Source organism: Oncorhynchus tshawytscha, linkage group LG15 (assembly GCF_018296145.1).
Source record: "Oncorhynchus tshawytscha isolate Ot180627B linkage group LG15, Otsh_v2.0, whole genome shotgun sequence".
NCBI classification, from domain to species: Eukaryota; Metazoa; Chordata; class Actinopteri; order Salmoniformes; family Salmonidae; genus Oncorhynchus; species Oncorhynchus tshawytscha.
This window is the reverse complement of record NC_056443.1, coordinates 13,415,973-13,476,920: the sequence shown is the minus strand read 5'-3', so window position 1 is coordinate 13,476,920 and position 60,948 is coordinate 13,415,973. Positions and strand designations below refer to the sequence as shown.

Genomic DNA, 60,948 nt, shown 5'->3' with positions numbered 1-60,948 from the left:
CTCTCTGGTAAGAAGAAGGGCGGGGGAGAATGCCTTATGATTAACGAGTCGTGGTGTGATCATAACAACATACAGGAACTTTTGTCCTTTTGTTCACCTGACCTAGAATTCCTTACCATCAAATGCCAACCACATTATCTACCAAGAGAATTCTCTTCGATTATAATCACAGCCGATGTCCATACGTCGAAGGGAAGATCTTTTTCAGTATAATAGCACAGAGGCTGTCCACTTATCTGGAAAGGAACAAGTACATTGATACATCTGTACAGAAAGCAGGCATTCCTGGTTTCTCTGGTTGCCTGGAACATACTAGTATGATTTGGCACCAGATCCAAACAGCTAAGAAGGACAAGAGAGACCTCTGTCATCTTACTCGACCTGGCCAATGCCTTGGGCTCAGTTCCCCATGAACTCCTCTAGGAATCCTTCAACATTTTCCACGTACCAGAACCCATCACTACACTGGTAAAGGCCTATTTCCAAGACCTGCAATTGTGTTTTACAACACCTGACTTCACAACAACATGGCAGCGCTTGGAAGTAGGCATAATGGCAGGCTGTACAATTTCTCCTCTGGCCTTCACTAGTCATCATCAGGGCATCGAGATTGGTGGTCAGCGGTGAGAGAACTAAGGATGGGCTCCGTCTCCCACCTATCCGAGCAAACATGGATGACATGACTACACTGACCACCACTGCAGCATGTACCAGGCGGCTACTTGCAAAGATGCAGGATAACATCAAGTGGGCCCAGATGAAAATCAAGCCAAGCAAATCTCGAAGCATCTCCATAGTCGAGGGACAGCTTAAAGATGTGAGGTTCTGCAATGGAGCTGACCCGATACCAACGGTGTCTGAGCAACCCATCAAGCCTCCGGGATAAAGATCAAGTAAGGCAAGTAAGGCAGGACATCGCCGACGGTCTTGAGAATATCAACAAGACCCTACTGCCTGGGAAGCTCAAGCTTTGGTGCCTACAGTTTGGACTTCTCCCCCGGGTAATGTGGCCACTCACCGTCTATGAGGTCCCAATAACATAAGTGGAGAAGATGGAGCGAACCATTACCGCATACGTGAAGAAATGGCTGGGTGTCCCACGATGCCTGAGTAACATCGGCCTCTATGGCAAAGGGGTCCTTGAACTACCTCTTACAAGTCTAACGGAGGAGTACAAGTGCCCTAAAGTAAGACTTCAGATGACATTGAAGGACTCCAAAGACCAGACCATTAAGCAAGGCTGCACCTCCCCTACAAACTGGATGGAAATGGACATCATCCAAGGCTGTGCAGCAAGCAACATCAGCCCTGAGACACCAAGACATTGTGGGTAATATCCAGCATGGAAGAGGAGGCTTTGGCCTGGCAGCAAGCAAACCAACGTTCCATAAGGCAACAACATCTGAACGCAGGAAGCTGGTGGTCGAGGAGGTGCGCAGACAGGAGGAGACTGCAAGAAGTGCAAAGGCTGTCTCTTGCTAAACAAGGGCAATGGACGCGGTGGGAAGGCCTGGAGAGGAGAAAGATCAACTGGAGTGAGCTTTGGCAAATGGAGGCAAGCAACATCAGCTTCATCATAAGAGCTGTTTATGATGTGCTTCCATCACCAAAAAATCTACATCAATGGTATGGCGAGGACTCGACCTGCCCCCTCTGCCCAGCTCCAGCGACTCTCAGTCATATAATGACAGGTTGCAAGACCAGCCTCTCACAAGGCCGTTACACTTGGCGGCACAATCAGGTCCTCAAGAGCCTGGCTGCAGCACTTGAGACCAAGAGGAGTGCAACCAATTCATTACCTCCAAAAACAAGCAATCTCGTCAAAACAAAACATTCATCCGGGAGGGTCAGAAAAGGCCCAAGCATCCTCCTACGAAGCCAGAAACTGGACACCTAGCCATGGCCCGGGACTGGAAGATGCTTGTCGATATTGGCCAGCAACTAATTTTTCCACCTGAGATTGATTCTACCAACCTTAGGCCAGACATGGTACTCTGGTCCCCTTCACGAAAGGCTGTGGACATCATAGAGCTCACAGTCCCGTGGGAAAACTTGGTTGAAGAGGCCTACGAGCGTAAGAAACTGCGTTACACAGAGTTGGCAGCAGACGCAACTCAGCGTGGCTGGAATGCAAAAGTCTGGCCAGTTGAAGTGGGATGCAGAGGATTTGTGGCTTCTTCCACCGTCAGGTTGCTGAAAGAACTTGGAATCCATGGACAGGCTCTGTGGCAGACCGTCAGAGCAGTTTCTCAAGCAGCTGAAAGAGGCAGCCAGTGGATCTGGATCAAACGGAAGGACCCTTGCTGGGCTATAACTTCATGACCCCCCCCCACCCCCACCTGAGAACCCAATTCAGATCCCTCCAACTTGAGGAGGGCATATGAGGTATGCAGTCAACTGTAGGGCTGGCTCAGGGAAGAGGACGCCCCTGCCTTGCATAGTCCCGTGGGACATCTTAATTGGGCATGGGACACAAGCTAAGGCTTGATCACCCTTTAGCTGGCCACCTTTTGATGAGGGTGTTTAGGGATTAAAGGCCGAAACACCCACTGATTCGAAGGCACACTACTGAGGATGTGTCCCAAAATTGACATCTTAACCCAGTCTAAGAAATAAACCTCCCATGCCACTCTGTCAACATCACGGCAAATCTCATGCGAGTGCATTCCATCTATTGGCACAATGGACAGTTTTTAACATCTCGTCCCGTGTTTTATGATTCTAATTGGTGTACAGAGACCCATTATCAGCAACCATCACGCCTGTATTCGTGACACGTTGTTAGCCTTTTAAATGATAAACTTGGCTAATTGATAATTTGAAAACCTTTTTGTTAGCATAGCTGAAAAGTGTTGTCTGATTAAAGCAGCAATAAAACTGTTCTTTTTAGACTAGTTGAGTATCTGGAGCGTCAGCATTTGTGGGTTTGATTATAGGCTCAAAATGGCCAGAAACAAAGACCTTTCTTTTGAAACTCGTCAGTCTATTCTTGTTCTGAGAAAGGAACGCTATTCCATGTGAAATATTGCCATGAAACTGAAGATTTCGTGCCACGGTGTGTACTTCGCCTCTTCACTGTTGACGTTGAGACTGGTGTTTGCCGGTTCGTGGTAGGGCCATTATTTCCAGGTATGGGATATTTTAATGCTACAGCATACAATGACAAACTAGACGATTGTGCTTCCAACTTTGTAGCAACAGTTTGGGGAAGGCCCTTTCCTGTTTCAGCATGACAATGCCCCTGTGCACAAAGCAAGGTACATCAAAAAATGGTTTGTCGAGATTGCTGTGGAGTAACTTGACTGGCCTGTACACATCCCTGACCTCAACCCCATCGAATACCTTCAGAATGAATTGGAGCGCTGACGGGAAGCCAGGCCTAATCGCCCCGAGCTCATTAATGCCCGTTGTGGCTGAATGGAAGCAAGTCCCCGCAGCAATTTTCCAACATGTCGTGGCAAGCCTTCCCAGAAGAGTGGAGGCTGTTATAGCAGCAAAGGGGGACCAACACTGTATTAATGCACATGATTTTGGAATGAGATGTTTGACGAGCAGGGGTGTGTGTGTGTGTGTGTGTACACACTACAAGACAAAGTGTGTCTCACTCAGTGAACAAAAATATAAATGCAACATGTAAAGTGTTTGTCCCATGTTTCATGAGCTGAAAAAATATGCCCCAGATATCTTCCATACACACACACATTGTATTTCTCTTTAAATTTTGTGCACAAATTGTTTACATCCCTGTTGATCATTTCTCCTTTGCCAAGATAATCCATCCACCTAACAGGTGTGGCATATTAAGAAGCTGATTAACAGCATTTTCATTACACAGGTGCACCTTGTACTGGGGACAATAAAAGGCCACTTTAAAATGTGCAGTTTTATCACACAACTCAATGCCACATATCTCAAGTTTTGAGGGAGTGTACGTTTGGCATGCTGACTGCAGGAATGCCGACCAGAGCCGGAGAATTTAATTTAATGTTAATTTCTGTACCATAAGCCACCTTCAATGTCCTTTTAGAGAATTTGACATTACAACAGCAGACGTGTAACCACGCCAGCCCAGGACCTCCACCTTCTTCACCTGCAGGATTGTCTGAGGTGGGGTGGGGGGGTTACGTGGGTGTATTTATTTTTGTAATAAAGACCTAAAAAGGCTTAAGGTTTGTGTGTGGGCACTAGCCTTCGCATTTATTAAGGATCCCCATTACTCTTCATGGGGTCTAAACAAGATTAAGGCAATTACTTAAAAATAAGCAGTACACATTATTATGCCTCTACTCTAAGTATTTATTCCTGCATTAGTTTGGTAACATCCAGTAATCTTATCCAGCCGTATGCAATAGGCTAAATCCATGTTATTTATTTATTCCTGACTGATGTTATGGATCCTCTTCAGTGTGAAAAACTCTAGCTACAGCCTTCCGCCCTACCACCCGTATAACAGCTACGAGTGCTCCGAAGGCAGGCAGAGTGAGCAGGCTGGCCTGTGTGGTCTCTCCAACCTGGGAAACACCTGCTTCATGAACTCTGCTCTGCAGGTACCATACTCTAACCCCTCAACTTGCCGAATAATGTTTGTACCATGTTTTGTGCTGCTACCATGTTGTTATGTGGTGTTGCTTCCATGGTGTGTTGCTGCTATGTTGTCTTAGGTCTATCTTTATGTAGTGTTGTGGTGTCTCTTGTCGTGATGTGTATTTTGTCCTACATTTTTAATCCCAGCCCTCCTTCCCCACAGGAAGCTTTTTGCCTTTTGGTAGGCCATCATTGAAATTAAGAATTTGTTCTTAACTGACTTGCCTGATTAAATAAAAAAATACATTAAACTGTTCACTGTGAATGTTGGTGTGTATGCATTTGTTTTAATTGTATCATGTCAGGAACTGCTGCTGGTATTGATTGACCTTTGGCATTGTATAATACTGTTGGTTTTGGCGATTCCTTTGACTGTTGGACTTTTCATTTGGATTTGCTCATTATTCCCTGTCTTGGCATATTTTACTGCTTTTTCCCCCACAACTTTTAATCGTTTTTATATATTTTATGCGTTTCTCTCGTTGTTTTTCTTCAGTGTTTAAGTAATGTTCCTCCTCTCACCGAGTATTTCCTGAAAGACAAGTACAACGATGAGTTGAACGAGGACAACCCTCTGGGAATGAAACTGGAGATCGCCAAGGCCTACGCTGAGATCACCAAGCAGTCGTGGTCTGGGAAGTACAGCTATGTCACACCACGGCCTTTCAAGGTCATTTACTGTACCAGGGTTGGGGTCAAGTCCATTTCCATTCCAGTCAATTCCAAAGGTACACTGAAATTACAATTATCTTCAATGCATTTCAATTGGGAAAATGTCTAATTGGAATTTGGTTTACATTCTGAATTTTAATGGAATTGACCCTGTACTGTGCCCATACTAACTTCTGAAATTCACATGGTCTGAAAGTTGTTTCCTCACTTCTGCTTTGATTCTGCACCAATGTGCCCAATCCCAAATTGACCCTTAGACCCACTAGCCACAACAACTGAGTCTCTTGAGCAGTGATGATGTGGTAGAAAGAATGGGTGGGTAAACACTGATTTCCGTTCGTGGTGAATTAAGTAACGCTCCCTATACTTTCAATGTGGTTTTCTGCAATAGGTGGGTCAACGTTCACGCAAAATAGAAAAGGTGCGTGAACAGTGTTTACGTGAGTTCACCTTCGATTACACCACTGCTCTTGAGTAGATCAGAAAGTATCACAGATATAAGAAATATGGCAATAGTACTACTTTGTTAACTGACAGGCTACAGGTTGGTGGAATCTGCTATTTTGCTTCCACTCATTCAATCTCCACAAGTTCCCTAGGGGTGAAGTGTCAATTTGGAATTTCCTATATACCTGTTGTGTGTGTGTGACTCTGTTCTCCCCTCCGTCCAGACCCAGGTGGGTTGTTTTGCTCCCCAGTTCTCAGGCTACCAGCAGCAGGACTCTCACGAGCTGCTGGCCTTCCTGTTGGACGGTCTACACGAGGACCTGAACCGTATCAGGAAGAAACCCTACATCCTCCTTAAAGATGCCGAGGGCAGGCCTGACAAGGTATGTTACTGCTAACTTACTGTCACTCTTTATTTCATTAGTGTAATATGTTTTACTATTTGTCAGGGACCATGCATAACAAATACTACATAGCTACAGTACAGTACACAGCAATTTGTCTCTGTAGTCGCAGGTAGTCTTTGCGCTCTTTCTGGCACTCAACACTCATTCGGTTAATGTTGTGCGTTGATTTCTTTCAAATCAAATTACCGAGATCCACCAATTCAGACAATACAAAGAGAGCTTTTATCTAAACATTTTTTATGGCGACATTGTTTACGTTTGGTAGTCTTTCCTTGTCGTGTCTTGTGTGATTTAAGGTGCTTATATCAAAGATGTTTGATTTGAGGTGCTTATATCAAAGATGGCAGTAATACCATATTCATTTAAATGTTATTTGTCACATGCGCCGAATACAACAGGTGTTGACCTTACAGTGAAATGCTTACTTACAAGCCCTTAATTAACAATGTATATATTTTTTTTAAGTTTAAAAAAATAGCAAGAGATAAGCGAAACCAATAATTAAGGAGCAGCAGTAAATAACAATTGTGGTTCGGAGTCAATGTGTCAATGTGCGGGGGCACCGGTATTGAGGTAATATGTACATGTAGGTAGGCTTATTAAAGTGTCTATGCATAGATAATAACAGAGAGTGGTTGGGGGTGCAAATAGTCTGGGTAGCCATTTGATCAGCGTTTCAGGAGTCTTATGGCTTGGGGATAGAAGCTGTTTATAAGCCTATTGGACCTAGACTTGGCGCTCCGGTAGCGCTTGTCGTGCGGTAGCACAGAGAATAGACTATGACTAGGGTGGCAGGAGTCTTTGACAATTTTTGGGGCCTTCCTCTGACACTGCCTGGTATAGAGGTCCTGGATGGCAGGATGGTTATCCCCGGTGTTGTTTTCAGTCTCCTGAGGGGGAATAGGTTTTATCGTGCCCTGTTCACGACTGTCATGGTGTGCTTGGACCATGTTAGTTTGTTGGTGATGTGGACGCAAAGGAACTTGAAGCTCTCAACTTGCTCCGCTACAGCCCTGTCGATGAGAATGGGGGCATGCTCGGTCCTCTATTTCCTGTAGTCCACAATCATCTCCTTTGTCTTGATCACGTTGAGGGAGAGGTTGTTATCCTTGCACCACACGGCCAGGTCTCTGACCTCCCTATAGGCTGTCTCGTCATTGTCGGTGATCAGGCCTTCCTGCACTGGTGTGTCGTCAGCAAACTTAATGATGGTGTTGGAGTCGTGCCTGGCCATGCAGTCTTGGGTGAACAGGGTGTACAGGAGGGGACTGAGCACGCACCCCTGAGGGGCTCCAGTAATGCGGATCAGCGTGGCAGATGTGTTGCTACCTACCCTCACCACCTGGGCACGGCCCTTCAGGAAGTCCAGGATCCAGTTGCAGAGGGAGGTGTTTAGTCCCAGGATCTGAGCTTGCTGATGATAATGCTGAGCTGTAGTCAATGAACAGCATTCTTACATAGGTATTCCTCTTGTCCAGGTGGGATAGACCAGTGCGAAGTGCACATCTGTGGATGTGTTGGGGCGCTATATGAATTATTGTGGGTCCAGGGTGTCTGGGATGATGGTGTTGGTCATGGCGCACATCAATCTTTCAAAGTACTTTGTGATTACTTGGTGATGAGTTTTGAGGGTACTATGGTGTTGAACGCTGAGCTATAGTCAATGAACAGCATTCTTACATAGGTGTTCCTTTTGTCCAGGTGGGAAAGGTTAGTGTGGAGTGCAATAGATTGCATCATCTGTGGATCTCTTTGGGCGGTATGCAAATTGGAGTGGGTCTAGGGTTTCTGGGATAATGGTGTTGATGTGAGCCATTACCAGCGTTTCAAAGCACTTCATGTCTACGGACGTGCGTGCTACGGGTCTGTAGTCATTTAGGCAGGTTTCCTTCGTGTTCTTGGCTACAGGGGCTATGGGGGTCTGCTTGATGCATGTTGGTATTACAGACTCAATCAGGGACATGATGAAAATGTCAGTGAAGACACCTGCCAGTTGGTCAGCACATGCCCGGAGCACGCGTCCTGGTAATCCGTCGGGCCCTGCAGCCTTGTGTATGTTTACTGTTTAAAGGTCTTACTCACGTCGGCTACGGAGAGCGTGATCACACAGTCGTCCGGAACAGCTGATGCTCTCATGCATGCCTCAGTGTTGCTTGCCTCAAAGCGAGCACGTCTGGTAGGCTCGTGTCACTGGGCAGCTCGCGGCTGTGCTTCCCTTTGTAGTCTGTAATAGTTTGCAAGCCCTGCCACATCCAACGAGCGTATTGACACTTTGCCTGTTTGATGGTTCGTCGCAGGGCATAGCAGGATTTCTTGTAAGCTTCCGGGTTAGAGTCCCGCACCTTGAAAGCGGCAGCTCTACCCTTTAGCTCAGTGCGAATGTTGACTGTAATCCATGGCTTCTGGTATGGGTTTGTACGTACAGTCACTGTGGGGACGACGTCCTCAATGCACTTATTGATAAAGCCAGGGACTGATATGGTGTATTCCTCAATGTCATCGGAAGAATCTCGGAACATGTTCCAGTCTGTGATAGCAAAGCGGCCCTGTAGTTTAGCATCTGCTTCATATAACCATTTTTTTTATAGAGCGAGTCACTGATGCTTCCTGCTTTAACTTTTGCTTGTAAGCAGGAATCAGGAGGATAGAGTTGTGGTCGGATTTACCAAATGGAGGGTGAGGGAGAGCTTTGTACGTGTCTATGTGTGTGGAGTACAGGTGATCTAGAATGTTTTTCCCTCTAGTTGCACATTTAACATATTGATAGATATTTGGTAGAACTGACTGAAGTTTCCCTGCATTCAAATCTCCGGCCACTAGGAGCGCCGCCTCTAGGTGAGTGGTTTCCTGTTTGCTTATTTCCTTCTTCAGCTGACTGAGTGCGGTCTTAGTGCCAGCATCTGTCTGTGGTGGTTAATAAACAGCCACGAAAAGTATAGCTGAGAACTCTCTAGGCAAGTAGCCTGCAGTTTATCACAATATACTCTACTTCAGGTGAGCAAAATCTAGAGACTTCCTTAGATTTCGTGCACCAGCTGTTGTTTACAAATATGGAACTTTGGTTTTCCTAGATATGGCTATTATATTGTCATCACTACATCCTATAAAGTCTGTCTCGGCTATGTTTCTGATTTCATTGCTTTGCTTCCCTTCTGTAAGACTGTAGGCATGTTTCTAGAGTATTAACAATAAATAGAAACAGTGTACCACTCCATAGTGTTCCCTAGGTTTATGTCAAAATGGTTTTTCAGCCGTATCCCTCCCCTCTGTGTGACCACTGTAGGTGTTTCCCTTCACCCTGTAACTAAATAGTTTGTCTTTCCCTTCCCTTCTGTGTAACTTTAGGTAGTAGAAGAGAAACAACACTAGTGGGAATAAAAGGTGTCATAGCAACACTGGAGTGTCTGAAGGAGGTACAGTACTATCTCACCCTGTGTCTCACTAACCCCCCCCTCGGTGTGTCTGTAGGTGGTGGCCGAGAAGGCATGGGAGAACCACATTAAGAGGAACGACTCCATCATCGTGGACATCTTCCACGGCCTCTTCAAGTCCACCCTGGTGTGCCCCGTCTGCACCAAGGTCTCAGTCACCTTTGATCCCTTCTGCTACCTGACCCTGCCGCTGCCCATGAAAAAGGAGCGCACACTGGAAGTCTACCTGGTCAGGCTGGACCCCCTGGCCAAACCCACACAGGTAACTACAGTATTTGGGTTGTAATCAAAAGCTTTTGCCACTGAAAACGTGTGTGTCTTATTGGAAAGCACCTCCCTGTTTTGTACCTCGTGAATATGACCAAAGTCAGTCTGGACCCCCTGGCTAAACCCACACAGGTAACTGAGCTGTTACCGCCTACCTAGAAATGAGTCATCCTTCACATATTGTGGTCACCCACAATATTCTCTGCTTTTGAATGGATGTCCTCTGAAGTGGATAATAGTGTTTGTAATCAGTTTATGCTCTGAATAGGGCCAGATTGAATCTGCAGGGAGGTCCTTTTTATTAATACCTTTTGAAGGCTTTGTGTATATTTAATGAATCTGCAGCTATTCATTCTTCATGGGGCTTGGGGAAATTCTTCTCCGGTGGACTAAGTGATGAGTTAATCTTAGGACCCGGCTTAATGGGTGTTTGTCTTTCTTTGTGTTTCAGTATAAACTGACTGTGCCCAAGGTGGGCTACATATCAGACCTCTGTACCTCGCTCTCTACTCCATCTGGTGTTCCTGCTGAGAAAGTAAGATATATACACACACACACACACACCTGTCCTGCTCTTAACTAAATCAGTTCTCCCTCAAAAAATAGATTTTTAATCTCCCAAGGGATTTTATACATGGTTAAATAGAGGCTAAATGAAAATGTATGCTCTGGAATGGTGTACAGTGCATTTGGAAAGTATTCAGACCCCTTCCCTTTTTCCAGATTTTGTTACGTTACAGCCTTGTTCTAAAATGGATAAAAATATTTTTTCCTAATCAATCTACACACAGTACCCCATAATGACAAAGTGAAAAGTTTTTGGGAAATTTCTGCAAATGTATTACAAATAAAAAACATACCTTATGTACATAAGTATTCAGACAGACCCTTTGCTATGAGACTCGAAATTGAACTCTGCTGCATCCTGATTCCATTGATCTTCCTTGATGTTTCTACAACTTGGAGTCCACATGTGGTAAATTAAATTGAATGGACATGATCTGGAAAGGCACACACCTGTCTATATAAGGTCTCACAGTTGACAGTGCATGTCAGAGCAAAAACCAAGGCATGAGCTCGAAGGAATTGTCCGTAGAGCTCCGAGACAGGATTGTGGGGCACAGATCTGGGGAAGGGTACCAAAACATTTCTGCAGCATTGAAGGTACCCAAGAACACAGTGTCCTCCATCATTCTTAAACAGAAGAAGTTTGGAACCACTAAGACTCTATCTAGAGCTTGCCGCCCGGCCAAACTAAGTAATCAGGGGAGAAGGGCGTTGGTCAGTTGAGGTGACCAAGAACCCGATGGTCACTCTGACAGAGCTCCAGAGTTTCTCTGTGGAGATGGGAGAACCTTCCAGAAGGACAACCATCTCTGCAGCACTCCACTAATCATGCCTTTATGGTAGAGTGGCCAGACGGAAGCCAATCTTCAGTAAAAGGTACATGACAGCCGCTTGGAGTTTGCAAAAAGGCACCTAAAGGACTCTCAGACCATGAGAAGCAAGATTCTCTGGTCTAATGAAACAAAGATTGAACAACTTTGGCCTGAATGCCAAGGGTTACGTCTGGAGGAAACCTGGCACCATCCCTACGGTGAAGCATGGTGGTGGCAGCATCGTGCTGTGGGAATGTTTTTCAGATGCAGGGAGTGGACTGGAAAACTAGTCAGGATAGAGGGAAAGATGAACAGCGAAAAGTACAGAGATCTTTGACGAAAACCTGCTCCAGAGCGCTCAGGACCTCAGACTGAGGCTGAAGGTTCACCTTCCAACAGGACAATGACCCTAGCACACAGCCAAGACAACGCAGGAGTGGCTTCGGGACAAGTCTCTGAATGTCCTTGAATGGCCCAGCCAGAGCCCGGACATTAACTTGATCGAACATCTCTGTGGAGACCTGAGAATAGATGTGCAGTGACGCTCCCATCCAATCTGACAGAGCTTTAGAGGATCTGCAGAGAAGAATTTGAGAAACTCCACAAATACAGGTGTGCCAAGCTAGTAGCATCATACCCAATAAATCAAATCAAATTTATTTATATAGCCCTTCATACATCAGCTGATATCTCAAAGTGCTGTACAGAAACCCAGCCTAAAACCCCAAACAGCAAGCAATGCAGGTGTAGAAGCACGGTGGCTAGGAAAAACTCCCTAGAAAGGCCAAAACCTAGGAAGAAACCTAGAGAGGAACCAGGCTATGTGGGGTGGCCAGTCCTCTTCTGGCTGTGCCGGGTGGAGATTATAACAGAACACGGCCAAGATGTTCAAATGTTCATAAATGACCAGCATGGTCGAATAATAATAAGGCAGAACAGTTGAAACTGGAGCAGCAGCACAGCCAGGTGGACTGGGGACAGCAAGGAGTCATCATGTCAGGTAGTCCTGGGGCATGGTCCTAGGGCTCAGGTCCTCAGAGAGAGAGAGAGAGAAAGAAAGAATTAGAGAACGCACACTTAGATTCACACAGGACACCGAATAGGACAGGAGAGGTACTCCAGATATAACAAACTGACCCTAGCCCCCCGACACAACTACTGCAGCATAAATACTGGAGGCTGAGACAGGCTGAGACAGGAGGGGTCAGGAGACACTGTGGCCCCATCCGAGGACACCCCCAGACAGGGCCAAACAGGAAGCATATAACCCCACCCACTTTGCCAAAGCACAGCCCCCACACCACTAGAGGGATATCTCCAACCACCAACTTACCATCCTGAGACAAGGCTGAGTATAGCCCACAAAGATCTCCGCCATGGCACAACCCAAGGGGGGGCGCCAACCCAGACAGGACGACCACATCAGTGAATCAACCCACTCAGGTGACGCACCCCTTCCAGGGACGGCATGAGAGAGCCCCAGTAAGCCAGTGACTCAGCCCCTGTAATAGGGTTAGAGGCAGAGAATCCCAGTGGGAATATATATAACACTCAAGGCTGTAATCGCTTCAACAAAGTACTGAATAAAGGGTCTGAATTCTTATGTGAATGTAATATTTCTGTTTTTGCTTTGTCGTTATGGGGTGTTGTGTGTAGATTGAGGGGGGGAAGCAATTTGATCAGTTTTAGAATAAGGTTGTAATGTAACAATGTGGAAAAATTCAAGGGGTCTGAATAATTTCTGAATGCACTGTATGTGTACTTAAGATGGGAGGGGGGGGGGGGATTCTTTCCAAATTCAGATGATTGTAACAGATATCTACAACCATCGGTTCTATCGGATATTTGCCACCAATGAGAACCTCAGCAGCATCATGGAGAAGGATGACATCTATGTGTGAGTGTCAGACTATTCTGATGAAGGCAGTTGGGTGAGCGCTGTCTACTCTCCCTCCAGTGGTAGATCTGTGACACCTGGGTTGTATTCATTAGGAACCAAACAGAAGTGCATGGACTGAATACGGGAGGGACTACCTGAACATGTCCAATTTGAAACACTCGGTTTTCCCTTGCAAAACGTTTTGCTGCAGTATGCCCGAATGAATACAACCCTTAACGTACCAAAGATGCAGACATCTGCAACACATTCACCCTACCCTATAGTTCTGTAGCTTTGAGGTGGCAGTGCATTTGTTCTTAATAACTAACATAATGTAGCAGACGTCAGCAGGGTTTCTTTCTTTCTGGTCCTGACGAGAAAGGGAAAAAACTGCACTGTTGAACCAATCCAGTAAATGTGGAGGAGGAATTAAGATGGAGTGTCGCCTTGTTAACGTCCAAAAGTGGTAGTCGCGTCACAGGCTCTTTCCATTTCCCATGAAAACCGGATGCATATTGTTGTTTCCCGAGCCCGCAGAGGGTTGTTTTTATTAACTGACTTGCCATGGTAAATAAAGGTTAAATTAATGGGGGGGAAAAATAACTCTCTCCTTGTTGTACAGCTTTGAAGTGGCAGTGAACCGGCTAGAGGACACAGACCATGTGGTGATCCCAGTCCACCTTAGAGAAAAGTACAAGCAGTCAGGGTACAACCACACCTCCACTCCTCTGTTTGGCCAGCCCTTTCTCATCACCGTTCCCAGAACACTCAGCGAGGACAAGCTCTACAACATGTTGCTGGTACATCTCTGGTGAGTCACACACACACTCTTACATGCATAAAGGGCATTCGGAAAGTATTCCTACCCCTTGCCGTTTTCCAAAATTTGTCACGTTACAGCCTTATTCTGAAATTGATTAAGTTGTATTTTTTTCCTCATCAGTCTACACACAATACCCCATAATGACAAAGCAAACACAGGTTTTTCGATTTTTTTTTGCAACAAAAAACGATCACATTCACATAAGTATTCAGACTGTTTACTCAGTACTTTGTTGAAGCACCTTTGGCAGCGATTCCAGGCTTATAAGTCTTCTTGGGTATGACGTTACAAGCTTGGCACACCTGTATTTGGGGCGTTTCTCCCATTCTTCTTTGCAGATCCTCTCAAGCGCTGTCAGTTTGGATGGTGAGAGTTGCTGCACAGATATTTTCAGGTCTCCAGAGATGTTTGATTGGGTTCAAGTCCGGGCTCTGGCTGGGCTGCTCAAGGACATTCAGAGACTTGTCCCGAAGCCACCCCTGTGTTGTCTTGGCTGTGTGCTTAGGGTCATTGTCCTGTTGGAAGGTGAACCTTCGTCCCAGTCTGAGGTCCTGAGCATTCTGGAGAATGTTTTCATCTTGGATCTCTCTGTACTTTGCTCCGTTCATCTTTCCCTCAATCCCTATTCATCTCCCAGTCCCTGCTGCTGAAAAACATCCCATCACCATGATGCTGCTACCACCATGCTTCACCGTAGGGATGGTGCCAGGTTTCCTCCAGACGTGACGCTTGGCATTCAAGCCAAAGAGTTCAATCTTGGTTAAATCAGACCAAAGAATCTTGCTTCTCATGGTCTGAGAGTCCTTTAGGTGCCTTTTGGCAAACTCCAATCGTCAGTCATGTGCCTTTTACTGAGGAGTGGCTTCCGTCTGGCCACTCTACCATAAAGGCCTGATTGGTGGCCAAGATTGGCCCAGCCAGAGCCCGGACTTGAACCTGATCGAACATCTCTGGAGAGACCTGAAAATAGCTGTACAGCGACGTTCCCCATCCAACCTGACAGAGCTTGAGAGGATATGCAAAGAAGAATCTCCCAAAATACAGGTGTGCCGAGCTTGTAGCATCATGCAACAAGAACATGCAAGGCTGTAATCGCTGCCAAAGGTGCTTCAAACAAAGTACTGAGTAAAGTGTCTGAATACTAATGTAAATGTGATATTTCAGTTTTTGCTTTGTCATTATGGGGTATTGTGTGTAGATTGAGGGGGGCATTTTAGAATAAGGCTGTAACGTTACAAAATGTGGAAAAACTCAAGGGGTCTGAATACTTTCCAAATGCTCTGTACATACATTCGGGCGCTACAGCAAGCTTTACAACATGCTGCTGCTACGCCTCTGGTGGGTAGGTAACCATCTCAGAAACTGCCGCTAACTAACCTTGTACTCTGCGCTCTTGTTAAGTACTTAGCCTAATTGTGACAGATGTTGCTAAAAATATATATATATATATATTTGATTGCTCTTTTCATTGTTTCAATGGAACCTTTTTTGGTTTCTAGTGTAAACAAGACTTTGACACAATGTCCTGATCTTTATATAATTTATAATTTAGCCCAAACAACTACCTCTTTCCCTACTGTATTTATTTTATTTATTTATTTATTTTGCTCCTTTGCACCCCATTATTTTTATTTCTACTTTGCACATTCTTCCACTGCAAATCTACCATTCCAGTGTTTTACTTGCTATATTGTATTTACTTTGCCACCATGGCCTTTTTTTGCCTTTACCTCCCTTAACTCACCTCATTTGCTCACATCGTATATAGACTTGTTTATACTGTATTATTGACTGTATGTTTGTTTTACTCCATGTGTAACTCTGTGTCGTTGTATGTGTCAAACTGCTTTGCTTTATCTTGGCCAGGTCGCAATTGTAAATGAGAACTTGTTCTCAACTTGCCTACCTGGTTAAATAAAGGTGAAATAAAATAAAATATGTTTTCTCATTAAATGTTTTGTACTCCGGGAACACTAAAGTATTGAGTAATAACAGCACTGAGGGTGGATGTTTCTTTCTTTGAGGGGAGCATATCAGTTATGTTGAGCAGTTAGATGTTGTTGGAGTATGTCTATGTATTGAATGGTAACGGATTATATTAATATTGTGTGTTTTACGTTGTATGGTGCAGTCGGTTTGTGCATTCTGTCGTTGAGGAGGACGACACTGAGGAGACAACCCCCTCTTCTAAACAATACACTGTCAATGGCAATGCTACTAATGGGATCCTGCAGGAGGGCTCGCCCAGGTAGGTAACACACACGCTCCAGAACATGCACTCAAACGGACACACTTACACATGTGCTCACCTAAGACTGAGGAATGTTTCATATGATTGTGTATTGTGTTTCCCTTTGATGTGTTTTGTAATTGATATGTATAGTGTAATTGTTTTATTGATATTACACAGGGCTCATCTGCGAAAGAGACTGTGGTCTCAGCATTAAATAAAGGTTAAATAAAAAAGATGTATTCCATAAACTGATCGGCTGATCCATTCCAGGCGAGATGGAGACTGACGAGCAGGATGGAGACGACGAATCCACCCAGGAGCTGCCCTCTGAGAACGACAACAGCCAATCATAGGACTCTGTGGGTGGCGGGGACAATGAGCTGGAGAACGGGGTTGGTCCAGGTGGAGATAATTCGGGGACTAAAGGTCACCAGAACCAGATGTCTACGACGATGGAGGACAAGAAGAGATTGTTTACATTCCAGTTTAACAACATGGGGAAGACGGACTTCAGCTTAATCAAGGAGGAACCGCGGCAGATCCGGTTCAACGAGGGACACCTCAGACTCAGTGGTAAGATGGGCTTTTTGCATACAGTATGCAGATGAAGTCACAACCCTCCAATAAAGATAAAAACATGGTAACGTTCTAATAACATTATACTTATTGTAAGCACTAAGCAGTGCCTCTACTAGTTGTTAATGCACAATCCACCTTTCTCTTTCTGTTATATTCTCACCTTTACAATGAGTCTTAAAGGGTATATTGCTCTCTCCCTGTAACAGACCGGTCCTATCTCTCTTTGGACTGGGAACCAGAGGTTAAGAATAAACACTTTCATGAGGGTATCACAGAGGTAAGGCTTTCTACTCTCCTCTAACACTAGAAGCCGTTTTACCTACACTACCCTCCTTATTTATTTGGACAGTGAATATAAAATGTGATTTTATTTTATTTGAGATGATAAAATGTTTCATACAAGGGGTGACAGTACACAATGTCACCTTTTTATTTGAGGATATAGTCATACATATGTTTTACCATTTAGCAATGAAGTCACTATGTATCTAGTCCCCCCATTGGAATACTTTTTTGTATTTGGACAAATTAAAGTGTATTAAAGTTGTCAACAGTTTAGTATTTGGTCCCATATTACTAAACGACATCCAGTTGTGACTCTACAAACTTGTTGGATGCATTTGCAGTTTGTTTTGGATACTTTTTTTCCCAATAGAAACTGAATGGTGAAAAATGTTTCTGAACACTTCTGCATTTAAAAAAATGTATGTATTTAACCTTTATTTAACTAGGCAAATCAGTTAAGAGCAAATTCTTAATTACAATGACTGCCTGGCTTTAGGTCTCCTGTGGGGATGGGGGCAGGGATTAAAAATATCTACTATGAAAGTGAATGGTACCATGATTATGGATATTCATGAATAAAGATACATGAGAAAGTTACAGAGCAACAAAGATCATACCCCCTCCCCCCAAAAATGCTAACCATGCCGTTATAGGTAATGGTGAGAGGTTAGCACTTTTTTTTTGGGGGAGATTTTTGTTCCTCTAACTTTCTCACTCATCATTATGACGGGTACTGTTCTGTACTGTCGCCTCATATGAAACATTTGATCTCAAATCCAAAATGCTGGTTTATAGAAACGAGTTTACATATTTTTGTGTCACTGTCTAAATAATTACAGATGGGTTTATAGTATCTCAATTCATGTCTGACTCCTCTGCATGGATGTCTGTGTCTGTCCTAGAATAGTGTTTCCCAAACCTGGTGTGCTAGTTTATAGATCAAATAGTTGGAATGGCTGGAGGTATTTGAGAAGAGGCTTGGGAAACACTGTTGTAGAATGAATGTCTCTCTTTAAGCCTTGGATGGTAATAATTGAACTAAATAAGTAATAACCAAAATCTTGCTCTGCCTGTGAACAGGACTTTGAGATGCATGAGAGCATGGAGTATAAGCCTCAGAAGAAAGCCTTCTTCAAGCTGAAAGACTGCATCGAGCTGTTCACCACCAAAGAGGAGCTCAGGACCCATGGTGAGACTTAACTTCATATTGTCAAGGCTAATAAAGGAAATAATGAACATTTAAAAGAATAGTTCACTCAAAATAAAAATACATGTTTTAACATGATATTAATCTCCATTAACCCAGAACTAAAATATTCTGTAATTTGGTCAGATGTGTAATTGATCCTGTCTGTCTCGGGTAGTACATGCTTTTTAAAAGAAAATGTTTTATTGTCAAATCAAATATAATAATTAATCTATCCCAGGTACTGTCCAAAATGCAAGGAGCACCAGCAGGCCACTAAGAAGCTGGACCTGTGGTCTCTGCCACCTGTCCTGGTGGTCCATCTGAAACGCTTCTCATACAGCAGATACATGAGGGACAAGCTGGATTCACTAGTTGATTTCCCACTCAGGTACGGTTTTGACCAGACGGCCATACTTTTCTGTCAAAACAAGCTATAATGTCAATGAACAAGTATAATTGTGAAAGTAAAAACACTCAGCTGTTCCCTATGATTTAGAGGTTTACTTCTGGATTTTGTTCTACCTTCCCAGAGTAAGATTAACTCGTGGATACCATTTGTATGTCTCTGCGAGCAATTTGAAGGAAGTTGCTAACATGCATGCCCATACACTTTGTCATTGTGCTGACACAAGTTAGCATTGGCTCGCAAAACTACCTCTAACATCCTTCATACAGGACACAGACATAATATTTTTATCCACAAGTCCATCTAACTCTTGGGAAGTAGATAAAGGGCCTCATTGCCGAAATCCAGAAGTATTCCTTTAAGTTGTAAATCACTTATACAAATGTTATATATCTCTTGAAGAGAAAACAAGGAATGCTCCCCCCCATGAATGGTTATTTGTGTGATTCTTTCTCCAGTGACATTGAAATGTCAGAGTTCCTGATCGACCCTAATGCTGGTCCCTGTCGCTACGATCTCATTGCGGTCTCCAACCACTATGGAGGCATGGGACGAGGACACTGTAAGTCTGATTTTAAGTATTTTTATTTGACAATTTAGTCATCAACACTAGAAGTGCAGACAACTTTATTTGAATGTCTTATCCGAGTTGATTCAAACAAGGAAGTTGAACCAACAGTCTTAATTCCATGCTTGCTTTTAGCAGACAAATGCTCATCTTCTAATCTTGTCTTTGGGACACCTTAGATACTGCTTATGCGAAGAACAAGGATGATGACAAGAGGTACAACTTTGACAACTCTCCAGCCAACAAAGATCAGATAGTGGTGAGTTCCATGGTCCTCTAACATCTTGTCAGATACATAGCACTGCCCAGTGTGCACTTCATGTGTGTGTCTGTTCAGTCCAAAGCAGCGTACGTGTTGTTCTACCAGCGCCAGGACACAGTGAATGGAACAGGCTACTTCGATCTGGACCGAGAGGAGGAGAACAGAGAAGGTGAGGAGGAGAGGAAGAGCGTCACTTCATCCCAGGGGGCGTCTGCTTCAGTCCAGAGCAACGAAGATGTAAACGACAATGTCACCATGAAAACCAACTGAGCTGGAGAAACAGAGACAGAGCGAGAGACAACAATATCCATCCTAAGCCATATCGACAGACACAGAGCAGTGGGCCAGGCCTGAGGCTGTGCACTGACCTCTGACCCCATCCAGCCCTATGAAGAGTAGGCTACAGGGGAAAATAAAAACAGAGGTTTGTCAGTGCTGGAACCTCCAAGCAACATTACTAAAGAAATCCGGGCCTATAGATGTCTGTGGCCTGACTGACCGGTCTTATTCGTGTCGCAGTGAGTCTTCTCCACGTCCATTCTACATGAATCATCCACTCTGGAGGAAAAATAAGTCAGGCTCTGTTCTGATTCTGAACAATGACATAATCCTGAAATCTAATGGATCCATTAGAAGTGTTAGGAAGGCCTGCATTACGAAGTTCAGTTCGTCATAGAATCAAGCACAGAATGTCACAGTGCAGTGGTGTCGCTGCTTTGGCACTTCGAACCGATACTCCCACCCACAATTTTGTTACGTTTTTATATTTTTGAGAGCGCAATGCATTACCATACCATTTTACCATTCTTTTTAAGCTAGGCCTTGTAAATATATATTTTTTAATGAACACCGAATTATTATTTTTATTAAGTTTTAATGATGCGCTGAAGCCTTTTTGGGAATTCGTCCTGATACTTTTATTTTGTTGCACAATCACCTCTACCCTCATTTAAAAAAAATAATGAGTCTTATATTAGTGTCACGTACTGCAATTGCTTTACAAATTACTCTGAGCCAGGGTCTTCTCAGTTAAAATGCTTTGAATGCCTTTTTAAACACTGGTCAACAGAACACACATCCACACATAGTGACTGCTCTGTGTAGAGTAGGAGTGCTGATCTATGATCATTTTTGCCTTTAGGATCATACTGAATACGGTTATATGGACAGGGAGGGACCTGATCCTAGATCAGTCCTCCTACTCTGCTTTGTGTATGTGAGGAGGAAGAGCAAAATACATTTCATAATGTAAAACATCCAAACCAGTCATGTGGTAAACTTGCATTTTAGACACAACTAATGTACACAATATGAGCCTTATGATTTAAGTGTTTTATTCTGCTGGTCCTTACAGTAAGTATCCTCCTAGCATGAAGTCAAGTTCCAGAAACAAGTCAAGTTCCAGAAACAACCCCTAGACACTTTTGTAGATCTGAAATGATCAGATAGGTATGCGAAATGGGGTGAAAAATTCACCTATCACATGACAAAGTGGAGCTACTACCATATTGCTCACACCCAATTCTTTCAGATCTGCATAAGTGATTAGGAGACGTGTTTGCATATTAGGTAGGGGCTTTTCTGGGACGGACCCACCACTCTTAGGCTGTATGTTGCATTACTAGCTTTACATGGCGTCTCCTCCGCTACCTGCTCCCTCTAGAGGCTTTTTGAGATTATGAATATTGGTGATACATTAGATTTCTGTTTCTTGGTTGGATCACCTCAGCCTTAACTCTTAATCTCAGATTGTAGTCTTTAGCACATTATTACGTCACGCTGTTTGTGCATGGCCCCGAAACACACACACTTAAACAGGACACAGATATGAGCTGAAACTCAATCATACACTCACAGGAACACTTACGTTCACACCCTCAACCCTACCTTTGCTGTTCCCAACAGAAACATACATGAATAGCAAACCGCTGCTACCGGAATTCAACCTTCTTTTTTTTTTTGTCAAATGCGAGAGCCCGAATGAATGCTGAATGACTGACTTGAACTGATCCACTTGTAAGGCCAGGTTGTTTTTTTGCCTCATCTTTTCTTGCTTTGTTTAAATGTGAGGGGGGAAATAGTAGAGGGTTCATTACCTTTGATAGAAACACCTGGGTACTGCTGTATGTGTCCACTCTTCCAAGGGAAAATAATGCTTCATTGTGGTTTGAGCATGGAGTAGGGTCTTTTGCTGTAGAGGGCGGGAGGGATGGGTGAAGGGTAGTATTACTGATCAGCCTGAGTGGGTGAGATATGGTGATTACATATAGGATATATAATACTGTACATAAGAGTTCACTCTGTGTGCACATTTGATAATATTTATTTAAATGTAAGCATTTATAAAACAAATATATATATTTAAAGACATTGGCAAGACCGACGAATGTAATAGGGATTTGGCTTTATAGTCCACAAGTTCAGGGTTGTGTCCGAAATGGCGCCCTATACATCGTGCTCTATATTTTGAACACACACCCAGAATTCTTGACTGTGCTCTTCTCTTCTGGGGGATTGAATATTTTTTAAAGAGCTATTGTTCTGACTTTTTTTGTAAAGGTGAATACATTCAGTCATCCTTGCATGACAGGGTTTCCAGGTTTGGCTGCGTTTGAGTTCACTTGGGTTTACATTTGAAAGGTGCATGTGTATTTATACACAAACTTCAATAAAGTTGTGTAAAGCCTAGTACTCGTTTTATTCTGTAAACTATTCAGAATTGCCAACCTTAAGGTTGTGTATAGATGTAGATATAGATGTAACTTGATTGATAATGACTCTGATTGGGTATTCGTGCCCTAAGGAGGTTAACGTATAACAGGAGCATTCCTGGCTCAACAGAGAATTTGGAAATGGAGGCCCTCTTGTGGTTGAAGCTGGACCATGACTGGATATGATGGTCTATTCATACTATACTAAAACATACTTTGTCGGATATTCTTAAGTGTTGAAGTTCAGCGCAAACATGGATGACCATTTGTCTAACTTGATTATTTTTTAGAGACTTCAGAATGCGTCTGGCTCATTTTAGAATTTCACCCAAAATCGCAATGGCCAGGATTTTGCGCATGAATTGAAATACTCCCTTTCCCACAACCCAATACGAATGGAGCTGGTGTGCGGTGCTTTACGCCCAGTTTGACGTTAACCGGGAATTTAATCCCCAATTGATCGCATACTCCTTAATTTTCCACACGGATCGCGGGAAGGAGCTGGAACATACTGATAGACTATGGGGGTGCGCGTGGCTGTGCCAGACTGAATTGCGCGTGTATTTTCTTAAAAGCTCAACCGCACAGATAATTGTTCTGCCTTTGTTTTCTTTACAGCGGAGATAGTTGGCTGCTTCTTGCACCGACAATACGCACGAAAGAATATTGCGTTGCTGGGCTGGATCAACCAATCACAATTATAAGGTTGTTTTGTGTGTATGCCATTTAACTGTAATGAATTATCGGATTGTGATATATCTTTGTTGTAAAATATTAATAAGCTAAACGGTATTCATTATTCTCCCTGTATTAATTCCTACGGTCTGTGATTTGACGTATCTTTCATTCGAGAACCCAGGTAGGTTGACGCGGTTGAAAACGGTACGTGGATGTTCAGTAGCCTATCAAATCAATCGTTGATAATGAAATATACCTCTTTGGATAAAAAAAGAAATAACTACTGCTGTTAATACACAGTCAAACGCTGTGTAGTCTAGGTCTAAAATGAGAACTTGGCCAAGACATGACGCAAAGTACAGCCAGGTCATTTTAGGGGAAGGGCAGTGAAGTCAGGAGACTGAGTTGGTCGGGGACTTGGGTGGGGTTTCAATTGCGTTTTACGCATGGGACGTGTTGAACGACACAGGTACTGTATATGGAACAGTTCATTCTCATGGTCATTCTGAACCATTTGGACAGGAGGCAGACACACGGATGACACAGCTGGTTTGTTCTTTTCCACTGTGCTCCGGCTGAGGTAGTAGTTTGTGCTGTTGGTCGGGTTGCGACATGGCCCGCTGTGGAGATAACTGCGCAAACTACTGCCTTGCTGGCGCGGGTGATATGCACATCAATAAACCTGGATTATTATTTTTCTGGAGCAAAAACATGTTTGGATTAAACCAATCCAAGTTACTTTTTGGCATTCTGAGTAACTGGACTTGTACCATTGTAACTTCATTACCATTCAATTAGGCCTGTGTGTGTAATTTGTAGGCATTTTCATGACAGAAGTGTTAGCCTATAGATAGGTACACTATATATACAAAAGTATATACACCCCAGCTGACTGGTGTATAAAATGTAGCACACAGCCATGCAATCTCCATAGACAAACCTTGACAGTAGAATGGCCTGAATTACTGAAGAGCTCAGTGACCTTCATTGTGGCACCGTCAAAGGATGCCACCTTTCCAACAAGTCAGTTAGTCAACTTTCTGCCATGCTAGAGCTTCCCCGGTCAACTGTAAGTGCCGATATTGTTAAATGGAGATGTCAAGGAGCAAAAGCGGCTCAGCCCTGTAGTGATGGGTCACAAGCTCATAGAACGGGACCGCAAATTGCTGAAGCTCGTAAAAATTATGTCCTCGTTTGCAACACTTACTACCGAGTTCCAAAATGCCTCTGGAAGCCATGTCAGCACAATAACTCTTTGTCGGGAGCTTCATGAAATGAGTTTCCATGGCCGAGCAGCCACACAAAAACCTAAGATCACCAAGCGCCATGCCAAGCGTCGGATGGAGTGGTGTAAAGCTCACCGACATTCGAATCTGGACCATCTGGCAGTCCGACCGACATCTGAGTTTGGGCGTTCCAGGAGAATACTACCTGCCCCAATGCATAGTGCCAACTTTAAAGTTTGGGGGAAGAGGAATAATGGTTTGTGGCTGTTTTTGATGGTTCAGGCTAGCCCCCTTAATTCCAGTGAAGGAAGATCTTAACGCTTCAGCATACAATGATATTCTAGATTATTCTGTAAGGAGATGGTTTGTCAAGATTGGTGTGGAAGAACCCCATCGAATACCTTTGGGATAAATTGGAACGCCGACTGCGAGCCAGGCCTAATCGCACCAAATTCAGTGCCCGACCTCACTAATGCTCTTGTGGCTAAATGGAAGCAAGTCCCTGCAGCAATGTTCCAACATCTAGTGGAAAGCCTTCACAGAAGAGTGGAGGGCTTGTTATAGCAGCAAAGGGGGGACCAACTCCATAGTAATGCCCATGATTTTGGAATGAGATGTTTGACGAGCAAGTGTCCACATACTTTTGGTCATGTAGTGTAGGTGGTTGTCATCATCAGCAACTTGAGCACTTGTTTTTTTTTGTTCCATTCTAAATAAAGTAAAAAATATTCAAACTTGCCGTTAATTTAACATTTATCGTACTCTATTGCATCATGTATAAAGACTAAAAAAGCAATTTGTATCTAAGCCTACTGGAGTTGTAGCCTAGACAGACCTATAAGCACCCATTTGATCTGACTGCCAGAGTTGTTTTAATAATACAAGTTTTTCATGTTAGTCATGATTCTCTCATGCAGTGTCTCTTCAGGTCTTTGTCACGCCAATAGTAGGGGAATAATCACATCACAGATGTGGAGGGGAGTCACGCTGTGTGCCGTCAGGAAATGCCATTAGAGAGGAGATAGTGTTACCCTCCATTTAGGCAGCCTGTGTAGTATTTCTCATTCACCCAGGTGCTCTAATTCTTCACGGAGAGTGAGAATTAATGAAATAGCAATACTACTACTAAGCCTACTACACATCAAATCACTTTATTTTACAGATTACAGAGAGTCAATCCTGCCAGTGCATTGCCTGTTCTAATAGAATAGACATTACATAGCAAATGTACATTTGGGACACTCAAAATAGTATGATTTGTAACCATGCCAATGGCAAAAACTAAAGTAAGGTGGTTGGTCGGGGCGGATGGATGGGTGTAAAACATGAACATCTAGCAATCCAAAGGTTGTGCGTTTGAATCTCATCATCATGGACAACGTAGCATTTGAGCTAATTAGCAACTACTCACTACTTTGAGCTACTTTACAACTACTACCCATCCCCTTACCTAACTCTTAACCCCTAGCCTAGCTAACGTTATCCTCCCTGCTAACAGTGTTCGTAACATATTGCACTAATACCTCTACGGCCCTGAAAGAACTTCACTGGATATGTAACCTTGAAACCATATATCCCGAGGCTGCATTTATTGTAGCTGGGGATTTTAACAAGCTAATTTGAGAACGAGGCTACCTAAATTCAACCAGCACATTGATTGTTGTACCCACTCGAGCAAAACACAACCACTGCTACTCTATCTTCTGCGATGCATACAAGGTCCTCCCCCGCCCTCCCTTCGGCAAATCTGACCAAGGCTCCATCTTGTTGCTCCCCTACTATAGGCAGAAACTAAAACAGGAAGCACCTGTGCTTTGGTCAGACCGGCGTTGGATAGACCTATCGGATTCCACACTTCAAGATTAATTCGATCATGTGGACTGGGATATGTTCCGGGGAGCCTCCGACAATAACATTGACGTATACGCTGACTCGGAGAGAGTTTTTATTAGGAAGTGCATTGGAGATGTTGTACCGACTGTGACTATTAAAATCTTCCCTAGCCAGAAACTGTGGATTGATGGCAGCATTCACGCAAAACTGAAAGCGCGAACCACCACATTTAATCATGGCTAGGCGACTGGAAACATGACCGAATACAAACAGTGTAGTTTTTCCCTCGAAGGCAATCCAACAACCGAAGCGTCAGTATAGAGACACAGTTGCAATTCAATGGCTCAAACACAAGACGTATGTGGCAGGGTCTACAGACAATCACGGAAGACAAAGAAAACCAGACACTTCGAACATTGACGTCTTGCTCCCAGACAATTTAAACAACTTCTTTGCTCGCTATGAGGACAATACAGCACCACCGACATGGCCTGCTATCAATGACTGGGCTCTCCTTCTCCGTGGCCAACATGAGTAAAATATAAACCTTTTAACCCTCGCAAGGCTGCCTGCCCAAACAGCATCCCTAGCTGCGTCCTCAGAGCATGCGCAGACCAGCTGGCTGGTGTGTTTAGGGACATATTCAATTAATCCCTATCCCATTCTGCTGTCCCCACATGCATCAAGAGGGCCACCATTGTTTCTGTTCCCAAGAAAGCTAAGGTAACTGAACTAAATGACTATCGCCCGTAGCACTCACTTCTGTCACCATGAAGTGCTTTGAGAAACTAGTCAAGGATCATATCACCTCCACCCTACCTGTCACCCTAGACCCACTCCAATTTTACTGCCCCAATAGGTCCACAGATGATGCAATCGCCATCACACTGCACACTGCCCTATCCCATCTGGACAAGAGGAATACCTATGTAAGAATGCTGTTCATTGACTACAGCTCAGCATTCAACACCATAGTACCTTCCAAACTCATCATTAAACTTGAGACCCTGGGTCTCGACCCAGCCCTGTGCAACTGGGTCCTGGACTTTCTGACGGGCCGCCCCCAGATGGTGAAGGTAGTAAAAATCTCCACCCCGCTGATCCTCAACAATGGGGCCCCACATGGATGCGTTCTCAGCCCTCTCCTGTACTGCCTGTTCACCCATGAGTGCATGGCCATGCACGCCTCCAACTCAATTATCAAATTTGCAGACGACAAAACAGTGGTAGGCTTGATTAGCAACAATGACGAGACATTCTACAGGGAGGAGGTGAGGGCCCTCGGAATATGGTGTCAGGAAAATAACCTCACACTCAACAAAACAGAGGAGATGATCGTGGACTTCAGGAAACAGCAGAGGGAGCACTCCCCTATACACATCGACGGGACAGTAGTGGAGAAGGTGGAAAGTTTTAAGTTTCTCTGTGTACACATCACGGACAAACTGAAATGGTTCACCCACACAGACAGCGTGGTGAAGAAGGCGCTATAGCCAAATTTGGCTCGTCACCGAAAACAGAGGTAGCCTGACTGCCATTAGGTACCGAGATGAGATCCTCAGACCCCTTGTGAGACCATATGCTGGTGTGGTTGGCCCTGGGTCCAATTGAGCAAATCTGGGACATCATGTCTCGCTCCATCCACCAACGCGGTGGATGGGTTGCACCACAGACTGTCCAGGAGTTGGCGGATGCTTTAGTCCAGTTCTGGGAGGAGATCCCTCAGGTGACGATCCACCACGTCATCAGGAGCATTCCAAGGCATTGTAGGGAGGTCATACAGGCACGTGGAGGCCACACACACTACAGAGCCTCATTTTGACTTGTTTTAAGGACATTACATCAAAGTTGGTTCAGCTTGTTGTGTGGTTTTCCACTTTAATTTTGAGTGTGACTCCAAATCCAGACCTCCATGGGTTGATGAATTTGATTTCCATTGATAATTTGTGATTTTGTTGTCAGCACATTCAACTATGTAAAGAAAAAAGTATTTAATTAGAATATTTCATTCATTCAGATCTAGGATGTGTTATTTTAGTGTTCCCTTTATTTCTTTGAGCAGTGTACATTGTTACATACACCTCTAGGAAGAGGAACACAACTCAACTCCCTGTGGAGTGAAAGAGGTAGGGGATCGTAGGTGCGGGTAAGGATGACCGAGGCAGAGATTGGTACCATTTACAGGGAATTTATTCCTCCACATGGTAATTTGGGGAAAAGGGGCTGGACTGAACCAAAGCAAAGAAAGCCCCCTCTCCAACCCTACCTGCCTACTCACTACTTACGTAACTTAGCACCACCTGGTGCGCTAACCAAAATACAGGGGGTGGTCAGCCCAGGTCTTACCTAGTGTGCTTAGACAGTAAATACTACGGGTTATGTATGCCCGCAGGCCTCTTGCCTAAGCACTCCCTAGGTGCCTTCCCCTTCCCCCTGGGAACAAATGAAACAGAATAATACAAACATTAGAAAACAATTTCAAGAATCAAAACAGACCTTTGGACAAAGATACCTCCACAAAATACTTCACCAAAAAAAGTCTGAGAAACTAACTCAGGACATTAAAGACTCACTCAGCAACAACCAACATAGGACATACCAAATATGCTTCCTGTCTGAGCAACAAACACTGCCTTTTCGAGCTTCAGAAGGAGTCGGTAATTGAAGACAGCTGTTTCTGACGAGAGGGCGGGGTCAGCTCCAATCATCAATGGGGCTGACCAATCAGCCGCTTGGGAGAATTTCAGGAAGCCATCCTGAAACAATCAAACAAAACCACAACACAGAAACTGGGGAACGTAACATACATCTAAGAAGTAGAAGATAAGCAACAAATAATGTCAGTTTACATACATTATGTTTCACAATTGGGTTATCAAAGTAATGAAGTGGGTTATGTGTGAAAGCTGTTGCTGCTGACAGGTGAAAGTTGCTGGCCGTATACTTGCCAACATGTGGCTTACTGTTCCATTCTTATGAATGCTCACAGTAAGGGCATGTCTGCATGATTCTGATGAGGGCTCCCTTGCTGGTCTTGTCTATGCTGCATGTTCGGCTGCAAACTGGACGTCTTTCAAATAATTGCGACGGGCAATCTTATGAGGTGATGTTGACTAGGAGGGCCTGTGACCGGATGATATAATGGACTGCCAAGTGGTCAATTGCATTTGTTCAAAAGAAAGGACTAAGCTTTTTGATAATGCACTTGAAAATCAAAATGAATTTTATTCTGTGGTCTTGAACGCCGTTTGGATCTTTGTGTGTCAAAAAAAAGTTACGTCAAATAAGCTTGTTGACAAATCGGGACCTGAATATGACTGCACGTCACATAATAATTTAACACATTTTACCTAGTTATTACACATTGATTACACTATCACTCATCTTTCATATGTCACTACGATTCACTGATACGTATGCTATGAGGCTGGTAGTAAAGTTTTGTCTCACGCACCTACCGCACCAGCACACTTCCCCAAGCTCTGGACAGTGCTGGTCATAAAAAAGCTAGCTAGCTGATGGATGCAAACAATGTTCTTCCCCCAAAACGACTGTTTCAGTAGCTATAGTTAGCAAGCTAACTTAACTCAGTAAAAAAAAAAAATTCTCTCACTGTCAACTGCGTTTTATTTTCAGCAAACTTAACATATGTAAATATTTGTATGAACATAACAAGATTCAACAAATGAGACAATAAACTGAACAAGTTCCACAGACGTGACAGAAATGGAATAATGTGTCCCTGAACAAAGGGGGGTCAAAATCAAAAGTAACAGTCAGTATCTGGTGTGGCCATCAGCTGCATTAAGTACTGCAGTGCATCTCCTCCTCATGGACAGCACCAGATTTGCCAGTTATTGCTATGAGATGTTACCCCACTCTTTCACCAAGGCACCTGCAAGTTCCTGAACATTTGTAGGGAAATGGCCCTAGCCCTCACCCTCCGATTCCACAGGTCCCAGATGTGCTCAATGGGATTGAGATCCGAGCTCTTCGCTGGCAATGGCAGAACACTGACATTCCTGTCTTGCAGGAAATCACGCACAGAACGAGCAGTATGGCTGGTGGCATTGTCATGCTGGAGGGTCATGTCAGGATGAGCCTGCAGGAACGGTACCACATGAGGGAGGAGGATGTTTTCCCTGTAACGTACAGTGTTTAGATTGCCTGCAATGACCACAAGCTCAGTCCGATGATGCTGTGACACACCACCCCAGACCATGACGGACCCTCCACCTCCAAATCGATCCCGATCCAGAGTACAGGCCTTGGTGTAATGCTCATTCCTTCGACAAAAAAAACGTGAATCCGACCATCACCCCTGGTGAGACAAAACCGCGACTCGTCAGTGAAAAGCACTTTTTGCCAGTCCTGTCTAGTCCAGCGACGGTGGGTTTATGCCCATAGGCGACATTATTGCTGGTGATGTCTGGTGTGGACCTGCCTTACAACAGGCCTACAAGCCCTCAGTCCTGCCTCTCTCAGCCTATTGCAGACAGTCTGAGCACTGATGGAGGGATTGTGCGCTCCTGGTGTGTTCCTGATATAACTCGGGCAGTTGTTGTTGCCATCCTGTACCTGTCCCACAGGTGTGATGTTCGAATGTACTGATCCTGTGCAGGGGTTGTTACATGTGGTCTGCCACTGCGAGGACGATCAGCTGTCCGTCCTGTCTCCCTGTAGTGCTGTCTTAGGCGTCTCATAGTACGGTGTTCCTGGTGTAACTCGGGCAGTTTTTGTTGCCATCCTGTCCCTGTAAAGGGAAACGGTGTTTAAACCCGTTACAATGAAGATCTGTGAAGTTATTTGGATTTTTACGAATTATCTTTGGGTCCTAAAAAAGGGACATTTTATTTCTGACTTTATATTTCTAGGTGTCATCTCAAATACCCCTAATTTATAAGACAGTTCTTATTTGATTAATGGTGGTCGGACCTACCTATGTGAAGCTAGCCACAATAAGGTTTAGCCACAATAAGTCTGACATTGCCAGTGATGAAAATTAATACAAATAGCAGATTTATGCCATAATTCAATAGATCATGCTAAACGAGTTTGGAATGTTATATAAATTCAACAAAAGACAATTTGCTCATTTGATCAAATCTGTTGAAATCACACTGGATGTATTAAGACTTTAGAATTGCATTGGGGGAATACTTATTTCATTGTACGGCTTTACCTATGGATTGTGGCTCAATGACATGGGGTATCAGTCCACTCAGTGACACACAGAGAACATTAGCGTCGTAGCTCTTATTGCGGGACTCTGACACCACTGAATTGAGCCACATTTATTGTACCAGTCAAACTACTAGTGTTTTGAACACTATTCCAGAGGCAAAACAATACAACATGGATGTTATGGAGTCTGATAACTCTGAGGAGGACATGGGGAAAAAAACACTTGGGTATTGAATTGACTGATACCCAAGGATTGGGGATCAATAAAATGGGGTAAGGCTGTACAGTGCAATATGATTGTCAGTACGCACAATAGGCTGACTGGGGAGGTGATTTCCCACAGTCAAAGTCTCTTATAGGAGCTATGACTCGAATATTTGCGTAAACTCTTCACAGTTGTGTTCTGTGTGTGTCCCTGAGTAGACTGATACCCCATTTCATTGCTCCACATTACAACACTCCAACCTTGTTTAATAACATCTGGTCTAAATATGGCATGATTGCACCAAAAGTAAACATTCTTCGTCACTTTCAAAAAGGGTCTTTTATTTTGAAGGCCAACCGCAAATTCTACTATTGTGGCTGGCTTCAAAACACAACGTCAAAGCCTCACTAGCAGGAGGAGGCTAGCTAGCTGCTCATAATGTTAGCTTTGGGCAACAGGGTTAAGTAGCTAGCTAGCTATTTATTTTCATGAACTGAAGTCAACAACACGTGGCTACTTAGCTAATACTTGCTCACATGGATTCCTAAATCATTGTTAAGAATATTGAAAATGACTGCAGTTTCTACTGGTCATTGTTTTCAGGCTGGTTGCATTGGTGCTATCTAGGTACCAAGCTAAAGGCAACGCTTGCTAGGTACCGCAGAAGTTGCTAATAACATCTGTACCAAAAATATTTGTTAACATTTTTGATCCTGATCTTATTTCAAATGCTCACACAGACGTTTTCCCATTCGGTCGAACAAATAATGCCTTATTACCAACGCGGTATTGTAAACACATCGTTTGCGGCCAGTGTGTGCTTGTGTGCAGACTTATATTTCGTACAGCTTTGACAGTGTTACTGATCGTAGTGGTAGAGCATGGCTTGCAAGTGCAAATTCAGCACACACAACATTCTATAATACAATTGTGTTATTTGACATCTCAAATTAAAAGCTTATTTGACGTGTCAAATAGTGTTGTTTGACATGTATCGTTTTTGACATGCAAAGACCCAAACGGCGCTCCACAGAAAAGCTGTATCATGTTTTACAGGTGTAGACGGATTGGCTCAAGATTAGACCCTTTACACTATGCAACCCAACCAACTGTGACATGTTTGGTTTAAATTTGGTGCTGGTAGTAAGTACACTGTCGCTGTCAGACATCAGTTAGCTAGTACACCCATAGCTGCATCCAATATTTATCTGTGCCTTATTTTTTTAATTGAACCTTAATCTAACTAGGCAAGTCAGTTAAGAACAAATTCTTATTTACAATGACAGCCTACCCCGGCCACACCCGGATGACACTGGGCCAGTTGTGCGCTGCCCTATGAGACTCCCAATCATGGCTGGATGTGATACAGCCTGGATTCGAACCAGGGACTGTAGTGAAGCCTCTTGCACTGAGATGCAGTGCCTTAGACCGCTGCGTCCATGTATGTGTGTTAACTATTTAACTGTACTAGAATGCTTAAAAGGTCGCAACATTTTTTTTTATATCGTTATCGATATCGATTTTCTTTGGGCATGGAAAATATTTGATATCGGTATCAGCCAAAATGTCATATCGGTGCATCACTAACCAGAACAGAGGGATAAGGCCAACAAGTGATATATGTTTCAGTAAGATTGGATTTATAGCAATGGTTATCAACTGTACTGCAGGGATGGAACGTAAGTCGCAGAAAATGTAGGTTGTGGTGGCAGCTGCAAATAAGTATTTGACATCAGAAGAGTTACAGGGTGTGTTAAGTGGTGATGTCCCATCCTTTCACGTTGTTGGCATTAAATCTATTTAAATAATGGAGAAGGGTGGTATTTTATTATTTATTTTTTTAATGTTATGAGTGTTGTGTTATGGTATTTGTTAATTTACTATTATAATTTTTTCAGGCAAAGTATAAGGGAGTTGTACTCCAGTCTAGTAGGTGTTGGTAATGTAGCATATTGGATACCAACCGCCGGCAAACCTCATCGAAGAAGAAGAACTATAACATAGCATGGCAGCAACACATGACAATACAGCATGGTAGCAACACAACATGGCAACAGCTCAACATTAGCAGCACAAAACATGTTAAAACATTATTGGGAACAGACAACAGCACAAAGGGCAAGAAGCCGACCCTAGTGTCGTGTCTTTACTATCATTCACTAAAGACTGATAGTTTTTATCAAAGATTCTCTGTAATTAGTTATTATGCGATTAGACTGATTAATCATGTAACCGTAATTACTAGGAAGTCGGGGCACCAAGGAAATATTTTCAGATTACAAAGTTATTTCCTAAAATATCTTTTCAGATATTTTATCTGATCAATTAGTCTTCGAATTAATTCATTATTTACTTTACCTCACGTTAGTCTCATTCCAAACCTTGTAAATTGTTGGTTATCTGCACGTACCCAGTCTTCACTATGAGTCATCCATACATCAATTGTCTTAAATCATTTATTTATTACTAAGTAATTCACAGAAATGCATAAACAAACAAACAAACTAGGTAAATGTGGTTACATGAAATGATAGGCGAATGTGCCCTAGTGGGCTAAACCGGCATCGCGGCTTGTTAGACAAAAGGGAAGTGGTGGTCGACTAAGAAGTCACTACATAGTGATAAAAACAATTGAAATGCTAATCCTTTGCACATGAACGCTCACTTATTCGGGAACAATTGCAATCAATATATATATTTACGCTCAGTGTGTCGTCTTGATCGCTGGTGAAAAGTCTGTTGTGGGTTGTGGTTAGGGTGGGTTGTTCAAAGTGACATTCATTAGTTTCGTTATAGAATGGCTGTTTCGGCGGTTGTCGTTCTTCACGTTCAATGATACCGAATTCCTAGCTGCAGACTAGTAATTAATATCAAAGACTTGTTCTTATTCTGTCGGTATCAATAGTCTATGAGTTTAACCACGTGGTATGGTTAAAAGATTCAGCAATGGTCTACAACCTTTGTCTCATCCTAATGGAGAACAACATGGTCTGCAACCTTTAGCCATCTCGTAATTGAGGTAAACTCGGTCTGCTGATCGAAAACCTGAGTGGGGTTTTATTCGGAAGGGCCGAAGAGGGCTGTCCCAGGATGTCTGACCCTAACTGGGCCCAGGGGCTGTCCTCTGATTTAGTTCAAATCAAAAGGGAATTGTATTTTTCTTCATTAAACAGTCCAAAATCATATTACACAATTATACAAACAGTATCATACTCACTCATTCATCTTATACAACAATTAGATGTAAAACCTCATATCTGAGGCTATTATATAAACAGCGTTATGGTAATGTGGCCACACCATCTCCCATGAGCTTCCCAAGTTGTGACAAACGGACCAGTTCGTAGCTGGATTCTTCACTGACCTTTTATACTTTCTCCAACATTAAATTTGTTCATACCTCAAGTTCTGTGAGGTGGAAGAAATTCCTTTGTGCTCCATGAAAATCTACTCTCTATTCGAGGTCGACCGATTATGATTTTTCAACGCCCATACCGATTATTGGAGGACCCAAAAAAAAGCGGATACCGATTAATCGGCCAATTTAAAAATTCTAAAATAAATAAACATGTATTTGTAATAATGACAATTACAACAATACTGAATTAACACTTATTTTAACTTAATATAATACATCAATAAAATCAATTTATCCTCAAGTAGATAATGAAACATGTTCAATTTGGTTTAAATAATGCAAAAACAAAGTGTTGGAGAAGAACGTAAAAGTGCAATATGTGCTATGTAAGAAAGCTAACGTTTCAGTTCCTTGCTCAGAACATGAGATCATATGAAAGCTGGTGGTTCCTTTTAACATGAGTCTTCAATATTCCCAGGTAAGAAGTTTTAGGTTGTAGTTATTATAGGACTATTTCCCTCTATACCATTTGTATTTCATTAACCTTTGACTATTGGATGTTCTTATAGGCACTTTAGTATTGCCAGTGTAACAGTATAGCTTCCGTTTCGCTCCTGCCTGGGCTTGAACCAGCAACACAACGACAACAGCCACCACATCGAAGCAGCGTTACCCATGCAGAGCAAGGGAAACAACCACCCCAAGGCTCAGAGCGAGTGAAGTTTGAAACGCTATTAGCGCGCGCTAACTAGCCAGCCATTTCACTTCGGTCACTCCAGCCTCATCTTGGGAGTTGATAGGTTTGAAGTCATAAACAGCGCAATGCTTGACGCACAAGAAGAGCTGCTGGCAAAATGCATGAAAGTGCTGTTTGAATGAATGTTTACGCGCCTGCTTCTGCCTACCACCGCTCAGTCAGATACTTAGTGCCTTGCGAAAGTATTCGGCCCCCTTGAACTTTGCGACCTTTTGCCACATTTCAGGCTTCAAACATAAAGATATAAAACTGTATTTTTTTGTGAAGAATCAACAACAAGTGGGACACAATCATGAAGTGGAACGACATTGGGCGTGCAAAATTATTCAGCCCCCTTAAGTTAATACTTTGTAGCGCCACCTTTTGCTGCGATTACAGCTGTAAGTCGCTTGGGGTATGTCTCTATCAGTTTTGCACATCGAGAGACTGACATTTTTTCCCATTCCTCCTTGCAAAACAGCTCAAGCTCAGTGAGGTTGGATGGAGAGCATTTGTGAACAGCAGTTTTCAGTTCTTTCCACAGATTCTCGATTGGATTCAGAGTAACAATAATTTGCAAATAAATTCATAAAAAATCCTACAATGTGATTTTCTGGATTTTTTTTTCTCATTTTGTCTGTCATAGTTGAAGTATACCTATGATGAAAATTACAGGTCTCTCATCTTTTTAAGTGGGAGAACTTGCACAATTGGTGGCTGACTAAATACTTTTTTGCCCCACTGTACACCATTTTAAAGATAAACTTCTTGTTAATCCAGCCAGTGTCCAATTTCAAAAAGGCTTTACGGCGAAAGGCGACTATGTTAGGTCAGCGCCTAGCCACAGAAAACCATACAGACATTTTCCAACCAAGGAGAGGTGTCAGAAAGGTCAGCAATAGCGTTAAAGTGAATCACTTACCTTTGATGATCTTCATCTGATGGCAATCCCAGGTCTCCATGTTTGTTTTGTTCGATTAAGTTCATCTTTATGTCCAAATACCCTCTTTTTGTTAGCGCATTTAGTCCAGTAATCCAAATGCACAAAGCCCAGACGAAAAGTCAAAAAAAGTTCCATTAAAGTTCGTAGAAACATGTTAAATGATGTATATAATCAATCTTTAGGATGTCTTTATCATAACTCTTTAATAATTGTCCAACCGGACAATTCCGTTGCATTTGAAAGGAAAGAGGATGAGCTTAGCGCTCACGTGCGAGACTAAACTAATGTCTTTCAGCTTGACCACTTGGGGAAACAGCTCTTTTTCCATCCCCTTTCACAATACAAGACTGAAACTACTTCTAAAGACTGTTGAAATCTACTGAAAGCCTTAGGAAGTGCAATCTGACCCCACAGACACAGGATATTGGATAGGCAATCCCTTTAAAAAAAATCACAAACTTCATATTACCCACTTCCTGGTTGGATTTTCTCAGGTTTTTGCCTGCCATATGAGTTCTGTTATACTCACAGACATTATTTTAACAGTTTTGGAAACTTTAGAGTGGTTTCTTTCCAAATCCACCAGCTTCTGGGCCTGAGTAACAGACAATTTACTCTGGGCTTTTCATCCAAACTTCCCAATGCTGTCCCCTATCCCAATGAAGTTAAAGAACACCCTCTGTGTTCTGTTAGTCAATTATCTTTTTATCCACATTATAGCAGGGGATGTAAAGCCGTAACACATACATTTTTCCAGCAGCAGACTATGATTGATAATGTCAAAAGCTGCACTGAAGTCTAATAAGACAGCCCCCACAATCATTGTATCATACATTTCTCTCAGCCAATCATCAGTTGTTTGAGAAGTGCTATGCTTGTTGAGTGTCCTTCCCTATAAGCGTGCTGAAAGTCTGTTGTCAATTTGTTTACTGTGAAATAGCAATGTATCTGGTCAAACACAATTTTTTCCAGAAGTTTACTAAGGGTTGGTGAAAGGCTGATTGGTTGGCTATTTGAGCCAATAACGGGACTTTACTATTCTTGGGTAGCGGAATGACTTTAGCTTCCCTCCAGTCCTGAGAGCACACACTTTCTAGCAGGTTTAAATTGAAGAAGTGGCAAATAGGAGTGGCAATATCGTCTCCTGTTATTCTCAATAATTTTCCATCCAGATTGTCAGACCCCAGTGGCTTGTCATTGTTGACAGACAACAATACTTTTTTCACCTCTTCCACACTGACTTTACGGAATTCAAATGTACAATTCCCGTCTTTCATAATTTGGTCTGATATACTTGGAGGTGTAGTTTCAGCATTTGTTGCTGGCATGTCAAGGCTAAGGTTCCTTATCTTACCAATGAAAAAGTAATTAGTTGGCAACATCAGTAGGCTTTGTGATGAATGAGCCTTCTGATTCAATGAATGATGGAGCCGAGTTGGCTTTGTTCCCCAAAATTTCATTTAAGATGCCCCAAACCTTTTTACTATCATTGTTTATATAATTTATCTTCGTTTCATAGTTTAGTCACATGATTTCTTGAATTTGCAGTACGTTTGCCAATCAGTTGGGCTGCCAGACTTAATTGCCATACCTTTTGCCTCATCCCTCTCAACCATACCATTTTTCAATTCCTCATCAATCCAAGGGGACTTTACAGTTTTTACAGTCAATTTCATGTGTCAAGTGCAGCGTCTGGTTGCTCCTCATTACACACCATAGACAAGCAAATACTCTTTACATCATCAACATATGAATCACTACAAAACTTTGTAAAAATTGTATGACCTCTTATACACTATATTAGGACTAGCCTTTGGAACTTTGGTTTTCCTGGGTATGGCTATTATATTGTGATCACTACATCCTATGGATTTGGATACTGCTATAAAGCAGATTTTTGCAGCATTGGTAAACATGTGATTAATACATGTTGATGATTTCATTCCGGTGCTGTTTGTCACTACCCTTGTAGGTTGACTGACAGCTGGAACCAGGTTGCAGGCACTGGTTACATTTCAACGTTTTTTCTTGAGTGGGCAGCTTGATGATAGCCAGTCAATATTTAAAATCAGTCAATATTTCAATCACCTAAAAAAGATACTTCTCTGTTTATATCACATACATTATCAAGCATTTCACACATATTATCCATATACTGTCTATTAGCACTTGGTGGTCTATAGCAGCTTCCCACAAGAATGGGCTTTAGGTGAGGCAGATGAACCTGCCTCATGTACATTTGATGCAGCATTATGATGACTCACTGTCACAATGGTAGGGATTAACTGAGCTGGTCTTGGCTCATTGAACAGTGATCGTTTCAGCGCAGCCTTGAAATGCGTGGAGTCCAGGAGCCAAGATTATTTGGATGGACTCCGTCATTCCTGTAGAGTATCTTCTGTTTCCAGAAGGTGTCAAAGTTATCTATAAATGTGACTCCAGCAGAGCTACAGTAGTCTTTTAGCCAGATGTGTAATGCCAGCATTCTGCTGAATCTTTCACACCCGCACCCCAACGATGGTACTGAACCTGAAATTATTGGCTGTTTTTTAGTCTTTTAATGCTAAAATCAGTTCTTTAAAATCCCTTTTCAAATGTTACGAGCTAGCCCCCCTGATGTTGTTTGTCCCCACATGGACTACGGCAGCGGCAGCTCCCGGCATCTGTCAAAGATCAGTCGGAAGCAGTCTTGTGATGTCTTGTACTCGTGCTCCTGGGTAGCCCAGGGTTTTTGCCTTGGTAACTGAGATGTTTTTCACCATAGAGCTGTCTATGATGAGAGCTGGTCATGTTGAATGGGCCGGTCTCTCAGGCAGCCTCACGGTCTGACGAGGGTGCGAGCTCCGAGGTTCTGAACCCGAGGAAGAAGCCAACGGAGAAGGAGACCGAACAGAGGACGAAGACGCCGGTACCTCCAGATCCAATCTTGAATGGGAAGAAGGTGCCGGAGCCTCTGGATGCAGGGCGGCAAAGCTATTTCTGGTCTGTGTCAGATCAGGGGTCAAGATCTCCATGAGACCACAGTTGCCAGAGGACGCTTTCTTCGACTTCCACAGCGAATGACCTCCATGGCTGGTTGGTTGGGTCGAGAACACCTCTGTTCTCCAGGGAAGGGGGAGACCCCTTCAGGGATGGAAACCTGCCGAGCTGTGGAGAGCCGATACGGCGGCAAAACTTTCACCAGACCAGAGAGCCGTCCGTCTACTGGGGTGGAAGAAAAATAAGTAAGCGGTCGTGGGTTCCCCAGTAGCTTGTGTAGGTTTGCTACTTCCTCCTGTAGTCCTCTGTAAGCAAGCAGTTGCTACATTGAAAGTCAGAGCGGTCCACATTGTCCCGGAACAAAGCAAAGTAAACATAGCTCCTGCAGCGCTAGAAACGTTCAATAGCGGCCTCCATTTGAGTCCGCCGAGCCAGCTAGGCTAGCTGGGTTTTCCTGTCTCTCACCCTATGCTGAATCTGTCAGACAGCAACCCAGACAGACAGCAACGCTCACAGCAATTTAGCCCAACAGAGCCGTAGGATCCAAAATACAATACAAGTATATAAAAACACTGTCAGCTTTTAAACCGAGGTCTTTAGTTCAGGTTTTGGCATTCAACACTGTTCAACCACCACATTTTAAACATTGGTAAACATACACAAAGAGGAGGTGAATTGAATTCCAGTCCTCTGAATGGTCTTTCTACACCTACAAACATGACTTTGCTAAATCCAAGAGTACCTTTCAATAGTCAAACGTGACTTCATATCATCTCCTTTCCTTCATCTATTAAAGTGAAGGAACAGGTGACAGCAGATGCCCAGTCAGCATCCAACATGTTGCCTTCTCCTGTGATTTCCTTCTCCTGTGATTCTCTGAAAACAGGAAGTTAACTCATCTGTTTCTCCGTCTTCCCTGAGATTTGCGAAGGCAAATGAGTGATACATGCAAACTAGGGTCCACCTAACCAGGATACCAGGAAGAGAGCAGGTGAAAATGCACCTGTTTTTTTTTTTTTACTCACAGACGTATGTGCCCCTGTCACGTGTGCTCCCTCTCTGGCCTCTAGGTCACCAGGCTGCTCGTTATGGCGCACACCTGGCACCGTCATTACGCGCACCTGCACGTCATCAGACTCACCTGGACTCCATCACTTCCCTGATTACCTTCCATATGTATGTCACTTCCTTTGGTTCCTTCCCCAGGCGTTATTGTTTCTGTTTGTTTCATGTCTGTGCGTTGTTCTTGTGTTGTATTATGTTACATTTATTAATTTATTAAAACACTCACTCCCTGAGCTTGCTTCCCGATTCTCAGCGCACTCCTTACAGCCCCCTGTAATTGGCTGTAGATTCTCAATGTCTGATGGTAAAAAATGACTACTCATGTGATTGGGAAATACATTTTGACAGATTGCAATATTAGTGACTTATCAATGATAAGAGTTTAAATGTAAGTTACTGAATGAATGATTCTGTGATGATTAAAACATATCAGAGATAAGACAGACAGTAGGCCTAGCATATTATATGTGGAAGCATAGGAATAACTATTCATTCGTTGCCGAGGAGGAAGCTGACTATATTTTCAGCTTATGTTTGTTACCTGTACTTTCAGGAACAGGAAGGGTCAAATGTAAAATAGGGGGAGAGAGAGATTCCTTAGTGTCTAGAAGATTATACTGGGAAAGGGGGGATACCTAGTTGTCCAACTGATATATGTCTTTTAACCCAACCCCTCTGAATCAGAGAAGTGTGGGGGGCTGCCTTAATCGACATCTATGGCGTCCGGGGAACAGTGGGTAAACTGCCTTGCTCAGGGGCAGAACAACATATTTTTATCTTGTCAACTCAGGGATTCAAACCAGCAACCTTTCCCGTTACTGGCCCAACGCTCTAACCACTAGGATACCTGGTGCTTCATATGTCAGTGAAATGTGAAACACAGTAGTGAAAGCTTTCAGCAAGGAAACTTGTGAACAGTTTACATTTTCCCGACACCCTTAAAAAGTTGTGTTTACATTGGATAGATAGGGGATATACTTGAGTGAAGTTGTAATAGAGATTTTGACAATTTTGTCTGTTTATTAATAAATGGCGCCATCTATAGGCTATCAAGAATAGAGAATAGTTAGAATTGTCTTACAACTGCAAATATCTACCACAAGGTGGCAGTGTTGATTACGATTTGACAGGTAGAAAATGGTACACAAATGCTATGCCTTCTGTTTTTTGTGTAAAAATACTCTTCCAGCCATTTATGTTTGTATAGCACATGTCAATGGTTAATTAAATGGAAACGTACAGGCTGGAACAACTAATATGTAACGGAAAAGTAATCAACGACAAGAAGGCACTTAAGACTATTGACATGTTTAGTGTTTTGTATTTAGGGTTTAGTGGGTGTGTGCCCTCAATTGGCCATGATGTCCTAATCCCCAAACAAACTCTACATATTGAAATGAACACTATGTTTGGGATATGGTCAATGGTCTACAGCAGCCTTTCTTAAAGTATGGGTCGGGACCTGGTAATGATGGGTCGCGACGTGTCAGAGTAAATGTTCTAATTATTTCATTAATTACTGGAATTGATTTGGCCAAGTGCATCTGCTCTCTCTGCTTGGTTTGGCAGCTACGCAAATGTGAGAGGGAGATGACTGAGTGCTTTGCGGTTTACCTGATTTTTTTTTCCCCCAGCAGTTTTCTTGAAGATCACTCCACGACACACACGACGCAGCTCTGTCGTTCAGGTAGCCGATGATGCGCTGTCTGCCACTGACTTGTCATTCCCACATGCCATTACTCACAGCTGTCATCAAATGGACTCATGCTAGCCACAAGTTCTGACTGAGCTCAATTGTCATGAAACTCATATACATCGATGAATTTCTGAGCACCCACAGTGTGTTTTTTGTGTGGAAGTGCTTAGTAATGAGTCTCTCATAATGAACAAATCAGTAAGACGACACATCCTGACCAAACATCCACAGCATGAAGGTAAACCCAGGGAGTTCTTTCAGAACAGGGCAGAATGCTTCAGGAAACAGTGCTTCGACAATGGAAAAGTAGCAAGGCATTGTTGTCATTTTATAAGAAGAAATAAGGGAGTACTAAATAACTCTCATAGTAGTAACGTTAGATGAGTTTATCTTTCAAACAATCCCTTGGCCTTGTAAACAGCTAATAGCTAACATTCGCCAAATCAAGCAAGCTACTGATATGCAACCCTAGTAACAGTACAGAAGAAGATGAAAAATGATCAGGCCTACTGTACATCTTACTGTAGAAACTATTGTTGAAAACTAGTCTAGTTTGGAACTGTTGCTGTTAAAGTACAATAATAATTGTTAGTCTTAACTGGATGAAACTGATTGAGGCAAACACACAGTTCTGGGCTGCTCATTTACAGCAGGAAGCGGTTTCCTGCCTGACTGAGAAAGCAGTAGATGTTCTGGTCGTTTGGCACCACATACCTATGCGATTCAGGGTTCTCAACCCTGACACACTTAAAAAAAACAAGAACAGAAATAGTTTCAAGGCTGAGCATGACCTCAGTGTTGCGCTGTCAAAAACAGAGCCCAGAATAGACATGCTCTCATTAGGACTGTGTGTGTGTTTTCTGGTCCACATCTGTGTGATGTGACAAGTTGTATCAAGTTTATTCCAGATCAAAATCAAAAATATGTATTGTATTTTAACAGCAACAATTCCTACCTAGGCTTTCTTTCAACAATAATTTCTACAGTAAGATGTACAGTAGGTCTGATCATTTTTCATCTGTACTGTTACTTAGGGTTGCGCTATCAAAAAGCCTGTGTGTGTGTTCTGTTTATTCATCTGTGTGATGTGATGAATCTTATTATTCCAGTTCAGAATGATAAAAATAAAATAAAAATTAATTTAACAGCAACAGTTCCAACCTAGACAGATATGTAAGAGTGTTTTTAATGTGGGAAAAAAAACAATAATAGATATTTATATGGATATTTAATTTCATTGTGATTTGTTTTTGTCTATATTGCATTTGTTTTAGGCATAAAGGCAATGAAATGGACCGATATTTATGTGTAGTTGCATATTTTCCTAATCTTGGCTCTCAGGAAAACACAGAATTTCTCATTTGGGTCCCAGGCTGAAAATGTTTAAGAACCCCTGGTCTACGGTTTAGGGTTTATGGCCTGTGGCCCAACACTCCGGGCCCTGAGTTCGGCCATGACTAATGTCCTAAAGCCCTGAGCACCACACAATAGAGTTCGGAATCACAAGCCCATCCACTTCAGTCCAGAGATAACAGAACAGGGATGAGCTAATCTGTGTTTTTCAGCATTCCAGGCATTCTGACCCCTGCCGTGTTGTTCCAGACTGGAAATTCTGGAATCTGTTCTGATGCTAAACGCTAGCGCTAACAGGAGAGCTGTACACAAAAATAATCAAACAAACAAGGAGATAGATCATAGCATAGTGGGTTGTCACTCATGTTGCTGCGTGGAGACATTGATGTCACACAGCAGGAATTCAGCAGATGATGAAATTAGGGTAGGGGTGAAGGTTTGAGGAGAGGATGAGGATGGCTGAATGGGTAGGGGGAGCTGAAGGGGTTAGGGCTAGAAAGAGAGGAGAAAGGGATGAGGGCTGAAAGGTTGAGGTGATGGAGGAAGAGATCAAGCTTATTGGGATTGGAGGAAGTGGGGGGGTTGAGAAGGGATGAGGCAGTGGGGGAGTAGGTGTGTTGGGGGGGGTGTTGACAGGGATGGGAATGCTCCACACAAGCAGAGAAAGCTTTGTCTTACTGTGTTACTTAATGTGAGGCACTCAGTCAATAAACCACAACACAACAGACAAATTGAGTGAGTTGGCCCACAGGTAAATTCTATTACTGTATATCCAGACAAATAGAGCTAAGGAAACCTCTGAGTCATCCCCATGTAAACAATGCAGCCATATTTGTGTGTGTGTGTCTCTTCAGTGGATAGCATGAAGAGATATGGATACAGACATATTGGCAAGAATTACATTCCTGCACTTTGCTAAAAGCTGCCCAGAATCAAGTAAATAATTGTCCAATTATCATCATCAAAGGTACATCAACGTAAAACTAGCAGCACTCAAGTACACTTAACATAGAGTACACTGTACACAACATTTTTGGGGATTTGAATTTGCAACCTCTTGGTTGAATGCATCAATGTTTCCGCTGTGCCACCAGGTTCATACATATTACTTGGAACATGTATTAACATAAATCGGCTGTCGTTTTATCAGTTGTCAGGACGTCACGTGATAGGGGTCGCAGATAGTCTCAAAGCATCCCAAAGTATTATAAGTAAAGTAATGGTGGTTTTAAAGTTAGTGGTACGCTGTTCAGCTAAAATATAACCCCACCTGGAATTTGAACTCACAACCTCCAGATTTAGAGGTGCACAATTCTTCCTGCTGTGCCACAAAGTCTATGACATTCCCATACAGATTTATTACTTATTACATCTCTGAACTTAGCAAAAGCGTGCCATCTGCACAGCTATTTTAGTTATCAATTAATCTGACTATTCCTTCACCATAGATTTAATTTACTTATTTAAGTAATTTGGGGGGTTTCTGTAAAATTGCCTAATGTTGGTGGGGCATTTTATTCTGTTTTAGTGTTCCTGAATCACTATGATAAATAAAATATTTGTTTTTGTTTATTTTAAACAAGGCTGATATTCAGTCCAAAATGTAGGAATACAGGTGAAATCAGCTATTATGACTGATGTGGTGGCATAGCAGAAAGATTGGAATGCCGTGAACTAGGAGGTTATAGGTTCAAATACTAGGTGAGGATGAGTTGAATAATAATTACTGAAAAAACAATGGTTGATATACCCTGTCGATTTCAAGTTAAATGCTTTAGTGTTGTTTGCCATCTAGCATTATGGTGAAAACTGCACTTAACAACTATTTTACAAGTTTATAAGGTTCTTAGACTTTTTTTTATTTTTTACAATGTACGATAAACTTACATGTTGTAAGGATCTCTTATCTTTTTTCTATAAAAACACACGTGTGAAACGGAAAAGCAAAAACGTGAGATTTTGTCACATGTTAAAACTAGCCTTTTGAAGTGAAGGGGAAAAAAATGTATCCTTGAATTTGGAGGTTTAAAATATCTCTCTGGTGGCCAAGTTTACCTATTTTAAGTAATGCCATTCGTTCCAGGAAATAATCACTACCACCTGGTTAGGTTAGCATAGGGCTAAATGTGCCAGGTTATGTAATGGGAACAGCTAACGTGTACCATTTCATCACATACATGAGGGAGGCAGTGGGGAAAGTAGCAGGGGGGCAGCGAGGGGAAGCGGAGGTTGCCGGTTGGCATTGTGCATTCACATGGCTAACGTGACAACAAACACAGCTCAGGGGTCAGGAGTGTGTGGCATGTACCGGGGTTACACAAAGGTCAGGGGTCGCTGTGGCCACAATACTGAGCTCCACTGACGTCAGCTGCCGAAAAGGGCCACGTTCTCTCATGGCCTTTTATTGATCAGCATGCGTGTGACCTGGCATTTATTAGTCAATAACTGAACATTTGACTGACTGACTCAGTGGGCTGACTGAGGGGATAAATAAGCTGATAATTAAAAACCAAACCCTGGGCCAAGATAAAAAGGTTAGCTTTTCTCTAGCAGAAGGTAGATAGGCTTTGACTGAGGAGGTTATAGTGTGTGTGTCTGTCTGTCTGTATGTTTCAATGTGAGTATTTGAATGCGTGTGAGCGCAACTATGCATGTGTGTGTGTGTGTGCCGCTGGTAAGAAAGAGGATAAGAGGCGGTATAATATGAGGTGATTATGCTGCTGAGGGCGGCTGACAGCAGGCAGAGTTGCCCCCCACTGAGTTATAAGACAAGCTGGGTAGAAGAAGTCTTCGGCTGGGGCCTAGCTGGGCGTGTAATGGGTACCAGAGGTAGCTCTCTGCCAGCCAACTCTCCATAAGCCCCATAGTTATCATCAGGGCTGGGCTCTGGTCAAAAGTAGTGCACTATACAGGGAAGAGGGTGCCATTTGTGATGCAAACCAGACCCTGTGCCAGCTCTCCATAAGCCCTGTGGTTATCATCAGACCCAGGGTGATAATGACTGCCTGGTGCCTTGGTGCTGGGCTTGGCACAGCTTCACACAGCTCTTTGAGCCCTCCCAACACAGGCAGCACAATGGCATTCTGTGCCAGCACACACTGCTAGGCTACTGCACCAACACACACATTTGATGGAGAGAGAGAGAAAGAGAGGGGAGAAGAAGATGGGGAGAGGTGGAAAGAGAGAAAGAGTAGAAGAGAAGAGAAGTGGAGAAAAAAAGAAGAGGAGAAACGAGTTGATTGAAAAAAATTGCCATTTGGAAGCTGGGTGTGATTATGAATAGGTGGCCTTAGAGGAAGTATTCCTGTATATGGAGACACATGGCTCAGATATTTCTTTATAGCCGTATACACTTTTAGAAAAAATGGTTCCAAAAGGGTTATTCAGGTAGAACCCTTTTGGGTTCCATGTAGAACCCTCTGGAAAGGGTTCTACATGAAACCAAAAGGGTTCTTTCTACCTGGAACCAAAAAGCGTTCTTCAAAGGGTTATTTGACGGGGGCAGCCAAATAACCATTTTAGGTTCTAGATAGCACCTTTTTCTATATACATAATTGGCTCCTTTCATCGTAATGATATTTATCACTGGCCCAAATGGCACCCTATTCTCTATATAGTACAAACGGGCCCTGGTCAAAAGTTGTGCCGTTTGGAATGCAACCATACGATAGCAGGATTACCAGCAGCAGGAGGAGGAGGATGAAGAGGAAGCTTGGCAGCAGATACTTTACTGAGGATGGAGAACAGAACAGCAGTAGCAGCACAATCTTATAGTAGCTGAACTCAACGGCCCCTTGGTGCAAAACCGGCTTCCAAGAATCATATGAAGGAGTGATGCTGCACATAATAAGGCTTTCTCCAATATCCGCATACAACTGCCTTGTGTGGGTCTTCTTCTCAAACGTGCGATATTCATGCCATTGCTTTGAGGATCGCAATGTATGAAAGTACTGAAATAAAGTTTTCATTATTATTATCTTAATTGATTAACTTTTAAACTAGGTAATTCAACTAATAAAAAGTATCATAAGAAAATATGAACATCATTTGGCCATCAAAGCATATGTGATTGTGGTTGATTGTAAAACCTTTTTCCCTCCTCCATTTGATTGTCATACCCTCATTCGCCTGTCACCTTTTGGACGTCGTGGCTATTGGACTTTACGAGGAGCACGACCTCTGGGACACCTCTGTGCATTGGATATTTCAGTAGTAGTCCCTCTGGGGAAATGTTTTGTAATTATCCTACAACTCCCATGGGGCCGTGGGGCAGGGCCATTAATGCCTGCTTGCTGATGGATCACTGGTAATTGCTGTGGAAACTGGGGGTTGAACCATCATGGGGTGGAGAAGGAGGAAGAAGTGGAGGAGGGTGTTCTTTTTGGGTTTATAGTAATATACAATACTGTCCTTCAGCTGCTGTGTTGCTGCAGCTGTTATGTGGCTTTGTTCCAATATTCACACTATTGCATACTCCTCTCCTGTCACTAGTAGAGTATATAGGAGGATATGGAGGGCTGCGTCTTGTCATCATCAGGGTGACAGAAGGGGGGTGAGGGTGAGTTAGAGGGAAGGGAGGGCAGTGAGTGAAGGATAAGAAGTGCTACAGGGTGAGGAAGATGGAGGAGGTTTGAGTGACAGGTGACACCTTGCACCTGTCTCTGGTGGGTTAATGGAGCTGTGAGCACCACTGGGTGGAAACGGGGAGGGGGAAGGGAGCTGCTCTTTATCCCCCTGGAGGAGTGGCCCTCTGTGACTGTAATGCCTGCTGCTAATGTGTCATTGTGTGTGTACTGTATGTGTGCCTCCCCCTCTGCCCTTTCTGCCACTAATTGCCCCTGCGCAACATCTCTGAGTTGCCAGGAGGGGGAGGAGGCTGCCTGGCCTGCCATCTGTTCCGACTCCTGAACCCCTCGCCATCTCCGAGGGGTCCATTGGGGATTTTCCCTTCACTTCATTCTTTCCCTCTCTTTCTTTCACAGTAAAAAGGATCCCATGTGCCAAGGCCTGCCGCCTCCCTTCTAGGAACACACCCCTCATTATATTCACCTCCCAACTGATGCATGCCACATGCACTTGACATACACACACGCAGGCACACATGCATACCCTGAGGGGTGTGTTCCTAGAAGGGAGATCCTTTCCCTCATGAGTAGCTTCTTCAGGGGGACTGAGATTTGTAATGCATCAAAGATTATTGATAATAAGTCCTTTGTTCATTGATAGCAAACCACTCTTGCTGCTTTACTTCTCTCTCCCTCATCATATTTTCCACCTCTTCATTTCCTCTCGTCCTCCTTTCTCTCCTTCCCCTCTGCGGTCCCCCAGCACAGGCTGTCATGTAGAGATTATGATAATAGGGCTAACTTAATCCATAATGCCTGGCCTCTCTCTCTAGGAACACATAAGCATGTGTTAGTGTTTATATTTTCCATCCAGAATGTGGGACTGACACAGTAGTAACACATCTTTTGGGTTTGGCAGTTGCCATAGCCTAGCTCAAGACCCACAATTTAAAGTAGGCAAAAAAAAGTAGATTCAAATCATGCCAATCCAGATAAAACGCAACGACAATAAGAAGTGTAGGCTATAACAAATGTACATTTTCATGCAGTGACAGAATGAGAATGGAAATCATTCATGTTTACTTGCTTAGGCTAACTTTAACTTCCCAGCTCTACAGATTTTGCTGCAAAAAGACAATCATTCGATAATTTGTTTTGGTACTGTCCATACGTAGCTTGTTTTTGGTTGCAGGTTCAGGAATGGCTGAAGAATTGCAACATGTCACATGGAGCGGAACAGGTGAACCCAAGAGCAGACTCAGAGGAGGAGACTGGGATGAGGTAACTAAGGTATTTATTGAAACACAGGGGGAAGATGGGGTGCAGGCCAGGCGAAGCTCAGGCGGGTTTCAGGAAGCCAGGTGCGGAGGCTGAGTCTTGAGTGAGGGGAGTTGGGATTAGGTAAGCAGGTTCGGAGAGGAATCCAAGGATGCAGTGGAGGGTCCAGGACAGAGTAGCAGGACTGATGAGACGTGGGACTGGAGACAGGGGCCTGTAGCGGAGGGGAAAACGGAGTCAAGCAAGGGAAAACAAGCATAACACAAAAGCAGGATTTAAGCAGACAGACTGAGCAGAGATTACGATCTGGCAGCGTGGAAGTGGCAGGGCGGAGTATTTGTAGAGGTCTTGATTATGCAACAGATTGCAGCTGGTGGGGATCTGCTCTGTTTCTAGCATACCTGTCTCCGCCCACACACACACACACACACACAGATGAAGAGGGAGAGAGGCGGCAGGTTAGGGAGACACAGGATGAGAAGTAGAGGGCGTGGTAGGAGCAGATGTAACACATTTACCTGGAGCTAACTCTGGAAATAGCACTGTTGGTTGATTAAAAAAGTCAGTCAATCGATCAATAATATAATAATACACTTTGCAAAAATTTTTCTTTAATTTACAATATGAGAATTGAACGTTTCATAACTTGTGAAACATCACAGCACTTTTGAAAAATGTATGGCAAATAGAAATCTAAACTGTATGGTGTTCAGAGGTAGATGGGAGGGGTTGAGTGGAGCTGAAGGATGGGACTAAAAACAAACAAAAGATAACTATTGTAAAATATACTGTGTCTGTAAAATGTATATAGTATGTATGAGCTGGAAGTAAAAGCCTAATTGTTGTTCATTAGTTTACTTCAATTAGGGGAGGGGTGTTAGGGTTGGGGGAAAACAATAAGTGAAAATATATTTAAAATATATTTTATATATATATTTACAAAACAAATATATGTGTAATATAATAAATACAAAAATAATAATACTGTAGGCCTACATCACCTATCTAACTGTGCCGAAAACATTTCTAACTGCCCACAAACAAAATAAATCTATAGCTGGCTACTAGACAGAGGCACTGTCCATTCAGCACCACAACACAAAGCCCCACTATGCCTGCCTGTAGGCCAGGGTTTCCCAAACTCGGTCCTTGGGCCCTCCCTAGGTGCACATTTAGATTTTTCGAAATAACCAACTCATCATCAATCTTTGATTATTTGAATCAGCTGTGTAGTGCTAGGGCAAAAACCAAAAGGTACACCGAGGGGGCGTCCCAGGACTGAGTTTGGTAAACCCTGCTGTAGGCTACTGAGGCGCTGTCCATTCAACAGTTCTGAATCATAGGCTCGGTCTTAGCTCCCTTTTAAAAAGGGATGTGGTGCCTCCCGAGTGGCACAGTGGTCTAAGGCACTGCATCCAGTGCTAGCTGTGCCACTAGAGATTCTGGGTTTGAGTCCAGGCTCTGTCGCAGCCAGCCACGACCAGGAGACCCATGGGGCGGTGCACAATTGACCCAGCGTCATCAGTGTTAGGGGAGGGTTTGGCCGGCAGGGATGTCCTTGTCCCATCGCGCACTAACGACTCCTGTGGGCGGGCCGGGCGCAGTGCATGCTGACATGGTCGCCAGGTCTACGGTGTTTCCTCCGACACATTGGTGCTTCTGGGTTAAGTGGGCATTGTGTCAAGAAGCAGTGCGGCTTTGTTGGGTTGTCTTTTGGAGGATGCACGGTTCTCGACCATCACCTCTCCCGAGTCCTTACTGGACTTGCAGCGATGAGACAAGACTGTAACTACCAATTGGATACCACGAAATTGGGGAGAAAAAGGGTATGAAAAAATGTCTGCAGCATTGAAGGTCCCCAAGAACACAGTGGCCTCCATCATTCTTAAATGGAAGAAGTTTGGAACCACTAAGACTCTTGGCTGGTCACCTAGCCAAACTGAGCAATCGGGGGATAAGGGCCTTGGTCAGGAAGGTGACCAAAAACCTGATGGTCATTCTGACAGAGCTCCAGAGTTCCTCTTTGGTGGAGTGCTACAGTGATGGTTGTCTTTCCGACAGGTTCTCCCATCTCCAATCAGGCCTTTAAGGTAGAGTGGCCAGACGGAAGCCACTCCTCAGTAAAAGGCACATTACAGCCCGCTTGGAGTTTGCCAAAAGGCACCTAAAGGACTCTCAGACCATGAGAAACCAGATTCGCTGGTCTGATGAAACCAAGATGGAACTCTTTGGCCTGAATGCCAAGCGGCACGTCTGGAGGAAACCTGGCACCATCCCTACGCTGAAACATGGTGGTGGCAGCATAATGCTGTTGGGCTGTTTTATAACAGCAGGGACTGGGTTACTAGTTAGGATTGAGGGGAAAGATGAACGGAGTAAAGTACAGAGAGACCCTTGATGAAAACCTGCTCCAGAGCCCTCAGGACCTCAGACTGGGGTGAAGGTTCACCTTCCAACAGGACAACGACCCTAAGCACACAGCCAAGACAACGCAGGAATGGCTTCAGGACAAGTCTCTTGAATATCCTTGAGTGGCCTAGCCAGAGCACGGACTTGAATCCGATCGAACATCTCTGGAGAGACCTGAAAATAGCTGTGAAGCGACACTCCCCATCCAACCTGACAGCTTGAGAGGATCTGTAGCGTCATAGCGAAGAATAGTCTAGGCTGTAATTGTTGCCAAACGTGCTTCAACTAAGTACTGAGTAAAGGGTCTGAATACTTATGTAAATATATTTCTGTGTTTTTGATAAAGTTGCAAAAATGGAAAAACCTGTTTTGCTTTGTCATTATGGGGTATTGTGTGTGTTGAGGGAAAAAAACGATTTAATCAATTCGAATAAGGCTGTAACGTAATAAAATTGGGAAAACGTCAAGGGGTCTGAATACATTCCGAATGCACTGTGTATTATGGGAAACTCCTCCATGGAGATTCTTATATATGGACCAAAATAAAAGGACACAGTTTATCTTCACAAATAGAAAAGAAAGGCCAAACTACCACAGCAGGTTATAATATAATAGGTTATAATATCAACAATTAGGTTTGAATCACTCCCCTCACTTCAAAACATAATTTCCCCACACAGCTAACAACCCATTCCGATTTCACTCAAAGTACTGGCAGGCCCTTTAAATCCATTTGTGGAGCAGCAGGAGCTGATAGCCCCATTGCAGCAGAGGAAAGGAAGGGTGCATATAGAATGGCCACAATCAATATGGGGAATCAATCTGTGAGATAGAGGGATGTGATTGGATGGATCTAGCAGGTAGCTTGTGTGTGTGTGTGTGTGTGGCCAGAAATTAGTGGTGCTCTGGAGATGGGGATGATGAGGCTGGGATATGGAGATGTGGCGAGGCAGCAGAACACTGGCAAAGAGGGTCTGTGTGTGTGTGCAAAGCTTCCTCCACAGGATTGATGGAAGTGTGTCTGTGGGGTGGGGTGATGCTAGGGCATCGTGATCGTAAACATTTGTGTGTGTGTCTGTGTGTGTTCCCACCGGTCTGGTCTGATCTGGACTGCAAGGTAAAACAAGGAGAGAAGCACAGCTCAGTTCTGTGACGTACAAACTCTACTGGCACTATACATCATTTCCAGCAGTTTCCTCATCTAGCAGCAGGAGATTGTATCGTCTCTCTCCTTTCATATCTCATTGATGCGATACTCCAGTCTTCCAGGGTGACCCACAATCTGGGTTATGGCTATAATGGGATAGAAGCCAGAAAAGTAAGGATCCAAGTGTTACGTACAGTGTGTGTTATGGGTTGGATGAGGTGAATATATCTGTTGTTGACAGGATACAATTGTACAGCCAGGGATTATTAGTGTACAGTTGTGTGTGCCATTGGGCTTGATGTGCACAGTGTGTGGTATGGGTTAGATAAGGTTTAAGATAAGGTAGCTTTGACTTTTCCTTCGAATTAGGATTGTTCTCAAAGTGTTTGTGAATGCTAGGGTCAGATGTGTGTGTGTGTGCGATGTGATTGTCAGTGGTATAAAGTACTAAAGTAAAGTAAGTACTACTAAAGCAGTTTTTGGGGGTATCTATACTTTACTATTTCACATTTTTAAAACTTTTACTCCACCACATTCCTAAAGAAAATAATGTACTTTTTCCTCACATTTTCCCTGGCACCCAAAAGTACTCGTTATTGGTCTAATTCACACACTTATCAAGAGAACATCCCTGGTCATCCCTACTGCCTTTGATCTGGCACACTCACTAAACACAAATTATTTGTTTATAAATTGTGTCTGAGTGTTGAAATGTGCCCCTGGCTATCTGTAAATTAAAAAAGAAAAGAAAATTGTGTCATCTGTTTTGCTTAATATAAGACACTTTAAATTATTTATACTTTTACTTTTGATACTTAAGTACATTTAAAACCAAATACTTTTAGACTTTTACTCAAGTAGTATTTTACTGGGTGACTTTCACTTTTAATTGAGTCATTTTAATTGAGTAAATTTACCACAACACCCAATTTGAGAACCACTGATGTAGTGTGTAGGGGAAGTGAGGCAAAGGGGGAGGGGGTGGGCATGATTTGGTGTGTGACAGGGGTTGGTATGTATGTGCGTGTGTGAGTGTTTTGTTGGAGGGATAAAAAAATTTTTGTGGGGCTGGGTTGTGTATGCTCGTGCACTTCAACTCTCCAACTCAAACTCCAACAAAAGGCAAAAGGAGACATTTGTAGCCTTTGTCTTAGCTGGGAGCTTAGCCTCTCCAACCCACTGACTGTATGTGTATGTGTTTGTGTGCGTGAGTCATACAGCATTGCTTTGCCGTTCAGACAGCATTCTATTACCAGGCGTAATTATTTCTCCACATTGTTCTGCTAGGGCAACTAGCAGCTATTGTGTATATATATATTTTTTTTTCGATAAACCCTTAGCTAGGTGGCACAAATGTTATAGTGTGGGGAGATGGAGGGCAGGAGGGATGGAGCATGGGAGAGAGGAGAAGTGGAGGGGTGGAGGGGAGGGAGAGGAGGTGTGGAGGGTGGAGGTATAGAGAGGTAGAGGGATCGAGACGGTGGAGGATGGAAGTGTGGGGATGGAGATTGTTAAAGGAGGTTGTTAAACTGAATAACTAGAGGAAACCCTGCTTGCTGGTGCTCAGTCATCAAGAAATATTGTTATTGTTATTATTCTTCAACCCTCCTGTCACATGGCTTTTCATGTGTCAAGTGTTTCCATGAAATCTTATTGTGTGTGTGTGTGTGTGTGTGCGTGAGCGTATGTGCATGTGTGTGTAGTCACATGCTGCCCTCATTCTCTTAGCTGTGCTGTTCCTAAGAATGGGGGGAAATGGGAGAAGTGGAGAACATAATAACTGAATTAATAACAAATCCCTTGGCTGATGGTGGCCTGGCCTGCTATTACTATAATGATCTGATTTCCCCCTAGAGAATATTTACCAGTAGTATCTTCATCAAATGGCAACCTACTCACTATATGGTGCACTACTGTTGACCCGGGCCCATATAGTCAAAAGTAGTGCACTATGTAGGTAATAGGGTGCCATTTGGCAAAAGTATGTTGACACCCCTCCAAATGAGTGGATTCAGCTATTTCAGCCACACCTGTTGCTGACAGGTTTGTGAAATCGAGCACACAGCCATGCAATCACCATAGACAAACATTGGCAGTAGAATGGCCTTGCTGCTCAGTGACCTTCAACGTGGCACTTTCATAGGATTTCCAACAAGTCAGTTCGTCAAATTTCTGCCGTGCTAGAGGTGCCCCGGTCAACTGTAAGTACTGTTATTGTGAAGTGGAAACATCTAGGAGCAACAACGGCTCAGCCGCGAAATGGTAGGCCACACAAGCTCACAGAACAGGACCACCGAGTGCTGAAGTGCGTAGCCTGTAAAAATAGTCTGTGCTCGGTTGCAACACTCACTACCGAGTTCCAAACTGCCTCTGAAAGCAGTGTAACAGGTCCCAGCTTTGGACCACGTCAAAAGATAATAGTACCCTGTAAAACAGGAGAAATTATGAGACTGGAAATAAGGTGTCTGGTTTGTGGACAGCTTCGCTCAGAATTGATTGAACATCTCAAAGTATTTTTGTATCAAAAATATCCACTCACATATACTGTACATCATCCATCACAAACACACGTGGAAATACAACTGTACCTAAATCCTATCTAACACATTCACACTCTCACGCCTTCACTACCCAGTTCAAGACCATTGACACACACATGCACACTGGCCTATTTACAGCTTAAACTATTAATTTAACTAGAACACAAAGCTAGAAACAAAGTGCAATGCATTCACTAAACCTCCCACTTCAAAAGAACCGCCGCCAGCACCACAAGGCTATTGACCTTATAAAAACCAATGCTAGAAAATAAAATGTTTCTAACATTCAAACAATACCCCCAAAATTATTACATATATACATGATGAAAATGAGCAATATAGATATGAAATAAGTGACAGGAGCTACAAAATGGCCACCAAAATGTCAGTAAATTACTAATTTTTTTCTCTTGCACAAAACTCTTACACCCTAACAAAACCATTAACTGCCCATTTGTAGTGTATTTTTCTTACAAGTAACGATGAAGCACATAGGTTTATACATAATATCAACCTGTAAAACAGGAGAAATTATGAGACTGGAAATAAGGTGTCTGGTTGGTGGACAGCTTCGCTCAGCGTGAGGAAGTAGCGCCAAGGTCAAAGTACATCACCAACCAGAGCTCCCAAATGTCAATCTCCCCCTTGTGGTGACACTTTGTATAAATTACTTCCAATGTAACATCTGGAGGACATATGTTCTTAAACAGAATATTTAGTTGGAAATAAATGATGTGCGTCAAATCAGCGCAAGAAATGTTGGTCGGGAGCTTCATGAAATGGTTTTCCAAGGCCGAGCAGCCGCACACAAGCCTAAGATCACCATGCGCAATAACAAGCGTCGTCTAGAGTGGTGCAAAGCACGCCGCCATTGGACTCTGGAGCAGTGGAAATGCGTTGTCTGGAGTGATGAATCACACTTCACCATCTGTCCGTCTGACTGGTGAATCGGGGTTTGGGGGATTCCACGAGAACGCTTCCTGTCCGAATGCCTCGTGCCAACTGTAAAGTTTGGTGGAAGAGGAACAATGTTCTGGGGCTGTTTTTCATGGTTCGGGCTGGGCCTCTTAGTTCCACTGAAGTGAAATCTTAACGCTACAGTATACAATTACATTCTAGATGATTCTGTGCTTCCAACTATGTGGCAACAGTTTGAGGATGGCCCTTTCCTGTTTCAGCATGGCAATGCCCCGGTGTACAAATCGAGGGCCATACAGAAATGGTTTGTTGAGATCGGTGTGGAAGAACTTGACTGGCCTGCACAGAGCCCTGACCTCAACCCCATCGAACACCTGGGATGAATTGGAACGCCGACTGCGAGCCAGGCTTAATCGCTGAATGGAAGCAAGTCCCTGCAGCAATGTTCCAACATCTAGTGAAAAGGCTTCCCAGAAGAGTGGAGGCTGTTATAGCAGCAAAGGGTGGACCAAATCCATATTAATGCTTATGATTTTGGAATGAGATGTTCGACGAGCAGGTTTCCACATACTTTTGGTCATGTGGTGTATTTACCATAGTAGAAGTTACAGGAGCCAGCGTACTAGTTCTCTCACATGATGCAGCCATAAGTGGAAAACATTTTCACATCTTAGCAGAGAACAACATTGAGAGGGGCTGGTGAGTGAGTGAGTGGGTGTGTTTATAGTGTGAGGTGCCTACTGATAGCTCAGTAAAGCATAAAGCATAAAGAAAGCTGAGTGGGATGGAAGTAAATAATGCATCAAGTTTGTGTAAGAATGTTGTCTTTCACTTTATGTCCCCCCCCCACCACCTCTCTGTAGCTTAGGTTTTATCTTACATTCAAGGCTCGAACCTTCCCAAAGGTTTGAGTAAGGTCCATATGTAAACACAAACCCATAGAGATGTATACAGTGCATTCAGAAAGTATTCAGACCCCCTGACTTGTTCCACATTTTGTTACATTACAGCCTAATTCTAAAATGGATTAAATACACATTTTCCCTCATACCCCATAATGAAAAAGTGAAAACAGGTTAGACATTTTTGAAAATGTATTACAAATAATAAACATGAATACCTTATTTAAGCATTCAGACCCTTTGCTATGAGACTCAAAATTGAGCTCAGGTGCATCCTGTTTCCATTGATCATCCTTGAGATGTTAATACAACTTGACTGGAGACCACTTGTGGTAAATTCAATTGATTGGACGTGATTTGTAAAGGCTCAAACCTGTCTACATTAGGTCCCACAGGAAACAGTGCATGTCAGAGCAAAAAACAAAAACAGATCTGGGGATGGGTACCAAAACATTTCTCCAGCATTGAAGGTCCCCAGTGGCCTCCATCATTCCTAAATGGAAGAAGTTTGGAACCACCAAGACTCTTCGTAGAGCTGGCAGTCCAGCCAAACTAAGAAATTGGGGGAGAAGAGTCTTGGTCTGGGAGGTGACAGGTTTATTTTTTTTATTTCACCTTTATTTAACCAGGTAGAACACGTTCTCATTTACAACTGCGATCTGGCCAAGATAAAGCAAAGCAGTGTGACACAGAAAACAACAGAGAGTTACACATGGAGTAAACAATAAACAATAAACAAGCCTTTATTAACACAATAAACAAGTCAATGACACAGACGAAAAAAGAAAGTCTATATACAGTGTGTGCAAAAGGCATGAGGAGGTAGGCAATAAATAGGCCATAGGAGCGAATAATTACAATTTAGCAGATTAACACTGGAGTGATAAATGAGAAGATGATGTGCAAGTAGAGATACTGGTGTGCAAAAGAGCAGAAAAGTAAATAAAATAAAAACAGTATGGGGATGAGGTAGGTAGATTGGATGGGCTATTTACAGATTGGATGGGCTATTTACAGATGTACAGCTGCAGCGATCGGTTAGCTGCTCAGATAGTTGATGTTTAAAGTTCGTGAGGGAAATAAAAGTCTCCAACTTCAGCGATTTTTGCAATTTGTTCCAGTCGCTGGCAGCAGAGAACTGGAAGGAAAGGTGGCCAAATGAGGTGTTGGCTTTGGGGATGATCAGTGAGATATACCTGCTGGAACGTGTACTACGGGTGGGTGTTGTTATCATGACCAGTGAACTGAGATAAGGCAGAGCTTTACCTAGCATAGACTTACAGATGACTTGGAGTCAGTGGGTCTGGCAATGAATATGTAGCGAGGGCGAGCCAACTGGAGCATACAGGTCGCAGTGGTGGGTGGTATAAGGTGATTTGGTGACAAAATGGATGGCACTGTGATAGACTGCATCCAGTTTGCTGAGTAGAGTATTGCAAGCTATTTTGTAAATGAGGATCAGTAGGATAGTCAGTTTTACGAGGATAAGTTTGGCGGCGTGAGTGAAGGAGGCTTTGTTGAGAAATAGAAAGCCAATTCTAGATTTGATTTTGGATTGGAGATGTTTAACATGAGTCTGGAAGGAGAGTTTACAGTCTAACCAGACACCTAGTTAAAGAGAGGGTCAAGATTGTCTAGCACAGCTGATTTGTACGGGTCCAGGATTTATAGCTCTTTCAGAACATCTGCTGTCTGGATTTGGGTGAAGGAGAAGCTGGGGAGGCTTGGGCGAGTAGCTGCGTGGGAGGGGGGGCTGTTGGCAGGGGATGGAGTAGCCAGGAGGAATGCATGGCTAGCCATTGAGAAATGCTTAATGAAATTTTCGATTATCATGGATTTATCAGTGGTTACCGTGTTACCTAACCTCAGTGCAGTGGGCAGCTGAGAGGAGGTGCTCTTGTTCTCCATGGATTTACAGTGTCCCAAAATGTTTTGGGGTTAGAGCTACAGGATGCGAATTTCTGCTTGAAAAAGCTAGCCTTTTTGCTTTCCTGACTGACTGCTTGTATTGGTTCCTGACTTCCCTGAACAGTTGCATATCGCGGGGACTATTCAATGCTATTGCAGTCCGCCACAGGATGTTTTTGTGCTGGTCAAGGGCAGTCAGGTCTGGAGTGAACCAAGGGATATACAGTGGGGCAAAAAAGTATTTAGTCAGCCACCAATTGTGCAAGTTCTCCTACTTAAAAAGATGAGAGAGGCCTGTAATTTTCATCATAGGTACACTTCAACTATGACAGACAGAATAAGAAAGAAAATCCAGAAAATCACATTGTAGGATTTTTAATATATTTATTTGCAAATTATGGTGGAAAATAAACTTTTGTTATTGACCAAATACTTATCTCAATACTTTGTTATATACCCTTTGTTGGCAATGACAGAGGTCAAACGTTTTCTGTAAGTCTTCACAAGGTTCTCACACACTGTTGCTGGTATTTTGGCCCATTCCTCCATGCAGATCTCCTCTAGAGCAGTGATGTTTTGGGGGTGTTGCTGGGCAACACGGACTTTCAACTCCCTCCAAAGATTTTCTATGGGGTTGAGATCTGGAGACTGGCTAGGCCACTCCAGGACCTTGAAATGCTTCTTACGAAGCCACTCCTTCGTGCCCGGGCGGTGTGTTTGGGATCATTGTCATGCTGAAAGCCTCAGCCACGTTTCATCTTCAATGCCCTTGCTGATGGAAGGAGGTTTTCACTCAAAATCTCACGATACATGGCCCCATTCATTCTTTCTTTTACACGGATCAGTCCTCCTGGTCCCTTTGCAGAAAAACAGCTTCCACCCCCATGCTTCACAGTAGGTATGGTGTTCTTTGGATGCAACTCAGCATTCTTTGTCCTCCAAACACGACGAGTTGAGTTTTTACCAAAAAGTTATATTTTGGTTTCATCTGACCATATGACATTCTCCCAATCTTCTTCTGGATCGTCCAAATGCTCTCTAGCAAACTTCAGACGGGTCTGGACATGTACTGGCTTAAGCAGGGGGACACATCTGGCACTGCAGGATTTGAGTCCCTGGCGGCGTAGTGTGTTACTGATGGTAGGCTTTGTTACTTTGGTCCCAGCTCCCTGCAGGTCATTCACTAGGTCCCCCCGTGTGGTTCTGGGATTTTTGCTCACCGTTCTTGTGATCATTTTGACCCCACGGGGTGAGATCTTGTGTGGAGCCCCAGATCGAGGGAGATTATCAGTGGTCTTGTATGTCTTCCATTTCCTAATAATTGCTCCCACAGTTTATTTCTTCAAACCAAGCTGCTTACCTATTGCAGATTCAGTCTTCCCAGCCTGGTGCAGGTCTACAATTTTGTTTCTGGTGTCCTTTGACAGCTCTTTGGTCTTGGCCATAGTAGAGTTTGGAGTGTGACTGTTTGAGGTTGTGGACAGGTGTCTTTGATAACTGATAACAACTGATAACAAGTTCAAACAGGTGCCATTAATACAGGTAATGAGTGGAGGACAGAGAAGCCTCTTAAAGAAGAAGTTACAGGTCTGTGAGAGCCAGAAATCTTGCTTTTTTGTAGGTGACCAAATACTTATTTTCCATTATAATTTGCAAATAAATTCATTAAAAATCCTACAATGTGATTTTCTGCATTTTTCTTTCTCATTTTGTCTGTCATATTTGAAGTGTACCTATGATGAAAATTACAGGCCTCTCTCATCTTTTTAAGTGGGAGAACTTGCACAATTGGCAGCTGACTAAATACTTTTTTACCCCACTGTATTTCAAGGCCTACCTTCAAACTCAGTGCGTCTTTGCTTGACATCATGGGAAAATCAAAATAAATTTCAACCATAACCCC

At 43.2% G+C, this 60,948-nt stretch overlaps 1 protein-coding gene across 1 annotated transcript; it reads left to right on the top strand.

The window, feature by feature from the left end:
• Window positions 1–4,116: 4,116 nt before the first annotated feature.
• Window positions 4,117–22,099, top strand: LOC112214451 (ubiquitin carboxyl-terminal hydrolase 15-like). The gene is made up of 15 exons (XM_042298177.1): window positions 4,117–4,547; window positions 5,081–5,254; window positions 5,928–6,086; window positions 9,579–9,803; window positions 10,260–10,343; window positions 12,990–13,084; window positions 13,689–13,877; window positions 16,021–16,137; window positions 16,393–16,695; window positions 16,908–16,978; window positions 18,067–18,175; window positions 18,414–18,563; window positions 19,040–19,143; window positions 19,329–19,408; window positions 19,487–22,099. Exons 1-9 carry the CDS (start codon window positions 4,386–4,388, stop codon window positions 16,406–16,408), a joined length of 1,221 nt encoding a protein of 406 aa, XP_042154111.1. The 5' UTR covers window positions 4,117–4,385; the 3' UTR covers window positions 16,409–16,695; window positions 16,908–16,978; window positions 18,067–18,175; window positions 18,414–18,563; window positions 19,040–19,143; window positions 19,329–19,408; window positions 19,487–22,099.
• The last annotated feature ends 38,849 nt before the right edge of the window (window positions 22,100–60,948 follow it).

Coding starts and splice junctions, on each gene's coding strand:
- LOC112214451 (XM_042298177.1), top strand. CDS start 4,386: ATGTTATGGATCCTCTTCAGTGTGAAAAACTCTAGCTACAGCCTTCCG. Junction 6,087..9,578: donor CCGAGGGCAGGCCTGACAAG/GTATGTTACTGC, acceptor GTGTGTCTGTAG/GTGGTGGCCGAGAAGGCATG. Junction 9,804..10,259: donor CCCTGGCCAAACCCACACAG/GTAACTACAGTA, acceptor TTTGTGTTTCAG/TATAAACTGACTGTGCCCAA.